Source organism: Schistocerca piceifrons, chromosome 5 (assembly GCF_021461385.2).
Source record: "Schistocerca piceifrons isolate TAMUIC-IGC-003096 chromosome 5, iqSchPice1.1, whole genome shotgun sequence".
NCBI classification, from domain to species: Eukaryota; Metazoa; Arthropoda; class Insecta; order Orthoptera; family Acrididae; genus Schistocerca; species Schistocerca piceifrons.
The window spans coordinates 493,194,594-493,266,682 of record NC_060142.1 but is presented as its reverse complement, the minus strand read 5'-3'; the positions used below and the strand labels follow the sequence as shown (position 1 = coordinate 493,266,682).

Sequence of the window (72,089 nt, the reverse complement as noted above, 5' to 3'; positions counted from 1 at the left end):
ACCAAATGCGAATGTCGCGGAGTTTATCGTGAAACTGTCTATCCTTTAGGGCGCAGTTGCAGATAGTGCGATAGTGTGTTTTATAGGCGTGGAAGAAAGAAACAGCCAGAGGGTGAATTTGTCCAGTGGTTCCAGGTGGTATGAACTGCAATGTCAAACATGTTTCATGAGAGATTGTTTACGCTAAAGGAGTATGATTTTTATACACAAACTATGAGTCAAGCAAAAGCAAATTATTTTCAGCTATTCGCTAAAAGAATGGTAGTATCACACCTGTGGTTCTCTTACGCTTATGTTCCCAATCTTGCTTGCTGCTACGTAAATTTTCGCTACTGCCCTTGCAAGATCACGCAGACAATAAAGAATAGTAGGTTACAGCGCACCTCGAACTTCTCGCAGCACAATAAATAATTTTTCAACCAATCTACCATCCAGATTAACGGTCGGCATAATTGTATAGGAATGCGTTAAGGCATTAGTGTTACTTGATCTTTATACAATTCTCTTGGTACCTCTAATTTCCAGAATTCCTTACCCATCGAAGGGATAGGTTTGTTTATCTCATCTACAACTCCAATTTGCTGGCATCGTCAAGCTGACGCTTTGTCTGAAACTTCGTTGTCTTACGTCTTCCATTTCTGTAGCCCCTTTTGAAGTTATGCAACAGTTACTGCTTGCCTTCAAATCACTGTAATCTATTTCGCGCGCGCCGGCCACGGTGATCGAGCGTTTCTCGGCGCTTCAGTCCGGAACCGCGCTGCTGCTACGGTCGCAGGTTCAAATCCTGCCTCGGGAGTGGCTGTGTGTGATGTCCTTAGGTTAGTTAGGTTTAAGTAGTTCTAAGTCTTGGGGACTGATACCCTCAGATGTTACGTCCCATAGTGCTCAGAGCCATTTGAACAGTTTATGTCGCGCGCAATGTGATGTACGTAACGTAGTAGGTCATATCATGCACATCTTGTAAATTGTATGGAACATCACTGAAACGCGCAAAAACCAGTTTTTGTAACAAGTCGGCCGTTGTGGCCGAGCCGTTCTAGGCGCTTCAGTCTGGAACCATGCGACCGCTACGGTCGCAGGTATGAATCGTGTCTCGGATATGGATGTGTGTGATGACCTTAGGTTAGTTAGGTTTAAGTAGTTCTAAGTTCTAGGGCAGTGGTTCCCGACAGGTGGTCCGCGGACCCCCAGGGGTCCGCAAGCTATGCCAGAGGGGTCCGCAAGCTATGCCAGAGGGTTCCGAAAGATGCTATTAGAATAAAAAATATTTTAGAAATATTTTTAGTATGTTAACAGATTTTTTTGTTTTGGCCGCTTTCTGCATGAGCAGAACTTTAGCGAAAGCTAACTTCTGCGTCTAGCGTCTTCCTAGAGACACATGAGACTAGCACACTCTAGCGCAAAACTAGAATTAGAGAGAGGCAAATAGTTCTGATGTATGCCCTTAACTGCGCGCCCTGCCTCTTAAGCTCAACATTTTTTCTAAGTACCATAAATAGAAAACGTATAAAAAGGCTCTTAATTTGGCTTTTTTAGGTACTTTATACTTTGATCTGACAAGGTACCAGTCATGCTCGATGACATGTTCCTCGAGTAAATTTTGTTGGGAACCCCTGTTCTAGGGGACTGATGACCTCAGATGTTAAGTCCCATAGTGCTCAGAGCCATTTCATTTGTAACAAGTGCACCTTGTCCTCTATTGAATATCGGTAGTTTTTCTTATGCAGTATACGGTCATATTGCTGCGGAATTATTCGAAATCATTTCATAATTTTTTTGTTATGCTGAGGAGGATCTTCCATGTACGTGATTATCTTTAGCACCTGCTCCTTGGCCAACGATTGTCCTTTACTACGTTTCACTGGAGATGTGATTTGTGGCTCCTTGCCCGAGAAAGATGATGAACTACGTAACTTGACACCTGTTTCATTATCACTTTCACTTTTTAAGCACGTATTCTCATTACTGTACTCCTCATGTACATTGTCCGCATAGTCGAGCTGTACTACACCATGCATTCCACTGACTCATCTTGCAGAAATATTAATATTTCATCTGCCACTTCTCATTCTGCGAAATTCCTTGGGTTCCTTTCTGACAAAATGTCAACTTCGGCAACTGTTGTTGTAGATATAAAGCAATGTTTGCACTGTTTATCGTTACCAATGCTCTGCTTTGTATAAAACGACTAGCACCATAGTAGTGTTGTGAGTTACTCGTCGACTAAACAGATCAACTACGCTTCGTAGCCTCATGCTGTGCTCGTCATTGGATACCTCCAGTCCCATCCCGTTTCGTCATTAGTAGCCAATATCGTGGCTGCATCGTAGACAATCTGTGGGATGTCAAATGCTGTAGATATCATTGGTATTTTGCGACCTCGCACTGAAGGGGTTTCTAGTGAGGGTGTGGTGAGTAACATGAACTACTTTTGAGCATACTTAGAAAAAAAATTGGTTTAAATTCCATTCACACGATTATAATGTTTATAATGTACGCAATCCATGGCGTAATTCAAATCAGTTTTCAAGGGAATTACGTAGCTAAAATTTTACAAGTGCAATTTTTTTCACTTTTCAAATCAGTTTTTGAAAGGGCGACTTGTTTCCAACATCCACCTAATTTAGGTTTTCTCTATTGTGCTCTACAGATTGTTTTGAGCAAAAGAACGCTTACAACCGAAGTTTTATAGCAGCCGCTCGCAATTCGTAGGGATTATTAGAATTTTTTTTCGACTGATAAACTTATCTTCTAGTGGCTTCCTTTCCCAGCCGTGGCGTCTGAGTTTCAATGTGTTCACAAAAGCAACCATGTCCAATACTTTTGATGAAACGATCCTTTGCTGACAGAATAATGTCCAGAGGGCATGTTAAGAAACCAACAACTGCAACGAACCATAATATTAAGATGAATTTTGCTTCGTTAAATGAATACTAAAATTCGAGTGGAGAATACTCGTGTTAATAAATGTCAGTTTTCATGGAGTATAGTTTGCTAGTCTTCCGCCCCTCTCCGCCCCCCCCCACCCCGTCACTTTCCACCCACGTACCCACGTGCCTTCCTCCACTCCTTTGCACCTCCTGTAATTAGTGAGAACAGCTACCCTGTTTCAAAAACATCTTTTTAAACAATTAATGAAATTAATTTCCTTATCAGTCGTGTTGCAGTGGTTCAGTCAGATTCCGTACCGCATTATCGATAAATCATTGAACCTCTTATTGACTTCAGGTGACGTTGCACTGTGTGAAACTTACCAACAGAGAAGCATTGCCTGCTTTTGTTCCGAAGAATAGCAGCGGCTACATAATGCCCATTAGTTATGGCATAAGACATACCCTGTTTTTATATATTACCACAGTTGAGAATTAAACAGAGTCAGGCGAGAGTAGCATCAGTGCGTAAGGTCTATGAAACTGAGAGAACATTGGACATCTTTGATCTGGTGACCGTCTCAGAATTTCTTTTGATATCACAGAATTTTTGATTAGTCGTTTATTTTAGTGAGTTGTCAAATTTGTAAAATTTCTTTTGCAGTATTCATGCAATTCTGACTTGAGCAAAACAGCACTGTGATATAGCGTTCTTCTGCAGTCTTGTGATTGTGTGTCTCTTGTGTATTTTGGGGTTTTGTCTTACATGTGTGTAAATTTTATGTGGCTTGCGTCTCAGTGGGTGCCGTAGAGAAGAGCCTTAGGTGTTGTTTCCATGAGAGTTAGTGTAGTTAGGTAAGGGAAACAATTTTATTTAACTTTTCATCTGAGTTTTAACATTTTTCTAATTTTCTGTTTGCATCTGCATAGGTACACTCTGTCTCAGACTAAGAGCATTTCCAAAATGCGTCATGAGGGAAAAGTGCACACAGAAGCGTTAGTGAGAGTAGTGGGGAGACCTTTCCACAGAACGAGATAGTTCTGTCGTAGGACTCAAAGCATTTAGGTGGAACCAGGCTGGAAGATTCGGGTACAGGCCTAAACGCTACACAAGAGACGAGACCCTTGTGGACCTCTATAGTAGGAGACAACCTGCATTCAGCAGTGGTGCCAGGCGGCCTGACAGGGGAGGTACAGGGTAATATCCATGAAAGCAGGAGATCGGATACTACACTGCTGGCCATTAAAATTCCTACACCAAGAACAAATGCAGATGATAAACGGGTATTCATTAGACAAATCTATTATACTAGAACTGACATGTGATTACATTTTCACACAATTTGGGTGCATAGATCCTGAGAAATCAATACCCAGAACAACCATCTCTGGCCGTAATAACGGCCTTGATATGCCTGGGCATTGAGTGAAACAGAGCTTGGATGGTGTGTACAGGTACAGCTGCCCATGCAGCTTCAACACGATACCACAGTTCATCAAGAGTAGTGATTGGCGTATTGTGACGAGCCAGTTGCTCGGCCACCATTGAACAGACGTTTTCACTTGGCGAGAGATCTGGAGAATGTGATGGCCAGAGCAGCAGCCGAAAATTTTCTGTACCCAGAAAGGCCTGTACAGGACATGCAACATGCGGTCATGCATTATCCTGCTGAAATGTAGGGTTTCGCTGGGGTCGAATGAAGGGTAGACCCACGGGTCGTTACACATCTGAAATGTAACGTCCACTGTTCAAAATTACGTCAATGCGAACAAAAGGTGACCGAGACGTGTAACCAATGGCATCCCATACCATCACGCCGGGTGGTATGCCAGTATGGCGATGACGAATACACGATTCCAATGAGCGTTCACCGTGATGTCGCCAAACACAGATGCGACCATCATGATGCTGTATACAGAACATGGATTCATCCGAAAAAATGACGTTTTGCCATTCGTTCATCCAGGTTCGTCGTTGAGTACATCATCGCAGGCGCTCCTGTCTGTGATGCAGCGTCAAGGGTTACCGCATCCATGGTCTCCGAGCTGATAGTCCAAGCTGCTGCAAACGTCGTCGAACTGTTCGTGCAGATGGTTGTTGTCTTGCAAACGTCCCCATCTGTTGACTCAGGGATCGAGACGTGGCTGCACGATCCGTTACAGTCATGCGGATAAGATGCCTGTCATCTCGACTGCTAGTGATGCGAGGCCGTTGGGATCCAGCACGGCGTTCCACATTACCCTCCTGAACCCATCGATTCCATATTCTGCTAACAGTCATTGGATCTCGACCAACGCGAGCATCAATGTCGCGAGACGATAAACTGCAATCGCGAAAAGCTGCAATCCGACCTTTATCGAAGTCGGAAACGTGATGGTACGCATTTCTCCTCCTTACACGGGGCATCACAACAACGTTTCACCAGGCAACGCCGGTCAACTCCTGCTTGTGTATGAGAAATCGATTGCAAACTTTCCTCATGTCAGCACGTTTTAGGTGTCGCCACCGGAGCCAACCTTGTGTGAATGCTCTGAAAAGCTAATCATTTGCATATCACAGCATCTTCTTCCTGTCGGTTAAATTTCGCATCTGTAGCACGTCATCTTCGAGGTGTAGCAATTTTAATGGTCAGTAGTGTATGTTGAGAGCTGGCTCACGTGTAACGACCGTGTTTAAACAGAGCGCTCTTCAGAGTCTAATTATGCAGCAATTCTAAGCATAGAGGAAGGAATTTAAAGCGCATTTAGAACATATTGGGTCCATAGGAAAGAAAACTGAAGTGAAGAGCTATGATTTTGAGGGTATATTGGAAAATAACGGGAGTAGCATGAAGAATAAGACAGAGGAAAGGATTGAGGCTCAAAACGCGAAATTAGCTGCGTAGATTATCGAAAGCAAAGTCACCGCCAAAGAAATTAGGAGGAAGATAAGTCAAGTCAGATCAAAGTTAGAAAGAGTGAATCAGTGTGGTGAAGAAGTAAGCAAAAAGGTAGCAGAGACGGTGTGAAATAAAGTCAAGGCAGCTGAAGGAAAAGAGAATCGTGTGATAGTTTTGGAATAAGCGCTGTCTTTGTGAAACGGTGTTGCACCGGGTGATCTAACACAAGTATGCGAAGTCGTAAGTGGCTGGATACTTATCAGAAAATCAGTTGCCGCCCTCGAATGCGTACAGTGTCTCACAGTTTCCTGCAGCGTCACTGACATGTTGCTCTGTAGTGACGGCTCCCGACGACTCGGTTGCTGCCTGGTAATGACTGTGACTGTGACTGCGACTGTGACTCCAATAGCGACTGTGACTGTGACTGCGACTACGACTGTGACTCCAATAGCGACTGTGACTGTGACTGTGACTGTGATTCCAATAGCGACTGTGACTGTGACTGCGACTGCGACTGTGACGCCAATAGCCGCTGTGACTGTGACTGCGACTGTGACTCCAATAACGACTGTGACTGTGACTGCGACTGCGAACAGTGACTCCAATAGCGGCTGTGACTGTGACTGCGACTGCGACTGCGACTGTGACTCCAATAGCGGCTGTGACTGTGACTGCCGAAATTGGCTCCGACTGCCGTTTATACTCGTATAACGCTAATTAAGGTTCTTCGAAGAGTTTAACTAGCATTGTTGCTTTCTCCTGCTATTTATGAAGGTCTCCTCAAATAGTCTGGAAACAACTCACCTGGGCTGGCGCTTCCCTGTTTCAGCCGCTGTACATACAGGTCTGTTATTCTAGAATAGTGGCTGAGGCCGGTCGGCACTGCTTTCGTTTCTGCTTTAGATTACACATATATTTGCCTCACTTCTTAGCGACGCACATCGTGTCTTCCCAGCGCTATGTCTGTGAGTGATGTTTAAAACCACTACTAAATGATGTTTCTTTCCTTTTCATAGCGTCCAAGACACTTCTCACATTAATAAAATTTGACAGCCATGACTCCTCTTCCAATAAAAACCTCTTGCAATAGAAAACTTCCTTGACAGCCACAACATTAGAGTTTGGTCGCGCATAATTTTTTTAAGCCCAAGTTCTTCTACAAAATAAATCCAGAAGCTCTTTTTATTAGTACGAACGACAGCGACATAAAACAAGAAATAATCAGTCAATAAATACCAGTAAATGAAATGAAGAATAAGCTGCAACGTCCTGACCTATTCTGGGCTGCTACATGTCCGGATGGATGAGAAAAATCGTGAGGGAGACGGCAGTTTAAGGCCGGGGCGTGCAGTAAAATAGTGGTAGCATTGACGGATGATGTTTATTCAAGCTGCCTTATATAGACTCCAGCCAGCCTGAGGTCTGCACTCTATGCGTGCAAACGCAGCTAATTGCGGAATTCACGGACGCTCCGATCTCATCCAGTGACGCCTGTAGTCCTGGATCGCAGTGGCCACTGCCATGGCCCCCATGGGCCACCAGCCACAAAGACCCTCCAAAGTCTTGTCGACTAAGCACTTCCAAGCGCACTCGTTGTCCCATGTCGTGCGCTTGGATGAGTGTATCCGACGATGGATGACTTGATGCCGAACAGCAATGTCGCGGTCAACCCCAGGGGTAGACCAGGACGCTAGCCGAAGACATCTACGAGGCTAGGAGACTGCGAGGGCGTGCCTCCCACAGCTGGGTCGCAGACAGCTTGCAGTTCGTCGGCCGAAGTCCCTCGGAGGGTGAAGGCTGGCTGGATCCTAACTCCCTGCATCGGGCAAACTTCCCCCTCCCCAAGTCCCGCAGCCGCCACGCCAAAGGTATGGCGCTCCTCATGCCGGATCTCACTGAGTAAATCAGCAGCAGGTTACCAACAGATTTCCATCACCAAGAGCAGGTCACGGTTCCTCTGAAACCTATCCTCAAGCGCTACTTGTAACTGATAGTAACCTCTTTTGAGATCGATTGCAGTAAAGTAACGATACTAACCCAAATTATCCAAGGTTTCTGTAATATTAAGGATTAGATAAACCTTGTATCGGTCTGTACATTCAGAAACCTGTATTTCTTCGTTCCATCCAATGACTTTCAGGAGCAATAACAATATAACAATATCTGCGTTGCAGGGACTGTCACTAGATCCTATGATCCCCTCCCGTAGCTGCAGTTCAGTGAATTCCTCTATTAGCACCTATAACCGTCTATCTATGCGATACGGCTTCCTATAAATCCGTGTATTATCCCCTGTTACAGTATGATAACGAGTTTCCAGAAGTGCTGGTTACCGCCCATCTCTACAAAACAAATCGCTAATCTTCAACAATTCTTTTTTCGCAACTGTGCGATGATTGCCGTTCAAGTGACCCAGCTTCCCTCGTAGCACTGCTGTCTCGACGGTTTGCTTACGGCTTCTATCCCGACTCCACCTTTGAAGTCTTCTTCCTCTAATGTTTCCAGAGCGTCTATCACTTTACCTTTTGACAGACTAAGTTCACATCTGCCAGAATTATGTATGCTAATTGGAACCACATATTCTCCATTAACATCGCTCACGCACGCTACGCTTCTGTGCACAAAATAATGTGAATCATCCAACTCTTCATTATTTGGGAATGGTTCAACCAAGTACAAAGTCCCACAAGACAAATCGGTACCAACCGAAACCCACACTACCTTTCCCATACCTGTCGGTTTTTTATCCTTCTTATCAATCTTTAACGATCTCGTCTGCAGAATGAGATTCTCACTCTGCAGCGGAGTGTGCGCTGATATGAAACTTCCTGGCAGATTAAAACTCTGTGCCCGAACGAGACTCGAACTCGGGACCTTTGCCTTTGCACAGAGTTTTAATCTGCCAGGAAGTTTCATCTCGTCTGCAGTTTGGTTGGCATTAACTTCGTGGCAGGTGAGACTTGCGACATAGATTCGTTTGCAACCGTGTCACCCAAGTGAAACAGAGTTTCAGTGAGGCCAACCGTGCGCTGCCAAAGATCAGTTTTCACTGTTCACACGATACTTCCCGAGAAAATCTAATCACTACATATCCTTCCATACGTTCCGTAAACTTGAAATTCGAGTTCATCGTACTCAACTGTCCAACACTACTATCGTCAGTCCTACATAACTTACATCGTGGTGGCGCTAGTTCCTTCTGCTCACCAGATCCAGATTGATAACGGACATTTGCGGCCGCAAGTCTATAAAAAGACCTTTTTTCCATACCATTCGCTATGCCCACTAAGGAGAATTACGTCTGTGCACTAACATGGGCATTTAGCGGTCTATTGTGACTGATTTCCGACAGTCAAAGCAATCCCGTTGGAGTTTAATGGCTGCTCCTACCGACGGAGATTCCCGTTCTTCCTGTTCCGACAATCAGACGCTCAGTGGCCCACTTCTACATCTACATTTACGTCATTACTCTGCCATTCACAATTAAGTGGTGGCAGGAGGTTCAATGAATCCCCTTCAAACTGTCTCTCTGTCGTTCCATTCTCGAACGAGACGAGGGAAAAACGAGCATTTAAGTTTTTCTGTGCGAGCATTGATTTCTTTTATTTTATCATGATGATCATTTCTCCCTATGTAGGTGGATGCCAACAGAATGTTTTCGCAATCGGAGGAGAGAACTGGTGATCGAAATTTCATGAAATACCCCGTCGCAACAAAAAACGCCTTTGTTTTAATGACTGTCACTCCAATTCACGTATCATGTTTGTGGCACTATTTCCCCTACTTCGCAATAGTACAAAACGAGCCGCCCTTCTTTGAACTTTTTCAATGTTATCCGTTAGTCCCACCTGATACGGATCCCACACCGCACAGTAATACTCCAGAATATGGCGAACAAGTGTAGTGCACGCAGTCTCTATTGCGCTTTCTAAGTGTTCTGCCAATGAATGGCAGTCTTCGGTTTGCTCTACCCACAACATTATCTATATGATGGTTCAAATTTAGGTTATTTGTAATTGTAATCCCTAATTATTTAGTTGAATTTATAGCCTTCAGATTTGTGTGACTTATAGTGCAATAGAAATTTAGCGGTTTCTTTTAGTACTCATGTGACTAACTTCACACTTTTCTTTATTCAGAATCAATTGCCACTTTTCGCACCACACAGATATCTAAATCATTTTGCAGTTCATTTGGATCATCTGATGACTTTACAAAACGGTAAATGACAGCATAATCTGCAAATAATCTAAGAGGGCTGCTCAGGTTGTCCCCTATGCCGTTAATGTAGATCAGGAACAATAGAGGGCCTATGACATTTCCTTGGGGGAATCCGGATATTACTTCTGTTTTACCCGATGACTTTCCGTCTATTGCTTTCTGACAGGAAATCACTAATCCAGTCGCACAAATGAGGCGATATTCCATAGGCACACAGTTTGGTTAGAAGACGCTTGTGAGGAACGGTCTCGAAAGCCTTCTGCAAATCTAAAAATATGGAGTCAATTTGACATCATCTGTCGATATCACTCATTGTTTCATGAGTATAAAGAGTTAGTTGTGTTCCGCAAGAACGATATTTTATGAGTCCGTGCTATGTGTCAGTAAATCGTTTTCTTCGAGGTACTTCATAATGCTCGAATGCAGTATATGTTCCAAAACCCTACTGCAAATCGACGTTAGTAATATGGGCCTGTAATTCAGCTGATTACTCCTATTTCCCTTTTTGGGTATTGGTGTGACTTGAGCAAATTTCCTGTCTTTAGGTAAGGAACTTTCTGTGAGCGAGCGGTTGTATATAATTGCTAAATATGGAGCTATTGCATGTGCATATTCTGAAAGGATCCTGACTGGTATACCATCTGGACAGGAAGCCTTGCTTTATTAAGTGATTTAAGCTGCTTTGCTACGCCGAGGATATCTACTTCTATGTTTCTCATCTTAGCAGTTGTTCTTGATTGGAATTCGGGAATATTTGCTTCGTCTTCTTTGGAGAAGGAGTTTCGGAAAACTATGTTTAATAACTGTGCTTTGGTGGCACTGTCATCAGTGACTTCACTGTTGTTATCGCGCAGTGAAGGTATTGATTGCGTCTTACCACTGGTGTGCTTTATAAATGACCAGAATCTCTTTGGGTTTTCTGCCAGATTCCGAGACGGACTTTCGTTGTATAAATTATTAAAAGCATCTCGCACTGAAGCACGCGCTATATATCGAACTTCTGCAAAACTTTACCAATCTTCGGGATTATGCGTTCTCTTAAAATTGGCATGCTTTGTCATTGCTTCTGCAACAGCTGTCTGACCCGTTTTGTGTACCATGGAGAATCAGTACCATCACTTAATAATTTATGTGGGACATATCTCTCCATTGTCGTCGATACTATCTCTTTGAAATCATTCCACATCTTTTCTGCGATTACATGATCAGATCGGAAGGAGTGGAGACTGTCCCATAAAAGGCGTTAAGAGCATTTTTATCAGCTTTTTTTAAATAGATGTACTTCGTGTTTCTTTTTGATGGTTGTAAGTATTACGGTATTCAGCCCAGCAGCAACCGCCTTTTGGTCGCTAATCTCTGTATTCGTCATGATACTCCCTACTTGTCCAGGATTATTTGTTGCTAAGAGGTCAAGTACGCTTTCGCAACCATTTGGGCTTCGAGTAAGCTCATGAAGTAATTGTTAAAAATAATTTTCTGAGAAAGCATTCAGTGCAATTTTGGGATGAAGTTTTATGCCTGCCGCTGACTTTAAAAGTATAATCTTTGAGCATATCGAGGGTAGATTAAAGTCACAACCGACTATAATTGTATGAGCGGGGTACTTATTTGAAATGAGACTCAAGTTTTGTTTGAACTGTTCAGCAACTATATTTCTGAGTCGGGGGGGTCGGTAAAACGATCCAATTAATAGTTTAGTCCGATTGTCAAGTATAATCCCTACCCATACTATTTCGCAGGAACTATCTACTTCAAAGTCACTACAAGGCAAAATACTTCTGACAGAAATGAATATACCAACACCAACTGTATTTAATCTGTCCTTTCTGAACACTGTTAGATCGTTTGAAAAAATGTTGGCTGAACTTATTTCCGGCTTTAGCCAGCTTTCTGTACCTATAACTATTTGATATTCAGTGCTTTCTATTAGGGTTTGGAGCTCTGGTTCTTTCACAACACAGCTACGACAATTTACAACTACGATACCGATTGTTTGTACAATTACCTGCCCCTTTAGACGGACGCCCTTTCTGTTGATTCCTGAGACCCTCTAACCTAAAAAACCGCCCAGTCCCCTCCACGCAGCCCCCGCTACCCGTGTAGCCGCTTCCTGTGTGAGTGGACTCCCGGAAACCCACCACCCGATGGCACAAGTCAAGGAATCTGCAGCCTACACGGTCACAGAACCGCCTGAGCTTGTGATTCAGACCCTCCAGTCGGCTCTGCGCCAAAGGACCACAGTCGAGTCTGTCGTCTTTACAATGTTCCTAAGGGGCCCCACTACGCGCCTAACATTGGAGCTCCCAACTTCCAGCAAACCCACCCTCTGTGACGCTTCCTCTGGAACAGGGTGGACTACTGCATCTGGCTCAGAGACTTCATCAGCCACAGATAACTCCTGAAACCTGTCCGCCAAACGAACTGGGGAGGCCCTACAATTGGCCCCATGGAAAGTCTTTCGCTGCCTGCCAGACTTTGGAAAGATCTTCCACTCGACCATGGGTGAAGGGTCCACGTCAGTAAAGGCAGTACCCGGGGCGGCCACAGCAGTCGATCGATCGGGGGACACTTGGGTTGTGCTCGACGTCCCTCACAGCCTCGCGTCCAACACCCCTCAGTGATGCCCCTTGGCAGCAACCTCAAGCTGTGTGACGGAAGCCAACACTGCCTGGAGCTGTGAGCGAAGGGTTAGCAACTCTGTTCGCATCGGTACACGGAAATCACAGTGCCTATCCATTTCTGAACTCGCTTGTGTTTGAAACTCTTAAAGATAAGTAATGAACAAACTGTGTACTCGCCTTATTAGCAGCAGGAACCCGCGGTGCTCTTCACTGATGGGCTAAGCGACACTGAGCTGTTCTACGTAAAACAAAAGAAAGCCTGTAAGATACAAGGGTCGATACAGTGGTCGATAGCAACGACGGTACTGTATGCTACACTGTTTATAAAATGAAATGTTGCTCCTAGTAAGCACTCAAACACGCAAGAAATTACAAAAATATACTAGCAACTACAAAGGTAACTGAAAAGAAGTCGTTCCTGTTTGGAGCTCGTAACAACATGTAAGAAACAAGCGGTCTACTCGCCTTATTAGCAGCAGGAACTCACGGTGCACTCTCGCTGACGGTCCAACCGAACTACTGTTCTAAGCAAAACAAACAAAAGCCTCACTAAAGTAACACTCTGGTTGCTTACACTGTTTCTTCATTTGGCCCTTACGTCCACACCAAAGCAAATACACACTGATCTATCCGTTGCCTTGTCGCAAAATGTACTTCCCCCAGTAGCGCCGCAATACCAGGATCTGCTGTTAAATCACTTAGATTCTCAGTGCGAGCGCTCCGTTTTTTTTTTTTTTTTTTTTTTTTTTTTTTTTTTTTTTTTTTTTTTTTTTTTTTGCAGTGACACCTTATTGCCTCCCGCATTCTGGGTAGGCACATAGGTGTCAGCGTTGACTTTGCTAATCATATCCGAAAATACTCCTACTGACTCATTACGGCTACTGTTGGATCAAAAGAAGAATAAGCTACCCCTGACTCTGCTTTATTTTTCCCAGACACAGGCTGTGACTGAACCTGAACGCTTCCAACGCCTCAAATCTACGAAGGAGGTTATCATGCTCGCGCTTTTGGTGAAAATTCTTCTCTGTTAATACCCACACTTTTTCTGTTACAGCAGCAACACGTGTTTCTACCATTTTACGTACTTTACTGAAATTAATATCATTAACACAAATAACCTACAATACACTACAAAAAACCTTATAAATGACTATTTCCTCCATGTGATCAACCAATTGTACTCTGAGCAATCACGAGCCAATGACTGGCGCGACTGCACAAAAAGCATGTGGCTGCTACAGCCTTAGGGCACGGCAGTTCGTGCCCTGTTGGTACTAGATCATCGGGTGTACCACTAAGTCTTAAACAATAAGTCCACGAGGCTTCACAGACCTAACCTTAAACATACTCTTTCTAGTACTACCTTAAACATACACTTTCTAGTACTGCACGAGTTAGATCTAAAAACTGAGAACAAATTCTGAATTAAATACAAACTGAGCCTCATTATATCCCACTGTGCTGAGTCGTTACTGCCAAACTGGAGATATGTCAAGCACCACAGGTCGTACGTAACTTCCTAAAGTACCCAGTCTAACTGCTCGACACCAAACCATAGAGTTTGGGTGTCAAGAGTTACCCAGCAATCATTTCTGTCACTAAACTGTTGTGTTTGGACGTTTGACGAGCACTTCCTAACACAACCTCTGTTGTGAAGTGTAACGACCACTCTCTGATACCAGCTGTTACGACGTGGTCTATTCCGGGTTGCTACGCATCAGGATGGGTGAAGGATATGGTGAGGGAGAGTGCAGATTACCGCCAGGGTCGTTTATTGAAGCAGCTTTATACAGCACTCCAGCCCGGCTCAGAGCCGTACTGTGCGCAAACACAGCTGTTAGCGGAATGCACTGACGCCCCAATCACGCCCAGTGATGCCTCTTGTTCAGGGCCGTGGTGGCTGCTGCCGCAACGCCCATGGGCCGCCAGCCGCAAAGATAAGCACAGGGCACCCAGGTCTTCCAGAGTCTTGTGGGCTACGCACCACCGCGCGTACTCGTTGTCCTCGTGCCGCGCCCGTGGATGTGTGTACCCGACGCTAGATGTCCTGATGCCGAGAAACAATGTGCTGGGTACCCCCTGGGGTAGAGCAGCACTGTGGGCGAAGTCGTCTATGTCGCTAGGAGGCCGCGAGGACGAGCCTCCTCCGGCCGGACATTAGAGAACTTGCAGTCTGTTGGCCTAAGTTGCTCAGAGGACTGAGGCTGCCTGGCCTCCAGCTCCCTGCATTTCTGGAACTGCCTCCAAGTCCCGCAGTCGCTACGTCTCACGTTTGGCGTGCTTCGTTCCCGATCTCGACGAGTTAATCAAAGGAAGGTTGCCAAACGATTTCCTCAACAAGGGAAGTCTTTGTCACTCTGAAACTCAAAAACACACCATCCTCTCCAGTTTAAGACGCATAGAGAATGGCATCACAATATATATAAATGACCTAGTAGATAGTGTCGGAAGTTCCACGCGGCTTTTCGCGGGTGATGCTGTAGTATACACAGAAGTTGCAGCATTAGAAAATTGCAGCGAAATGCAGGAAGATCTGCAGCGGATAGGCACTGACCCTTAACATAGACAAATGTAATGTATTGCGAATACATAGAAAGAAGGGAGGATCCTTTATTGTATGATTATATGACAGCGGAACAAACACTGGTGGCAGTTACTTCTGTAAAATTTCTGGGAGTATGCGTACGGAACGATTTGAAGTGGAATGATCATATAAAATTAATTGTTGGTAAGGCAGGTGCCAGGTTGAGATTCATTGGGAGAGTCCTTAGAAAATGTAGTCCATTAACAAAAGAGGTGGCTTACAAAACACTCGTTCGACCTATATTTGATTACTGCTCATCAGTGTGGGGTCCGTACCAGGTCGGGTTGACCGAGGAGATAGAGAAGATCCAAAGAAGAACGGCGCGTTTCGTCACAGGGTTATTTGGTAAGCGTGATAGCGTCACGGAGATGCTTAGCAAACTCAAGTGGCAGACTCTGCAAGAGAGGCGCTCTGCATCGCGGTGTAGCTTGCTGTCCAGGTTTCGAGAGGGTGCGTTTCTGGCTGAGGTATCGAATATATTGCTTCCCCCTACTTATACCTCCCGAGGAGATCACGAATGTAAAATTAGAGAGATTCGAGCGCGCACGGAGGCTTTCCGGCAGTCGTTCTTCCCACGAACCATACGCGACTGGAACAGGAAAGGGAGGTAATGACAGTGGCACACCATTGGGTGGCTTGGGGAGTATAAATGTAGATGTAGACTGAATGCTTTGAGCCCCTAAGCTCGATTATTTATACCATTACAGCTAAGCTTCTGACGGAGACCTACTGGAGAGGGATGAGTAAGTTTGCTTCAATGTACTCGGCCTGTCAGCTTTCCTAGCCTGCTCTGCCCCGAGCGTGGGTTGCTAGAGCCAGTTAAATTTGCAACGTGCAAGTTTCTCGGTAGCGCACAAGTGCCTTAGTTATCAAATATTCTTTCACTCTTGGTCACACTGTGTTAGCTGTTGCACTCGCTCGACCTTTGACAGTTATCGCAAACTATCGTCTACCAAAATTATTTTATCATAACGTCAACAATATTGTCTAGCGTTTTACTCTGTCAGCACCTCTGCTCTCCTGCCTGACCGCATGTAGGAATAAAACTTTAAAAAAATCGAAGATGGCGGACGGAACTTTATCAGGTCGCAGCAAAACATATGAAATGATCTTCTAGGATGTTGATTGTTTAGAATTTTAAACAAAAGTTTATGTTAATAAGGACACAAATGTAGGCGAACGGTGGGGGTTGTGTGTGTGTGGAAGGGGGGGGGGGGTGGTATATGAGATTGACAGCTGCATACCAATGCTCTATGTTGCACTGGCCAACGCTAATGTGAGAGGTCAGCGACTGACCCTACTACCATTAAATTTTCTCTATCTAGGATAAACCATAAGACTTAAGTATTTCCATATCTTTGGCAGACAAGAAGTTAAAAACATTAATTGTTATTACTGGGAAATGGTTCTGGGACTTGTTTTTATAAAAGAACTCCTTAGAAAAGTGTTTAAATAAATTATAAAAGTGATTTTGCATTTATTATATTAATTTCACAATTACAAAGCTTACTCAGATTCACATTCAGAACACTTTACAATACGAACTACTACTTCTTTCTTGGTGTGTGCAGGGGAGATACACTTTTTGCAAGAAGTGCAAGCCTTCATGTACTTACGGTCTTTGCCTCTGGCGCTTAAGTAACAGCGGCATTTCTTTTGCAGATTATCCACAGTTGCACGTGTTACTTTCCGTCGCGGCTCTCTAATGATGTTTCCTCTGCTCACGGCACCTCGATGTTGACTACACTCATACCCAAAAGTTGATAACGCTGTAGCGTATTTTCAGTGTACGCCTACAGCATTTGGAGGGCGTCTTTTCGTGTTGAGATCGCAAAGTTCCCGAGCAAGATCTTTCAGGTACTGGTTTCCTAAAAAACTCTTCGTGAGGTAATTCTTTGCCCATTCCTTGTGTGTATCTTGAAATACAACATACGAATTATATGCTACAATGTCAATCAAGTTGAAAAACACCGCCAATCGCCATAGACACATTGCTCGACAGCAGCTGTACAGCCTTACACACTTATCGAATGTATCCACTCCAGACTTCGTATAGTTGTAGAATAGGATGATGTCTGGCTTCTCTTCAGTCACATTCATGTCGTGATGTTGAATCGACAGTACTGTAACAACCTTTCCTTACTTAGGCACATAACTGACTGAAGTGACATCTTCACTAACGGCAAACCGGACTGTTCCCGGTGTAACTTTTTTTAAGAGAAACAGGACGAACTTCTGTAGGAACATCGCGATTGTCACTTTGAGTAGTACCAACTCTAGTTATTTTCTCTTTCAAAAGATTGGATGCTAGTGAAACGGTAGTGAACTTTCTGTCCATGATAACATTTCTTCCTGATTGTTTCAAGTTAGACATTTCAATCAACTTTATAACTATTTCAGGGCCACTGTAATGATTCTTCTCGTTGTTGTGCTTCCCAGCATAGGAATTCGCAGTGAACCAGTATTTTGTATTTAGTCACATAACAGGTTCATTTCTACCCCATATTTTTCTGTTTTTGTCGGAACATATAGCCTGAATTGGCATCACCCATGGAAGGTCACAAGTTCTTCACCCAACGTAACAAACTCCCTAGGATTACAAAGTTCAGTAAATTTACTGTCATGTTCCATATATCCCTGATAGGAGCAAATCTGTCGGTCTGTTTTTTAGCTGCTCGAGTTAGAGCATTATCAAAGCTCAGGCACTTTAGTAAGAGCCCAATCGATGAAGCTCGCTACATCAGAGGGTTTCCTTTAATAATGTAAACTGGCCTTGTTCTGTCTATGGACTCCACATTCAAAATAATTACAATTGCTCACACAATTTCTTCTCTTTCAAATGCTTTCGAATTTTTCACGAAAATATCTTCAGATGACTCCCTAAGATTGTTTAGATTTCGGTTGGTATACATCAGAATGTTATCCAAGATTTTATCAACAAGGTTCATGAGAAAAGTTTTTCGTGTTGTATCAGATTTTGCCCCTGGCTTAGTTCCTTTTGAGATCCTCATTACGTTAGCAGCAGATCTCCTGCTTTGATTTACGTAAGGATCTCTCTTCCATATCATACCTGATGCGGCCACCATGTCTTTTTCAAGGTGATCAATTTGTGCCTTCGGCTTGGGTCGCCTTCTTGTTGCTTGAATATCTATAAAAGGATGAAAGAAGAATCGAAAACTAGCACACAAAACACTCATCTATCGAGACAGACATTCTAATATACTCCAAAAATCTGCAAAAAGTAATAAAAATCAATACTTACACTGTTCATTCTCATCCAACTCGCTGCTGTCAGAAACTACTTGATCTGGAATTTCCACAACCACATGCTCAGTTTCACTACTTGAACTTTCTGAAAGTTCCCCACTAAATTCGTTGTCTGAATTCTCAAGCAACTTTCTTATTTCGTCACCTGTCGGTTTCATCTTTCTGTAGATTCTGTCACTATGCCACAGAGATATTAGCTTCCATTCACCACACTGTTTACCAGTTGACTGCAGGTGGTAATTGTTGAGCTGCTACACCTTCAGTTACAAAAGTCGCTATAATTCACGACGAATGTAAACGAAAAACTCTTCTTATTATCAATTGTAGCAATAATCATTATGATAAATGTCATGCATGTATTAAATAAAATACTGAACACAACGGGAGCTGTAGGCCAAACAATGCCCCCCCCCCCCCTCCAATTGGTAAAGAACTGTTAATAAACCAACTGTACGATGTTCAAAGTATCAAAGTGAAGTTAAATTAAGTTTTGAAAAAAGAGCGTTTGCAAAGAGTAGCATGTGTGGAATAAATACATAAAGCCACTCATTAATTTGCAAAGATCCATTAGTAGAATGTTAATAGTTACAGAGTGCGAAATTCTATTAGCATACACAATTAAATATGTAATTCGTTATCTTTAAGATTATTGCGTCTAATATACAAGATGTTCATCACTCAGTTAAATCAAAATCATTACGAAGTGAATGCACAAAAGTTCTTAGCGGCTTACCAACAGTTAAATAGCACAGAAGTTCGAGTGACCGTGAAGAAGCAGTCACTGAAAGTGACTTGAAATTTCTAAGTCCCAGCCAAAAAAAATTCGAAGTAACTCGTGATCACGGAAGTATTCTCTTATTACTAACACAATCTGAAACACAAGCGGTACTCTGGCCACCTAACCGGACACAAGATGTCATCAAATTGAAGAAAGTTCGACAAAAAGCCATCAGCTCTACTCTGCATGCCTATTTAAAGACTTCGTCACGTGACCACTTCTCAAAATAAGTATAAAATGAATACCATTTTGTCTTTTTTACACAAAATTTCACATTATGCACGTATATTAAAATACTGTATAAATGGTCATGTTCTGTTTGTGACCTCATAATAAAATTTTTAAATCTAAATTGTACTATAGTGAATCACTTTATGAGCTTCTTGCTGCATCTGTCAGTGCAGATATTTCTGCTGCAGCCTGACTTTAGTCAAAACTTCACTTTACGTACATTATAATAACAAATCATAGTTAACTAAACACAGGAGGTAGTTAGATCACAGAATGCGTATCTCATGCTGGTTTTATAATATGTGCTGGTATTGCTCATCTCAAGAGTTTTAAAATAATATATCTTACTTGTACTTTGAGGCATCAAGGGATCACCAATTTAGTATTGGAGGGCAGCGTGGAGGGTAAAAATCGTAGAGGGAGACCAAGAGATGAATACACTAAGCAGATTCAGAAGGATGTAGGTTGCAGTAGGTACTGGGAGATGAAAAAGCTTGCACAGGATAGAGTAGCATGGAGAGCTGCATCAAACCAGTCTCAGGACTGAAGACCACAACAACAACAACAACACTTGTACTTTGCATGACTGCTTAAATTGTTATATATTTTACAGAAAATAATAATTATAAACGTTAAAAACTTTATAAATAATATGTTTACAAGCATGGTTTAACATACAAGGAGCTTATCTCACTACCACGATACATAAATGTATGTAGTTTTTCCATAGCAGTGTCACCAATAAACAGCAGACATGAGGAGGATAAAAGCTTTTGAAATGTGATGCTGCAGAAGAATACAGAAGATTAGACAGGTGGATCGCGTAACTAATGAGGAATTACTGAAGAGAATTGGGATAAAAGAAATTTGTTGCTCAAGTTGGCTAAAAGGAGAGATCAACTGATAGAACATATTCTCCGACATTAAGGAATTATCAGTATAGTATAAGAGAAAAGCGCAGGGGATAAAAATTCCGTAATGTCAGTAAATATTGTGTTTCTGTTTCCATATTCTAAGTTTCTAGACCCACCATCTCAACTCACTCCATGAGCAGAACTGTTGTCTTCTGGCGCTCTTGGGATTTTCCCTACCTCTGCCTTATTGCTATCTGTCAGCAATCACTAAATGCCTCCTGTGGCTCCTGCTTCTCACTGCCCAGACGCCTGTGCCCAGAACCAAGCCTGACCCATAAAGCCTAGGCACACGGAAGCCACAAACAGGACACCAAGAGCCCAGTCAAGAATTTAATGCTCCCGCAAATGGTTTTGAGAACTAGTCGCTCATAATGTTACAGATGCCCATTTCATGTTGTACTTACCTGGCTAGTTGTAAACATGAAGTTGCACCAGAAATATTCGTTTAAATAACATAATTTTTTTTGCAGAAATACTTATTTGTGTCAAAACTTGTGTAACACATACACATCTTTAATAAAAGAATCCCTTTCTGGAATAGATAAACCATATTAAAGAGTTATGCCCATGTCAGTTCTTATCTCTGATATGCACAATTTCTACTATAAATACTATCGCTTGTAGTTGCTGCATGTTGTTCAGGGAATACACCTGATAGATGCAACCAGTTTCTTAATTATAGCTCTTCCTTACTCGCCTCTGTGTACAGCCAGCTGTGCTATGTACCTCTTACAAGCCTCAAACAGCAGGATGTACCCATGACATCCAACACACTTCACTAAAAGCCATTAAATGCTTATTTGAATCTCACAGGATACTGTGACACCAGTTAACAATAATGAACTAAAGAAATTAATTCCGACTTTCCTAACTTAATAAATATCCACCAAAATAATCCCAAATCCATTTATAGCCTTAATTCTGAATTTTAACATTACATTTACATGCTAAATAAATAATAATGAACAAATTGGTGTACATTTTTCTCTCAATAAATTATTTCACAATTAAATCCCACTACACTTCACGTCCTCCTCCACGGGATTTAACTTCCAGGTATCATTTTGCATACCAAACTTGCTTAGTAGCACAAGTAAAGCTTTCCACACGTGTGCATCCATATATGCACATGAATAAAATCTTCCAAAACTCATCCATTACACCTGACAAGTAAATGTAATTTTAAGCAAGCTCAAACTTTCATATGTGGCTGCATGCATATCGATAACGAATTCCGTCAAATCTTCATTTATTCGTGACAACCATGCACTTGTTGCACAGTAATACCCCAGATCCTATCACCCTCACCTAGATGAAAGCTCTACCATCACTTGTAATTATTGCATCTGTGCAAATCATATCACACAGCATACATAAACCATTCTAATTACATATTAAAATGAAAAATCCCAAATATTTATAGACACATGCAACATAATAAAGAAATAATAATTGAAAGGATCATTGCATAAACCTATTATCTCATTTCCTTTACATAGTAATCTTACTCAGCTTGTTGTAACCCTGTATTTATTACATACTCATTAGGCCCCTTTTGGGCCTTAAATGAAGCACCAGTTAGTTTCTCAGCTTCCTGCCCTGAACCTGATGGAACGCCTTGTTTGGGCCCTGCCTTACATCAACTCTTCTTTGTTCTAAATTATCGTTTCTTCCCGCATAGTCTCTATTTTCTCCCTGCTAGCTGTTTCTCCAGTCCCTTACTCTGATTACCGCGCCCATTACTTTCATCTCGCCATAGCCATGATTCCTTTTAAAATTGTAATTGTTTTAATTATTTCTGTGCTGCTTCCTATTGTTCTCTCTACATTTAACAAATTTTGGTCTGTAGCATAGAGCACTTTCCATATTAAGTGAATTTTATCCATGGTGGACGCTGTTGAACTACGTGACTCTTCCTTTATAAAGTGTAGAAAAATTTCCGCAACCAGCCACAATAAAAGATAATTTATTCGTCACACGACCGGTTCTGGACTTGTGCTCGTCCTCAGGTGTTTACACATTCATGTACATGTTTATATTGCTGGAGATAATTATAATACCGATGCTCCATCTCTATTGATCTCCAGCAATATAAACATGTACATAACGTATAAACATCTGAGGATAAGCACAAGCCCAAAACCAGTGGTATGACGAATAAATAACCTTTATTGTGACTCGTAGCACACTATCCATATTTTCAATTGAGAATTTCTTCCACAAAATGAGTAGGACTGTGAATAAGTTTCCATTGCAGAGATTTTGGAAATCTTTTCTCCATGTTTTTCTGTCCTCTCTTACAAACAGGTCCATTTAGAAAGTAAGTTTGCAATCTTAATTGCTTAGCCTGCCTATTTTTTAATCAAGAATATAATTTCAAAAGTTTTGAAATCAACAAACTGCTTAACCTACTGATCACTCCACGTCTGAGTTCCCATTGTAATTGCCTCTTAACAAATTTAATTTTAGTAGTCTTACTTATACCAGCAACAAAATTATCGTTACATGCAGCCACGAGTTCCACTGCATTATATTTATTCTTTCTCTATCAATCCATCATAAAAGAAATTATTCAGGTAGTGAAGGGAGACGAAAATTTAATAGTCATCAAGTAGGTAAGAAGACATGGGCTAGTAGAAATCCTTGGGTAACAGAAGAAATATTGAATTTAATTGATGAAAGGAGAAAGTATAAAAATGCAGTAAATGAAGCAGGCAAAAAGGAATACAAACGTCTCAAAAATGAGATCGACAGGAAGTGCAAAATGGCTAAGCAGGGATGGCTAGAGGACAAATGTAAGGATGTAGAGGCTTATCTCACTAGGGGTAAGATAGATACTGCCTACAGGAAAATTAAAGAGACCTTTGGAGAAAAGAGAGCCACTTGTATGAATATCAAGAGCTCAGATGGAAACCCAGTTCTAAGCAAAGAAGGGAAAGCAGAAAGGTGGAAGGAGTATATAGAGGGTCTATACAAGGGCGATGTACTTGCGGACAATATTATGGATATTGAAGAGGATGTAGATGAAGATGAAATGGAAGATACGATACTGCCTGAAGAGTTTGACAGAGCACTGAAAGACCTGAGCCAAAACAAGGCCCCAGGAGTAGACAACAAAATGGTTCAAATGGCTCTGAGCACTATGGGACTTAACATCTATGGACATCAGTCCCCTAGAACTTAGAACTACTTAAACCTAACTAACCTAAGGACATCACACAACACCCAGTCATGAGTAGACAACATTCCATTGGAACTACTGACGGCCTTGGGAGAGCCAGTCCTGACAAAACTCTACCATCTGTTGAGCAAGATGTATAAGACAGGCGAAATACCCTCAGACTTCAAGCAAAATATAATAATTCCAATCCCAAAGAAAGCAGGTGTTGACAGATGTGAAAATTACCGAACTATCAGTTTAATAAGTCGCAGCTGCAAAATACTAACGTGAATTCTTTACAGACGAATGGAAAAACTGGTAGAAGCCGACCTCGGGGAAGATCAGTTTGGATTCCGTAGAAATGTTGGAATACGTGAGGCAATACTGACCCTACGACTTATATTAGAAAATATATTAAGAAAAAGCAAACCTACGTTTCTAGCATTTGTAGACTTAGAGAAAGCTTTCGACAATGTTGACTTGAATACTCTCTTTCAAATTCTAAAGATGGCAGGGGTAAAATACAGGGAGAGAAAGGCTATTTACAATTTGTACAGAAACCAGATGGCAGTTATAAGAGTCGAGGGGCATGAAAGGGAAGCAGCGGTTGGGAAGGGAGTGAGACAGGCTTGTAGCCTCTCCCCGATGTTGTTCAATCTGTATATTGAGCATGCAGTAAAGGAAACAAAAGAAAAATTTGGAGTAGGTATTAAAATCCATGGAGAAGAAATAAAAACTTTGAGGTTCGCCGATGACATTGTAATTCTGTCAGAGGCAGCAAAGGACTTGGGAGAGCAGTTGAACGGAATGGACAGTGTCTTAAAAGGAGGATATAAGATGAACATCAACAAAATCAAAACGAGGATAATGGAATGTAGTCGAATTAAGTCGGGTGATGCTGAGGGAATTATATTAGGAAATGAGACACTTAAAGTAGTAAAGGAGCAAAATTACTGATCATGGTCGAAGTAGAGAGGATATAAAATGTAGACTGGCAATGTCAATGAAAGCGTTTCTGAAGCAGAGAAATTTGTTAACATCGAGTATTGATTTAAGTGTCAGGAAGTCGTTTCTGAAAGTATTTGTATGGAGTGTAGCCATGTATTGAAGTGAAACGTGGACGATAATTAGTTTGGACAAGAAGAGAATAGAAGCTTTTTAAATGTGGTGCTACAGAATAATGCTGAAGATTAGATGGGTAGAACTAATGAGGAGGTATTGAATAGAATTGGGGAGGAGAGGAGTTTGTGGCACAACTTGACAAGAAGAAGGGACCAGTTGGTAGGACATGTTCTGAGGCATCAAGGGATCACAAATTTAGCATTGGAGGGTAGTGTGGAGGGTAAAAATCGTAGAGGGAGACCAAGAGATGAATACACTAAGCAGATTACGAAGGATGTAGGTTGCAGTAGGTACTGGGAGATGAAGAAGCTTGCACAGGATAGAGTAGCATGGAGAGCTGCATCAAGCCAGTCTCAGGACTGAAGACAACAACAACATCAATCCATCCGTTCTTTTGGTCAGGTTGTGCCACAAATTTCTTGTCTCCCTAGTTCTGTTTAGTACTCCCTCATTAGTTATGTGATCGACCAATCTAATCTTCAGCATTCTTCTGTAGCACCACATTTCGAATTCTTCTATTCTATTTTTATTTAAACTGTTTATTGTCCATGTTTCACTTTCATACATAATTACACTCCAAATACCTTCAGAAAAGACAACCTAACAATTAAATCTACATTCTATGTTAACAAATTTCTCTTTTTGGGAAATGCTTTTCTTGCCATTGCCAGTCTACATTTTATATTATCTCTACTCTGGCCATCATCAGTTATTTTTCTCTCCAAACAGCGTAACTCATCTACTACTATAAGTATCTTGTTTCCTAGTCTGATTCCCTTAGCATCATCTGATTTAATTTGACTACATTCCATTACCTTTGTTTTGCTTTTGTCGATGTTCATCTTATATTCTCTTTTCAAAGCACTGTCCATTCCGTTCAGCTGCTCTTTCAAGTACTTTGCTGTCTCTGCAGACTTACAATGTCGTCGGCAAACATTAAGGTTTTTATTTCTTCTCCCTGAACTTTAATTCCTACTCCAAATTTTTCTATGGTTTCCTTTACCATCTGTTCACTGAACAGATTGAATAAAATCTGGGATAGGCTACACCCTTGTCTCACTCCTTTCTTAATCACTAGTTTACTTTCATGACCCCAACTCTTAGAACTGCCGTCTGGTTTCTGAACAAGTATTAAATAGCCTTTCACTCCCTGAATTTTACCCCTGCTGTCTTCAGGGTTTCAAAGAGAGTATTTCAGTCAAAATCGTCAAAGACTTTCTCTAAGTCTACAAATGCAATACATGTAGGTTTGCCTTTCCTTATCCTATCTTCTAAGACAATTCGTAGGATCAGTTTTGCCTGGCGTGTTCATACATTTCTCCAGAATCCAAACTGATCTTCCCTGTGGTCTGCTTCTACCATTTTTTGGACCTTGCTGTAAAGCATTCGTGTTAGTACCTTGCAACCATTATTTATTAAACTGATAATTCAATAATTTTCACACCTGTCAGAACTGTTTTCTTCGGAATTGCAATTATTACACTCTTCTTAAGTCTGAGGGTATCTAACCGCCTCAGACATCTACACCCAGATGGAAGAGTTTTGTCATGGCTGGCTCTGTCAAACCTATGTCGTCAACTCCCAGGGCCTTGTTTCCACTTAGACCTTTCAGAGCTTTGTAAGATCCTCCTCACAGCATCATATCTCCCATCTCATCTTCATCTACTTCGTCACTCATATTTCTATAATATTGTTTTCTAGTTCATCTCCCTTGTATAAACCCTCTATACACTCCTTCCACCTTTCAGCTTTTCCTTCTTTTCTTAGGACAGCTTTACGATTTAAGCTCTTGATATTTGTACACCCGCTTCTCTTTTCCCCAAATGCCCCATTAATTTTGCTGCAGGTGGTATTTACCTTTCCCCTAGTGAAATACGCTTCTAAGTACATTTTTCCTCTAGCCATTCCGGCTTAGAAATTTTTGCGCTTCCTGTCAATCTCATTTTTTTAGACGTTTATTTTCCCTTTAGCCTGCTTCATTTGCTGCATTTTTAAATTTTCTCCTTTCGTCATTTAAATTCAATATCTCTTGTGTTATCCAAGGATTCGTACTAGGCCATGTCTTTTTACCTAATTGATCCTTTGTTGCCTTCACTATTTCATCTCTTAAAGCTCCCCATTCGTCTTCTACTATGTTCCTCTTCCGTGTTATAATCAACAGTTGCCTGGTGTTCCCTCTGGTAGCTCACAACCACCTCTCGTTCTTTCAACTTATCCAGGTCCCATCTCCGTAATTTCCTAACTGTTTCCAATTTCTTCAGTTCTAATCTACAGTTCATAACCAATAAATTGGGACATAGTTCACGTCTGCTCGAGTAAATGTCTTAAAATTACAATCTGGTTACGAAATCTCTGTCTTACCATTATGTAATCAATTTGAAACCTTCCGGTGTCTCCAAGTCTCTTCCACGTATACAATCTTCTTTTATAGTTCTTAAACCAGGTGTCAGTGATGATTACATTATGCTCTATGAGAAACTCTGCCCGGCGGCTTCCTCTTTCTTTCCCTTCCCCCAGTCCATATTCACCTACTATTTTTCATTCTATTCCGTTCTCTAGAATCGAATTCCTATCCCCCCCATCACAATTAAATTTTCGTCTCGTTAAGTATCTGAATAATTTATTTTATCTCATCATAAATTTCTTCAATCTCTTCATGATCTGCGGATCTAGTTGGCAGGTAAATCTCCGGAGCTAGTTGGCAGGTAAACTTGTACTACTGTGGTAGGCGTGGCTTCGTTTTTATCTTGGGTACGATAATCCATTCAGAATGTTGTTCATAGTAGCTTAACCACATTCCATTTCTCGTATTCATTATTAAACCTACTCCTCCATTACCTCTATTTGACTTTGTATTTGCCGGCCGGTGTGGCCGAGCGATTCTAGGCGCTTCAGTCTGGAACCGCGCTGCTGCTACGGTCGCAGGTTCGAATCCTGCCTCGGGCATGGATATGTGTGATGTCCTTAGGTTGGTTAGGTTTAAGTAGTTCTAAGTTCTAGGGGACTGATGACCTCAGATGTTAAGTCCCATAGTGCTCAGAGCCATTTGAATCATTTGATTCTGACTGTGTATTTATAACTCTGTATTCCCGTGGCCAGGTATTGTTCCTCTTGCCACCCAACTTCACTAATTACCATTACATCTAACTTCAACCTATCCATTTTCGTTTTTAAATTTTCTAACCTACCTGTCTGATTAAGAGATCCAATGTTCCACGCTCCTATCTGTAGAATGCCAGTTTTGTTTCTCCTGATGACGACATTCTCCTGAGAAGTCCCCGCCCAGAGGTCCGAATGGGGGACTATTTTACCTCTGGAATTTTTTGCCCAAAAGGACGCCATCATCATTTAACCAAATAGTAGAGCTGCATTTCTTTGGGAGAAATTATGGCTGGTTTGTCCTTGCTTTCAGCCGTTCGCAATACCAGCACAGCAAGGCCGTTTTGGTAGGTTTTACAAGGCCAGATAAGTCAATCATCCAGACTGTTGCTCCTGCAGCTACTGGAAAGGCTGCTGCCGCTTTCCTCGAACCACACGTTTGTCTGAACTCTCAGCAGATACCCCTCCGTCGACGGCAAGGTCCATCGTTCATGGGGGAGAGGGAAGGGAATATTATACAGATAATTATTACTTTATGTGCGTCTAATCACAACTCAATGAAACAAATATTTTCTTGTTTAAGGCGTTTCGTATTTATTATTTGGAAGGTATCTTTCGTGACCTGGAATCTACACGTATATGTAAAAACAGTACATACGATATTAAAGCACACACACACACACACACACACACACACACACACACACACACACGGCGATAGATCACTGATATCACGAACAAACATTCAGTAGTTGGTAATCACGATCAACAGTTGGCAACATCATCCATATATAACATCAAGTAAACGAATGTTCATTTCCTAGTGCTATGAACACGAAATTTGGGATATCAGAAGAAGAACAGCTGTAAATCAAGAAAAAGTAGACAAAAATTTACGAAATTTTTGTGTAGAAGTTTATGCTGTCACTACATCATAGATAAGCAGAGGGTACCAGAACTGCTTATAACCTCACTATAAAATGTTCGTAATCTAAAGTAGGATAGTTTGAGCACAAATGTGTATTTATTCCAGGTGAATGAAGATATCTTGCAAATAATAAAAGTGAAACGTGTATGCCACGAAAAACTCGTTTTCTTCTATTATGATTAGACAGATCTGACGTCATAATTATCAATAAAGTAGTGCATAAAACAGCAGAAAACAGCAGTGTTATCTCACCTATTATGATAGGAATATTTTGATTTGTCACCACAAAACTGCGTTTGTGATACTGAGGCAATGTTAGGCGTTTAACGATATACGTTTTAAAACTATCATTGACTACAGCGATCTAGGTGGTATGGGAACAGTGGGTGAATGGAGGGAGGGAGAGGGAGGGGGGAGGGAGAGAGAGAGGGGGAGAGAGAGGGGGAGAGAGAGAGAGAGAGAGAGAGAGAGAGAGAGAGAGAGAGAGAGAGAGAGAGAGAGAGGGGGGGGGAGAAAGAAAGAGAGAGAGAGAGAGAGAGAGAGAGAGAGAGCGAGCGAGCGAGCGAGAGAGCGAGCGAGCGAGAGAGAGAGAGCGAGCGAGAGAGAGAGCGAGCGAGCGAGAGCGGGGGGGGGGGGGGGGCAGCACAATGACAATTTCTTGCGACAGAAATTGAGAGCAAGGGCAAAGCCATTGTGCTCCAACTTCGCGAGGAAGACAGAGGTAATGTTAGTCAGGCCTGGTGCAAAGTATTCTGTAGTTTCTGTGAAGGAGTGTACCTACGACACCAGTTGGGTTAGCAGCCTGGCAGGAGCCAGTGCGTTAGAAGCTCTGAAGCCAACGGCCGAAGGAAGGCCAACGGCTTTCGTGGAGGAGCAAGAACTCACTTATAAACGGACACTTACGTAGGAGAGATGATACAGCCGTCTTCACGAAGGACGAGCCTCTGCTTCTGACGGCCTGTCGGTTGGCTACTCAGGACACTGTTGACGCAACAGCGCCCATAGAAGGATGCAGGTAGATTCCACGAGTAACAAAATGCTGGCGCTGTTATGTCTTTGATTTGACCCACACACAACGGGTTTTAGTAAGTTGTTCTGATCCTAACTCGTATATTGAAGGTCATTAAGAGAGCTGTTTCCACTGCAATTCCTGTACATATAAATTATTTGCATGACCAGACCAAACAACACAGTGTGTGTTCCTGACCACAGTCACCTTTCAGTTCTCGTATCGATAGAGTGTCAACATTACTGCCCAACCCTGTAAGTAGGATCCAGTCATTACCCTTGAATCCAGAGCATATCTATTTTGCTTAATGCATGCACATACGTTCTTAGAGGAATCAATAACATTAATCTTGTGACAGTATTTTATTCTGTTATTTGAGGTAGCCATACAGGTACAGTCAGTAATGAGTTATGGACAATAAACTCAAGCAGAGACCGATAGGGGGTGGGGGGTGGAAGGTTTAAATGGTGTAGCGCCAGACACTCTTCAATAGATCCACTAGAAGTGATAATTCATAGGTAGCATAATTTGTTATATCGTTTATCAAATTTACTGGACATGATGCCAAACAGTTTGGTTGATAAAGGTAGGTGGCTGAAAAAGATAGGTAGTAAGTCCATGACATGTAGTTATCTACAAATCTCACTCATATATCATGTTCAAAATAAGAAAACTGTAAATATTCTTTATTTAATGCTTCATTCAGTGTATGTTTGTAAAAATATTAAAATATGCTGCAATGATACACTTTTTGACATATATAAATAGCTACTATATTTCATTTATGAATGTTATTTTATTTTTTAAAATAATCTTATGTACTCCAGAGCATTCTCCTACTTGGCATGAGGTGATATAAATAGTACATCATAATTTGGAATCTACAAGGGTTGTTCAACTGACAACTCCATTTACACACTCACGACTAATTTTTTATAAGCATTAAATTAGTAAACAGCACATGCAATTATTTCTCATAATCTATCCAAGGTATACAACTATGTGCACCATAGTGACTGAGATTTTAGGAAAAGACAAATAACTCATGCTGTACATTATAAAAAGGATGTGGAAATTTGTATCATGTAATTCACCAAATAGGGTCAGGATTGTTTTACTGACTCTGAAGAAATCCAAATGGACTTTCACAAGGTTCAGTATTAATTCCAGTTACATTGCACGTTCATAGAGGCAACCTTCCATTTAATTACTTACTATACAAAAAAAAAATCATTTTTGTCAAATTACACTAGTTTCACAAGCAATCGCATTTCACCTACAATAACAGAAGAAATTGGAAAGACTTTATGCAAGAAAATTCACTGGTTATCTGCATATTTGTCTCTTTGTTAATTAGTTAATTAAAACAATGGAATTTATTCTGAATATCATAAGGTAGAAAAACAATGATGAAATTGATAAAATGCAAGAAATCCTAAGTGCTGTACCTATACATATCAGTACATTTCAGATCATATCAGACAACTGAGATCATGTTGCTGCAAATCACAGAGAGAGAGAGAGAGAGAGAGAGAGAGAGAGAGAGAGAGAGAGAGAGATCAGTTTGTTGATGTAATTTGCATTCTTTCATTCATTAATGCTAATTAAATTTTACTCTTTCATATTTAAAGAAGAAATTTTTCGGTGTTCACATAAAATCATACATTAGACAAAAATTTGTGTAAATAAATATTTTAATTACACATCAGTACTTGTCAACACAACCGACTTTAATTCAGGAGAAAGCGAGTGCCTCTACAACTTTCTGAGTGATATAAAAAGTCAGACGGATAGCAAAACTAAATTTAAAATGAAACACAAAATGTTTCTTGTTTACTCCTCTTCCTATTTAATTTGTATTTCACAGCTTGCATTTAGAGTAAAGTAAGTACATACTCAATTCTTTTTAGTTAAATTTTTCAGTGTTACACAAGCCCTTCTGCAAATGTTTAGTAGCCAGTCATATTTAGATGCAAATTATGTTAAATACTCTATAAACTGATTAGCTGTTCATTATTGTAATACGTTGTAAAGATGAGCCACGGAACATACAACAAATAAAATTTACTTATACTATTGAAACAGATGACTCGATGTTTTCCCAGAGGTAATCAGCCACGAAGCACTGAATTGTTTTTAGACTGGGTGCATCCTCTGTCAGGTTGTTGCATGTCTGTATTCCCTCGAGTCTAGTTACTCATAAAAACTGCACGCCTTCTGATGTGGAGCTTACAGCATCTAAGAGACAGGGCATGGAACAGCATTTCACGTCCTCATCATTTTAATTCACAGTATGATCTGTGTCTTGCTCGTTTTCTTTCGTCTATGAATTTTATCCAGTAATGTTGCGACGTCTTATAGCAGCCCAAATAATATTTATCTTAAATATCAGGGTGCATATCTTACGGATAATTATCTGTAGCTTCAGACATTCTTTGCTGTTTCAGAGCACTAACGCATACTGGGCAGTACTCTGTCTATTCTGCAGCTCAGCATGACGTGTACGAGTGGAAGATGTCAGCGTAGTTCACAAGCAAGAAAGTGGTCACAGAGGCTGTGGCAGCGCCGAGCTGCAACATGGCGCCGCACCAGAACAGACTGCGGCCTCCTTCCGTCCGGAAGATGGACGCTATCGCGAGCTTGACGTACGTAATTGCCCCCGTGAAGATTATCCATGATATGACCTGTAATCAAGCAAATGTAGGTACCTGTAGTGTCAGGAAACGGTATTGAAGTGAGAACAGTTTCTTCTTTCTTCACCAGACATATCCCCGTGCAGGATACGTACGGTGGACGATGCGCAGTGACCAGCTTTCGTCCAAAGCACTGGTCCAGTTCATTCGTTTGTTCTGAATGGAAGACCCAACAGCGTCTGAAATCTTTCGGCCGGTTAGCGATGACAGAACCGAGCCACACATCCATCAATCTTTCTCAAACGATCTTACAAAAACTATTAGATAAAAAAATCATTTTGGCTTCCTTTGTATGTCAGACTCATGATAGCGTGCCCATCGTTTCGTTAACGGTCATAGTTATTGCGAGATTTGCGTGGAAGTAAGACACTGCGCGAAATTCGAAAAAAATTGTAATGAAAAACAGAGGTCACTAAGATTTTGCGTTTGGTGCATGTTACATAATATGTTGCAGCGCATGAATTTTAGCTGACATATTGAACTTTTCTTTAGACTTGGATGGAGGTCTATCTGTCACCAATTTCGAGAAAATTGATCTGACGTAGGACACTCACTCATTTGCGATCGCGCCGCGCCAGCGATAAAGCCAGAGTGAAAAATCCACTACATTCCTCATATGTCAAACGATTTGAGATACCGAAATCAGATTTTGGCGGCAAAACTTCATTATCTGCCGTGTTATTCCACTAACTACAGACTTTTTCGATGAAAGAATGCAATTTTTAAGGGCAATCGATAGCTGGTGAAACGAGAAATGCTGTGGGTTTTGGAACAACATAAGTTAAGACATTACACGATTTTTTTTTACCGAGAATGTGCTTTTTCATAAGCTACTGATCTTAATTTTCTTCAGTTTCTCGCTTAATAAAGTTAGTAAAACAATTTTTCATTTTTTTTTCAGTTGCGTCTGCACAACATATTAGTGAAGTGAGACTGTGTAAATTCCGCTGTGTTTTACAAAAGAAACAAATTTTGACGTGGCAGCCAGAGAAATGTGTAGTTTTCACTCAAAATTGGCCACTCAAGATGCTTCTCAGAAAGCCACATACGGCTAAAAAGCCAGGTTAAAATAATCGGTGCATTTTCGCCGAAATTCTTTTTAGATACTAACCAAAGCAGAGGTGACGGTCTTTTTGAATGGCCACCATGCAAATGTGGGCGTGGAGGGCCCCCATTTAATATTTACAGAAAATGTGAGCGTAGGTTTCAGTTTAGAACGACACTTCCCCTGCATCGCTCAGCATATCCCTGACAGCGCCTGCCTGTAGCCCCCACCACCACCACCACCGCCACCCTCTCCAGACGTGCCATACGCCGTCTGTGCACGTAGCGGCCCCGGTCTTATGTGGGCACTATATGTGATGCACTGGAAGAATTTTTGCCAATAAAATCCACGGCGAGTGTTCAACACAAACGAAAGAAACATCAGTTTCCTAATATATCGCGACTGCAGATGCAGGTGTTTGGAGACATTTTCCGGAAAAGTCGGCGACATTATTTATGTAGCGGATTGTTTCGCGTTACGTTGCTGAACGAATCACTAAAACGAGTATGGTACAACTGGTGTTCAGCTGAAATCTTACGATTTGGTTGTGATAACAGACTGATCTGTAACCTTGCAAAATGTCTAGGTAAGACTGTAAGGTGGCAATTTGATCGAGAGTCAGCAAATCCAACATATGCGAATTCCAAATAAAGCTTCTTGTAACAGACTAACCTGTAGCGTAGCCCAATGCGCCGTGTTTAAGCGCTCGATTTCGAGAACTCTTTATAGGTACGCTATTGTTCTTGAGTGCACAAAATTTGAATAGTTTTGCCGAATTTTGTGAAGAAAACAATAATACTAGGGAACATTTTATTACTCTTGTAAAAAATATTTCCCAATTTGCGAAAAAAATAGATATCTCAGTTTTAGACAACATATCTAGTATTGTACATCATGAGTTACTACACCAGTGATAACTCTAACACATGGTGAGAAAATAATTGACACGGTGGAAACTTTAAAACTTTTTGCTGTCCATACCGATGAGAATTTTAACAGCAAAAAACTACTTTTGGAACTCCTAATGAGATTTTTTGTGCAGATAATAGTTTAAGACATAATTGTAATAATGTGGGACCCATTTTTATCACATAAACACTACATAGAGCGACGACTACAGAAGGGCACCGAGTGAACGAACATAACGATACTTTTCAAACGAACGTGAGTAGTATTGTTGTGTCCGCTCCTTGCATCCTTTCTGTCTAACGCGTTCTTCGTTGTATGATTGTTTCCTACTTATACTATAAGCTTTAAGCCTTCCGCTGCTGTGGACGTGTATACACGTCATGCCACGCCGTTACCCAGGTGTTGTGGACGGGTACACGCGAGCCACTTGGGATTTTCCAATTTTCAGGAATGCGTCCTGAATAATCTACTTCTCACTGCTGCGGTCTAAGTACTTCCAAAGGTCGGTAAAGAAAAACGTTTCGAGTATTTAATTGCAACATTTGTGCCTCGTTGCGTGCTACCATTAGCAGTAAACCTCATTTCGGTATAATGAATCATTTATGAGATATGACGATTGGTACGACCACATGATTCGCGATTCCCAAGAACATGAATGGGCAATTCGCGCGCGACCGTCCTTCGGATAACACGAGAACGAAATGTGAGATCTTTTTGCTCTAAATTTTAACTAAGACGTCGATATCCTATCTACATTTCATTTACTGCACTGTGAGAGCTAAAATCAACCATACGCAAAGTTTACGCAACGCATTCTTATCCCTGCAAAATCTTTAGAATTTCGTGCTATGTTTTACTTACTCTTCACACTCTCATTTGAAGTGATCAACGGATCACAATAAAACGTCTCGTTGCGCAGCTGGCCTCTCTGTTGGTAGTGTTAACACGTTCGTCCACCAGTTGGAGTACTCAAAGGTGTGCGCCCGCTGGATTCCTCGCCGCCTAATAGAAGACCGTAAAGAGCAACGGAGGACCATCTGCGCGGAATTGGTTGCGCGTTACGAGGCTGATCGTCACAATTTTTTGTCGAAATTATTCACAGACGATGAAACATGGGCTCATCGGTTCGAAGCGGAAAAAGGCGGCAATTCATGGAGTGGCACGAGACCACCTCTGCCCCGAAGAAAAAGTTCAAAGCCGCACCCTCTCAGTAAAACCGTGGCGACGGTCTTCTGGGACTCTGAAGAGATTATTCTGTTTGATGTCCTCCCTCCTAGTGCAACGATCAATTGAGAGTGTGTTGTACTACCCTCAGGAAACTGAAGAAGCGAAGTGAGTTTGTTCGCCTCCACAAACGAACTCTTCCTTCTCCATGACAACGCAAGGCCTCACACATGTCTACTCACCCGTGAGTATCTCAGAAAGCTTCATTGGACTGTTCCTCACCCACGTTACAGCCCGGAATCGCACCATCCGACTTCCATTTGTTTGGCCCAATGAAGGATGCATTCCACGGGAAGCTGCACGTTTTTGTTTTGTTTTAGGGCGCAAGAAAGAAAAAAAGGCGTCATACGCACCCAAGTCAAAACTCTAGAACACAAACACAGAGACGAGGGAAACGACTATGCGTCAGTCCCAATGGACAGAATAGGAGACAGCTAAAAAAAGGCACGTGGAAAAAGGGCTAAAAAACACCATACAAAAATGGAGGTCCAAAACTAAAATTAAATGGGCTTTGCCATATAGCTTCGGCGGATAAAAAGTAAAACAGAGTCGACAGCCCGCGCGACATTCGCTAAAACGGCTGATAAATCAGCTGGTAAACCCAAACTGGAACATAAACTGATAAGAAAAGGGCATTCCAGCAGGAAGCAGGAAGTGGCGGTTGAAATTTGGGCGCAATGCGTACAAAGAGTTGGGGCAGCGCCACTGAGCAAATGACGATGACTACAAAGGCAGTGCCCAATACGCAGCCGAGTTAAAATACTCTCCTCCCGGCGGGAGAGCCGAGAGGAGTTCGTCCAAAGCGCCGGGAGAGGCTTAATAAGCCGAAGCTTATTCCCGTAAAGGGAGGACCATTGGCGACGCCAAAGGGACACCACCTCCTGACAGACGGCAATGCAGAGATCATCGAAGGGAAGGGAGGTACTCGTGGACTGGGGTACGAGGACTGCAGCATTGGTAGCAGCGTCAGTAGCCTAGTTTCCTGGCAGACCGACATGACCAGGGACCCACAGAAACATGACATCGTCTCCACCAAGAGTGAGCAAGCGACAGTTTTCCTGGACCTGTTGCACTAAGGGATGAGCAGTGTCCAGCGCACAGAGACTTTAGAGGGCGCTGAGTGAGTCTGAGCAGAGGACACAATTGGGAAGGCTGTGTCGCGAGATGTACTACGTGGCCTGAGACAATGCAAAAAGCTCGGCTGTAAGTACGGAGGAGTGTGTCGGAAGCCGATATCGAAAGGCACAGGTGCCAATGATGAAGGCACTCCCGACCCCACAGTCAGTGGTTAAAATGGTTCAAATGGCTCTGAGCACTATGAGACTTAACATCTGAGGTCATCAGTCCCCTAGAACTTAGAACTACTTAAACCTAACTAAACTAAGGACATCACACACATCCATGCCCGAGGCAGGATTCGAACCTGCGACCATAGCAGTCGCGGGGTTCCAGACTGAAGCGCCTAGAACCGCCCGGCCACAGCGGCCGGTCCCACTGTCAGTCCGAGAGCCATCAGTGTATACGAAGGTACTATCGCTAAGTTCAATGCGAAAGTTGCGAAACTTAAGGCGACAGACCGAGGCTGGAGTAGTGTCCTTAGGAAGCGAATGAAGGCCAAGGTCAACATGGGTGGCTTCACGAAGCCAAGGTGGTGAAAGGTTCACACCCACTGGGATAGTTGCAGGTAACGTGAAGTTAAGCCACCGTAGCAAGTGGCGAAAGTGGACTCCAGGAGGTAACAGAAGAGGGATGAGCCCAATACTGACGATATAAGGAATCATCAAAGAATGAGGCATAGGAGGGGTGGCTAGGCATGGCAGACAAACGGCATGCGTACCTGCTCAGGAGAAAGTCATGGTGGTTGGACAGTGGTAGTTCAGCAGCTTCAACTTACAGACTCTCAACCAGGCTGGTGTAAAAGGCACCTGTGGCCAAACGGATGCCATGGTGATGGATAGTGTTCAGAAGGCATAAAAGGGATAGATGTGCAGATGCATAATCAAAGCACCCATAGTAGAGTTTAGGACAGAGGTACAAACGGAGGAGGGTGGTTCGATCGGCACCCCTAGAAGTACAATTGAGGACACACAGGACATTGAGGGACTGCATACAGTGGGCTGCCAGGTAAGAGACATGGGAGGACCAAGAGTGTTTCTTATTGAGTATGAGCCCCAGGAATTCCGTAGTGTAAATGAACGGAAGGGCAACAGGCCCAAGATATATGCCGCCAGAAATTCATACAGACGGTTTTGTCAGTGGAAAAGCGAAAGCCATTGGCGATGCTCCAGGAGTGAAGACGATGAAGACAGCGCTGAAGACGCCGCTCAGTGAGACAGGGCCTTGGACAACTGCAATAGATGGCAAAATCATCGACAAAAAGGGAGCCGAAGATGCCCGGCACGAGACAGGCCATTATAGGGTTAATGGCGATAGCAAAGAGGATGCAGCTCAGGACGAAACCCTGAGGCACACCATTTTCCTGAATAAACGTGTCCGACAAGGCAGAACCCACACGCACCTTGAAAACTTGGTGTTTTAAAAACGACCGAAGAAAACACGGCAGGCGCCCACAGAAGCCTCACGTGTAAAGAGTACAGAGGATAACAGTTCTCCAGCAGCTGTCGTAGGCCTTCTCCAAATCGAAAAACACGGCCACACTCTGGGATTTCTGCAGAAAACCATTCATGACATGGGTGGACAAAGTAACGAGATGGTCAACTGCAGAACACCGTGCTCGAAATCCACACTGTGCATTCGAGAGTAAATGGCAAGACTCGAGCCACCACACCAGCCGGGCAGCCAGGCATGAATCATACGTTCCATCACCTTGCAAACGCAGCTGGTAAGAGAGATGGGATGGTAGCTAGAAGGAAGGTTTTTGTCCTTACCGGGCTTAGGTATAGGTATGACGGTAGCTTGACGCCAGCGACCAGGGAATGTGCCCTCAGCCCAGATGCAGTTATATGTGTTAAGCAGAAAGTGCTTACCTGCAAGAGAGAGGTGCTGCAACATCTGAATGTGGATAGCGTCTGGCCCTGTGGTGGAGCGTTGTAGCACTCACGACTCGTAGAAGAGAAGGGTATCGCCCAAGCCTTCTCCACTCGTTTCCGGTGGATGGAGGCAGGGTGATAGTGGGAAGAGTTCCAAACTTCCGCAAAATGGCAGCCCAAGGTGTTGGAGATAGCAACGGGACCCACGATGACATCAGCACCTACTGTCAGGCTGGAAATGGGGGAATGGATCTTGGTTGCAGAGAGCCGTCAGAGGTTGGCCCACACGACAGAGGAAGGTGTGGAACGGTTAGAAGAACTAGTGAAGGAAATCCAACTAGCTCTTTTGCTATCCCAGAGAACTCTACGACACTTTGCACGCATCTGTTTATAATTAATACGGTTTTCCAGCGTAGGGTGGCGGTTAAAAACACGGAGAGCACGTCTCCACGTAGGAGTTGCGTCGTGGCATGCCTCAGTCCACCAAGGGACTGGGAGACGACGTGGTAAAGAGGAAGTGTGAGGAATGGAACGTTCTGCAGCAGTAAGGCTAACGTTGATGAGATAGTCCACCTGGTTATCAATCTGAGGAAGTCTTATTCTGCGAAGGTCGCCATTGAGGAGTAAAGCTGCCAGTCAGCGTTGGTAAGCTGCCATTTGGGGATGCATGTGGATGGCGTAGGAGTCAGCAGATGGTGAGCACACAGGAACTTTGTCGCTCGAGTAGGCGTCAGAAAGAATGGACCACTCAAGATGATGGGCAAGCTGGGCAGTGCAAAGGTATACGTCCAAATGGGAATAGGCGTGTGAGGATTCAGAAAGGAAAGTGGATGCTCCAGTGTTAAGGCAGAAGAAGTTGAGTTGGGTAAGAAGGTCAGCCAAGAAGAGTACCCCATGGGAGTACCCCAAAGGGGATGATGCACATTAAAGTCACCGAGTAGCAAAAATGGGAGAGGTAGCTGCCCAATAAGCTGAAGTAAGTCTGCCCTGTTGATGGAGGTACATAAATGGTACAGAGGGAGAAAGTCAGGTGGGGAAGGAAAAGGCGAATGGTAACAGCTTGAAGACAGGAAGCCAGGGAGATGAGTTGACTATGAAGGTCATCCTGTATGAGCAGCATGATGCCCCCGTGAGATGAGATGCCGACCTCAGGGGGAACGTCAAAACGAATCGATAAGTAATGTGAAAACTCAAAGCGGCCTTGAGGGCGAAATTTCGTTTCCTGAAGGCAGAGTACAAGGGGATGCTGCGATGCTAGAAGCAGCCATAAATCCTCTTTGTGGGACCGAAAGCCACGAACGTTCCATTAGAGGACAGTCATGAGGAGGAAGAGATGTAGGGGTGTCAACTCGGTGGCCCACGAGGGATAGCTAGTAGAGAGTCGCTACTACAGGGCACATAAGCAGGAGGATCCTGCTCTGTGGGGTCACAGAAGCATCGGCGTGCTTGTGTGGTCGGTCTGTGGAGTCCAACACTGAAAAACTGTTGGTGGCGCACACTGGCGAGACAGAGGCCAGCTGGGCTAAGTGACCACGTGGCGACGCTGTTGAGCAGGGTCTTCAAGTTGGTGAAGGAGAAGACCATTTGTCTTTAGAGGACTTCTTCGAGCCCTTCTAGTTGCCGGCCCGAGTGGCCGAACGGTTCTAGGCGCTACAGTCTGGAACCGCGCGACCGCTACGGTCGCAGGTTCGAATCCTGCCTCGGGCATGGATGTGTGATGTCCTTAGGTCAGTTAGGTTTAAGTAGTTCTAAGTCCTAGGGGACTGATGACCTTAGAAGTTAAGTGACGTAGTGCTCAGAGCCATTTGAACCATCTGAGCCCTTCTAGTTAGAGGAAGACTTGGGTGTTGTTAGGCTGGAGGGACAGAGGAAGTATTCTCAGGAGTACTACTCCTGTTCTTTCCTGCCTGCCGGTTGCGTAGTAGGTACCTTCACCCCTTTAGATGAGAGTATGACTGTTTCACAGCGGGACAGGGGGACAGCGATGCTACCTTGACAGTGGGCGACTTCACAACCTCAGATCCAAATTTGATGTTGCATGTCTGTGTGGCCATGTTCTTCATGGAGCGAGAGGTAACAAGAACTGAACTATAGGTGGCAGGCCAGTAACTTGTGAGCTACTGGGTAAGGCACCTTTACCTTTACCCGAATCTCTCGAACAGCCCGCTCATCTAAATACACGGGACAATTCCTGGAGGAGGCGGCGTGGCCGCCATTGCTGTTGATACAGCAGAGAGGAGGAGGCATCCCTGCCACAGGTTACGCATTTGGGTGGGTGTGAACAAGAAATTCTAGTGCGATTGAACCAACGACACTGGTTCGCATTGGATTCGGAATGTATGGCCAGACTGTGATGATTTCATAGCCTGCGTGGACGGCAGCAACACCCTATCGAAGGTGAGGAAAAAGAGTGTGGGTGGACACCAAGGACGAATCGACCTTTTTAATTACATGATGGACAGCAATGACACCCTGATCAGAGAAGTAAGAGTGTATTTCAGCCTTGGTTAGACCGTCAAGCAAATCAGTGTAAATTACACCATGGGGAGAATTCAAAGTTCTATGTGCCTCGACATGAACAGGGTAGCTGTGGAGAAGCGAGGAAGCAAGTAGTGGTTGTGCTTGAGAATCAGAAAGCATCTCCACAAGCAAAGTGCCATTCTGTAAACGAGAGCAGGATTTCACAGGGCCAGGAATGGCATCAACACCTTTCTGAATAATAAATGGATTGACTGTGGCAAAGGACTGACCATCTTCAGTATATTATACCACAAAGAACTGCGATGCAGTGGGAAGGGTCTTCGAATCAGAAGCCTCATTAAGTTTACGTTTCGTCGACGTCGATGGAGAGGATCATTGACTCATCACAAGGAAATCCCCCACGATTGCCAGCGTCTCTGATGGCTCGCTCCGTCCAACTGGCGGCCCACTTCACAAGGGGGCGCACCCACCTTAGGTGATTGCTAACATCTCCCGAACACCTGACGTAGAGACCAATTGGCAAGTTGGGAAGGTTACAGCTCCCTGGGCCTGGGCTGTACCAGGGGGTACATGCAAACCCTACCTGTCGACGCAGGGCTGGGAATTACGCGTTACCCAGTCACCTTTTATGCATCAGACGTGTGCGCCGGTATTCAGGAGCGCACAGGGAGGAAGAAGAAAAAAGAGGATCCTCAAACGCTGAAGCGGAGGAACCAGAGGAGAAGGAAAACAAAGAATGGAAAAGGGAGCTAATAAGAAAGTTGAGACTGTTCGCAGGTAAGCGACAGAATGCAGAACATTTCCAATAATACTCCTAACATGTTCCCCAAGGGAGAGGAAAAAAATAGCAAGAGGATAGACATACAACACAGAAGGGAAAACGTGTTGCAAAGGGTGGGGCCCATGGTAGCCAAGCATGAACCCGCCAAAGAGTGGCGAGCCCCCTGGGGGGAAAGCTGTTGTGGATGATGGAGAGTTTATTGATGCAGCAAGATGTTGGTTCCGACATCGACCAGTAGAGTGGTACCATGTGAACATACATGCCCTCCCAGTAAAGAGCGTAAGACCATCGCACTGAATGGAGATTGTGTTGAAACATAGGGTTTTATAGCCAAAAGAGTGGGGGATAATATGGTGTATTGGAGTCCTGAATAAAACCAACCTCCTTTTAAAAGTGTGTTGCATTACTTATTGAATGCCCCTCTTATGTAGATAGCGACACCGGTAACTTTTTTTTACACATTGCAACAATAAATCGCTGGGCCCCACACAGGGAAAGTTATGTTAATAGTGACAGCGTGTGTCGATAGTTTATACTTACCACGAGGAGCTGCCCAGTCGTGTAGCCAACCAGAGGTGGTGTCGGACTCATGAGTGCTAAGACAATGATGTAGACAGCAAAAATGCCGCTCATCACTGAGATCCCGGATAAAGCTTTCACTGACGTCCTTGGATGGAAGAACTGTATGAAACATGCCAGTGGTTTTGCCATGGCAGACAAAGTCACCACCAAGTGATAGGCGACATTACCGTATGGTAGGCAGGAGTATGACTGGATGCTGGGGAGCACACCGTATCCAAACGCTGCCGCTGTGGAGACTAGCACCATCAGATAAATGTAAGTACAGCGGGAAAGTGGCAGCGTGCCTTCCACATCCGACTGCTCGCTAGATTCTTCTGGAGCGTTGTCCTCTGCGGTTTTGACTACACCTCCTTTTTTCGTATATTGCACCATTTGTGATTTAACTCTCTCAGCTTTGCAGATTTCCAGATTGTTCAAAAGTGCGAAAGAGACAGTGCTGATGATAATTATTACGAACATAATTACGATGAAAACAGTGGTTGAGAAATTTGGTGACGGTGTGTCCGACACAAGAATTGTGTAGGAGTCGTCAGGATTACTAGCATTTACGACAGTTTGATTCACACAGCTTGGGTTACCCCCTACACCTTGTATAAGGGCTAGTACGCTTGGTAAAAAACCGCTGAGGCCCTCTCCGACAAAGTAGGATATAAGATACGTTTCTTTGTAGTTCCTCATGAAGGGCATGAAGAGCACAAGGCTGGTGCAGCCAACTAGAGCACAGAAAAACGTCAGTACGAACAAATATGTGCTATGTTCTTCAGCGCCAAAGTACGTCGTCTCCCTGTATAACAGTGCCATCAGCAAGAGCGCAATAGCGCCCATTATTAATACGCCGTAAATGATGAAGCTGTCTCTCAGCTTCCCTGGGAGAAATTTCTGCGACAGTCCGTACAGGATGGGCCCAATGTTTGCAATTTGTACGATGATAGTAATGTACGAGGGCAGGTTCCATCCTTCTGGCTGCGTCTGGACTAGTAACGGCAACTGGACGTACATTCCATTTACCGGCAACCACGTACCAATTCCAAACAACGTCGCGAGGATGTGCACCAGTATTTGCCTGTTCGACAGTCGTTTCAAGAGGAATGCCATGTCGATTTCACGTTGACTACTTCGTGGTAGATCAGGCGAGAGTAGGTGTCTTGTCTCCTTTATCTCCTCGTTTACAGGCAACCTGTGAAAGAAAAGAGTTTCATAAGCTACACTGGCAAAGGAGCTGCGGACTATTTAAATTACTCGGCATGTGAGGTTCAATGACCAAAGTTACGGCTTTGTTACAGGTACTGTCTACAGGCACCAATCACAGTGCTCTGCCAGTGGATCCACTCCGAACAATATCCTGTAAATAATGTTGGGCACTACTTCAGATTCACAAAGATGGATCCACCTTCGGACGACTTCCGAACCCTATCCCAATCCTACTTCGGACAGCAACCCATGCGTGCTTTTTAACATATTTGCTATAATGGCTGGTTTGGCCACAGTATTTATCATAAATCTACACTCACTGCTTTGTACCTGCAAGTCAGCAGATGTCACCATACAGTGCAGAATAACAGAGTTCCCAAGACATTGGTCCACACGACGTATACCATGTCAGACCCTGACAGTTAATCAGTAGAAATAGAGCATCTACGATCAGTGTTCTGCAGGAAAGGGTAGATAGCGTAACAGGTTCAGAAGTCCCTTGAACCATCCACTCCACCACATAGCCTAGAAGAACAGCAAGATGAAGCAAATTTTGTGGCGTACCTGCCCTATGAAGGATCGATTTCTGGCAAAATCAGCAGTATTATCATGAAGTACAGTATCAAGTGTGTGTTCCGTCCACCTACCAAAATAAGAAGGTTACTGCGAAATGGGACTTGGGACTACGAAAAACAGGAATTTGTAATAATCTAAGCCAGTGTAGCATGTAGTACACTACAACAAATAGGACAGTGGACATCAGATGCAACGAACATCAGAAGTACACATGACTAAGACAGGCAATTAAATCCGCTATTGCCGAGAACTGTCGAACTGAATCGTTGCATGAACTATGGTTAACCGAGGGTTCTGGCCCTAACTATCAGACACTGGGACAGTATTATAAAAGAGACTATACAAACAAAATTGAAGTAAAACCTCATCAGTCGTGACGCTGGGTACTAATCAAGGAGAGCCTGGATTCTGCACTGCTGAAAACGCAAAGGGGGCAGCAGCAGGACTCTACGTAAAGAAGAACTGAGCATGTGGTCATGTGAAACGAACCCCAGGCATAGGACCAGGCGCACCAGACAGAAGATGGAACGCCGGAGTGGGTTCTAGCTGCAGCGGACTGCAAAGAGAATTCCTGGAAACACAACGGACCGGAAACGGAAAGCCAGCCCACAATCCCGCTCTTTGAGCCAAAGAGGGAACGAAAGAAGTGGGAGCTGCTCGCAGATGGAACGTCTGGAACGTTGCCTTGGAGGGGGCAGAGCGTAGGTATAAATACTGGACCCATTCCGTTCTGCAGGGTATCATGCAGGCAAAAATACAGACATCGAAAAACGTACAATGGGACCAAAAATTTTTGAGCTGGATACCAGACGACCAAGAATGTGGATACTAGCTCGGCACTTCACGAGGGAGCGACACAGTTCACCTACTCTACAAGGACTAGACGGACCTGTTTACTCCGGGGAGAAGGCAGAACTAATGGCCAGAACAGTAGCAGCGTCTGTCACACCGCATGTGACTCCCTCAGACCTATGAATTTACACTTGCAACAGAGCAGGTGCCAGGCATGCTACCACACATGAAGTCACACGGGCTATTAAGCACAACTCATCTACGAAAGCTACTGGTCATGATGGCATTCAAAACCGTGTCCTGAAGTTCACGGAAAAAGCCGTAGAATACGTAACACATGATGCGAATGCCATCCTACGACACCAACACTTCCCTATCTTCTGGAAGACGGCCACGGTGCTGATGTTCAGGAAGCCAGGAAAAGATCACTCTCTCCACAAAATTACCTATCTGTCAATACGCTGATCTCGCTCAGTAAAATTGTTGCAAAGGTAATATTGAAACGATTCACTAGGCACTGAGGCTGTCTTCAGGAATCAACACTCGACAACACAACAATTCCGCATAGGTGAACACACAGCAGACGGATACAACATAAGCGAAGCAACGGGGGCGGTGTTCCTAGACATAAAAAAAGCCTTCGACCGTTTCTGACAACGGCCTCATCGTCAGAATCAGCTGCGCTGGTTTTCCCGATGGTCTCGTACGCCTCATACACTCATATCTCAAGAACAGGAGTTTCAACGTTGACATTCAGGACAAACAATCAATACGACATGGTATTCAAGCCGGAGTACGCCAAGGCAGCATCCTGGGGCCCCTCTTACTTAACATCTACGTTAATGACATCCCAACAACACAGAACACTGTGGTTGCCATATACGCAAATGACAGTATTATTCTGGCGCAAGATTGGAAACCTTCAAACATGAAGGTAAACAGATGCGAGGCAGTTCTGGTCACACGCACACCGAAACAACTTCGTAAACACCAGCACTGAAGAGACTACACTGAAGAACTCTACACACATGCCCCATACGTTTCCGGGAGAAAGATACCTCAGTGTTTGGATGGATTGGAAACATACACAGTGGCGACCACATACAATACGTTGCTAAAAAAGTACACACGAGGCTCAAAAAACCATACCCAAGGCTTAACGGAGAAAGAACAGTAAACAGGAGGATGTCGATGTCCATATATAGACACTTATTAAATACCTGATGACATACGCAACTCTAGTTGTAACACCATGGCTATAATGCTGTACGGATTTATTTTGCCTTTTACTTTGGTTTAATGTTACATCGTTGAGCCTCTGTAAATTGAATAGATAACACAAAATTGTATACTCTTTTCTTTGTTTAAAACTTTGATGTCGTGGCTTGATTCTATGCAATGTGTTATATCTGTCATTTAAATTCTTTGTCTCATTTGGTGGGAACAAAACTTACTGTACATAATTGTAATTTCCGTGTGAATGATTTCTTGTAGAAATGTTAATATGTGCAAATCTTCTGTTTTATTTCATGTGTTTGGTTGCTGTTATGTATACTGCTGATCCTCACTTAGGGTTCTTAGTTATTCTGTATGTAAAAGTAGTTGTGGTTCCCCTCGGGAACGGAACTGTGTAGCGCGCGCAAATTGTGGTTGGCCTAAGTAGGAAAGGTGGAATTGAGTCAGTCATGGAAGAGCTACCAAACTGTGAACTGCCATGTAAAAGTTGCATATTGTGCTGGTTCCGAGAGAGGCTTTTTCTGCCGCTTTCCAATGCCTCGGATGGATGGATAAATAGCTGGAATGATTCTGGAATTGGTATCCATCATCGCCACCAAGAAGGGACAGAGTCCAGCAATTCTGCCTGCAAATCCACCTACCAACATGCAGTTGCCACCACATTGCGCAATCACTGTAATGGAATACTGTAATGATGTACAGTGAAGAATCAGCTTATTGGATGTGTTAGTGTGCTCAAATATAAGGTAATTTATAACTGAATTTATGTACCTACCTTGATTTTGTCCCTATCACAACACTTTTCAGGTTCCTCTCCATTTAAACTATTATTACAGAGTGTCCCAGTTTGTGGAAAAAATTAAAGCCTCAGAACATTAATTAATGTTGTTTGATCCTTGCTAAGAACGGAGTGTTCAGATTTACTGAGAGTTTAGTGAAATTGGGGAGGTAGTAAATGTAGTCGTGTGAAAGCCTCCTAGGGATGGAAACAGTCTAAAGTTTTGTGGAGTTTGAAATTCTCCTACTTAATCATTTACTTGAAAGTAGAAGATTGTGGTAATAAAGACAATTTTCAGTTTCTTTTAGAGATTAAAAGCTCTTAAAACTGAGGTTTATAAAGTGTTGCTTAGTTAATGATCATAGTGCTGCCTGTAGTAAATTTTAAAAGGTGAGTCAGTTTCTTGTAAATTTGTCAACATTGTGTCTCACTGTAGTAAAAGTCGTGAACTGCATTTATGGAAAGCTATATACACATGCTTGCTAAGCACTTGTTTCTTTTGGGTATTGAAAGTGCATACTAATAGTGTAATAAAATCCACAGGTTATCCTTTACCATTATTTATGAAAACAATAATTTCTTTATTCAAAAGACAGTGAGAAGTAACCTGTTAGTGAATTCCATTTAACATTCATTCTAAACAGAATAGTATTTAGTTGAGAGATACTTAACCTGTGACCAGTTCATAATTTTGCAGTGAACTACATTTATAATTTCATGCCAGCTAGGAAAATGTTTGAACAATAATACTGAACCTATGTCCAATTAATGATCCTTCAGTGAATGTTAATAGTAATGTTACAAAGACCATTCAGTTTGAACAAGCCCTGAAAGTAATAGTGCGTTTCGGTATCTGTTATATTTTTGCAAATAGTTTGTGCTGATCTAGCTGTTAGCTTCAATCTTACCGTTAACATATGTATGTGTCGGAGTTCATTGCACTCGCGTGTGGCCAAGTATAGGTTGTGTTTGCACGTTAAAGTTACTCGTACCTACTTTCTTAAACGAGAACGTTAATCTTTCTCTTGCCTAATTAGGCTGGCGACCGTTTCCCTTATTCTTTAAACAGTATAGCTAGGCAAAAATAGATTGTTACTGTTCGAATATTTACGTAATTCGACTTATTTCCGATAAGCCATCCCCGTTAGGTACAACACAGTCAGCTTAACAAAATTCCACTCAGACGGTAACACTGCTCTGTTGCTTTATACCACAATTGTTTTAACTAGGTAGTTTTATTTCACGACCTGCCTCCTACTTTAAGGTTATGGTATAGCAGTAGCATACAGTAGTGTTATATAGTCTCAGGATACGCAGCTCCAACATGTCTGCGCCATCTGCATGTCACACAGAAAAAAGAGCTACGATTCATAAGCAATGCTCGACGATACACATGTACTGGGGACTTACATAATGACTACCGCCTCGGTACTCTTCCGGAGGTGTTTAAGAAACTCACCGCATAAATGTACAGGTACTCTAGACACTAACAACCCCTTCATCCTGAATCCGGGAACTACTATCAGAGCCATAGGTGGAAGCATAACCGTTCAAAAACACTTTTCCGTAGGGAAAATTAACCATTTAAAGAAGGCTTAAACTGAGCACACGAACAGCACTATATTGTGAACCCATGTTTTGCAGCAAACTTGACTGGCATTGCCAGCTGAACTTATAAAGCCAACCAGACGGCTTAAACGGCCAGACCGAACACACTAGATACAAATAAACCCCACACAACTCCACGTAACGAGTGGCCAATTTTATAATCAAACAGACCACTCATATGACGGCACGGTATGTTATAAGAACGCTGACACTGCAGCTGGACGAGGAGATATCATCGGAGACCAGCTACAACGGTAATACCTTTCCATTAACGTATCCTAAGACCCAAGTATGAAGTGCCAAGACCCAAGTATGAAGTGCCGCTACTAGCTTCTTCCCCATGACACTTGCCATGGTACTTTTTTCCCCTCTGCCCTTAAAATCGCTAGTCGTCAGTCGCTTCCGGTAAACTTTCTCCTAGATGGGACCGTATTAGTGGGTGATCTTGCCCAGACGTACGGTCAACATCACAGACCCGCAAAAAAAATTTGGATATTTGTGGTAAGATCTTATGGGTACTAAACTGCGGAGGTCATCGGTCACTAAGCTTACACGCTACTTAACCTAACTTACGCTAAAGACAACACACACACACACACACACACACACACACACACACACACACACACACACACACACACACACGACGGGAGGAGCCACGCGAACGGTGACAAGACACCCAAGACCGAGCGGCTACCCCGTGCGGCACAGACCAGCATCCTGTGAAGCCTGTATTTGATTACTAACCACTTACAGAGGTGACAGAACTTCTTGTGATGATGACTAAGCTACTGTAGGCATGGAGGGGCACTACTATTCTCTTTACGTGACAGGCACCATCAGCAGCATCTGATGAAGACAACGACTCACGTTGGCGAAATATCGTGCAAGAACGACGCTGATACCCGGCAGAGTACCCAACACCTCATGATGTCATCAGATCCCTTGGAAAGTCTGAATAGTCAAGTCAAAAGACTACGGGAAGAAGGTGTACCAAAAATATCAGGAAGCTGGACAACCTTCAACAGAAGAAAGGGGGGGATGCTGAGTTCTCCCAGTATTCTGCTGAGATGTCGAGATGGAGATGTAGTACCAGTTTTCTCCTTGATTACGCATCACATGAACAAGGTAAAGCGTTGGGTGAGCATGGCATTTGTGTGATATTTCTCAAGTGTGAGATCTGTATAAAACATGACTAAGAAGGGATATTGGACGTACCAGTTTGTTTGACCAGTGGGAGAGTATAACAGAGGTGCTGACAAAAATAAACTGGCAGGCTCTTGACGATAGACGGAAACTATCCCGAGAAGCCTACTAACAAAGTTTCAAGATTTATCAATTGAAGACGAAGTCTGAAAATGACTCGGTGATCATATCTTTAACACTTTATTTTACTGGTACGTCTTGACCACAAAAAAGTTTAGGCGCGGTGCTCTCACCATTAGGACTACAATTCTCATGTGTTTTCAAAGGTATTAATAATGCAATGGACAATGAATAGAAAAAGATCGCAATGAGACATAGGAAGGAAACCTCCAATTTACAGGCGAAGAATTATACAGGAATAGACAAAAAGCGGGAAGGCAAAAAAATTTGCGGACAGGGTAGTTAATCTCACGAACATAAAAATGACGGATAATGAAATGGATATTCTGAATAAGGGTTTACATTTTAGTATTACTCCGAAATTGAGGCCAGGCGTAATTAAAAATACTATTGCGGAGATAAAAGCTGCTCGTGACGTGGCTAAACTCAATAAATTTAATCAAATGGACATAGCAGTAAAATCTAACAAATGTACAGGGTGTTTCAAAAATGACCGGTATATTTGAAACGGCAATAAAAAATAAACGAGCAGCGATAGAAATACACCGTTTGTTGCAATATGCTTGGGACAACATTACATTTTCAAGCAGACAAACTTTCGAAATTACAGTAGTTACAATTTTCAACAACAGATGGCGCTGCGGTCTGGGAAACTATAGTACGATATTTTCCACATATCCACCATCCGTAGCAATAATATGGCGTAGTCTCTGAATGAAATTACCCGAAACCTTTGACAACGTGTCTGGCGGAATGGCTTCACATGCAGATGAGATGTACTGCTTCAGCTGTTCAATTGTTTCTGGATTCTGGCGGTACACCTGGTCTTTCAAGTGTCCCCACAGAAAGAAGTCACAGGGGTTCATGTCTGGCGAATAGGGAGGCCAATCCACGCCGCCTCCTGTATGTTTCGGATAGCCCAAAGCAATCACACGATCATCGAAATATTCATTCAGGAAATTAAAGACGTCGGCCGTGCGATGTGGCCGGGCACCATCTTGCATAAACCACGAGGTGTTCGCAGTGTCGTCTAAGGCAGTTTGTACCGCCACAAATTCACGAAGAATGTCCAAATAGCGTGATGCAGTAATCGTTTCGGATCTGAAAAATGGGCCAATGATTCCTTTGGAAGAAATGGCGGCCCAGACCAGTACTTTTTGAGGATGCAGGGACGATGGGACTGCAACATGGGGCTTTTCGGTTCCCCATATGCGCCAGTTCTGTTTATTGACGAAGCCGTCCAGGTAAAAATAAGCTTAGTCAGTAAATCAAATGCTGCCCACATGCATATCGCCGTCATCAATCCTGTGCACTATATCGTTAGCGAATGTCTCTCGTGCAGCAATGGTAGCGGCGCCGAGGGGTTGCCGCGTTTGAATTTTGTATGGATAGAGGTGTAAACTCTGGCGCATGAGACGATACGTGGACGTTGGCGTCATTTGGACCGCAGCTGCAACACTGCGAACGGAAACCCGAGGCCGCTGTTGGATCACCTGCTGCACCAGCTGCGCATTGCCCTCTGTGGTTGCCGTACGCGGTCGCCCTACCTTTCCAGCACGTTCATCCGTCACGTTCCCAGTCCGTTGAAATTTTTCAAACAGATCCTTTATTGTACCGCTTTTCGGTCCTTTGGTTACATTAAACCTCCGTTGAAAACTTCGTCTTGTTGCAACAACACTATGTTCTAGGTGGTGGAATTCCAACACCAGAAAAATCCTCTGTTCTAAGGAATAAACCATGTTGTCTACAGCACACTTGCACTTTGTGAACAGCACACGCTTACAGCAGAAAGACGACGTATAGAATGGCGCACCCACAGACTGCGTTGTCTTCTATATCTTTCACATCACTTGCAGCGCCATCTGTTGTTGAAAATTGTAACTACTGTAATTTCGAAAGTTTGTCCGCCTGAAATTTTACTGTTGTCCCAAGCATACTGCAACAAACGGTGTATTTCTATCGCTGCTCGTTTAGTTTTTATTGCCGTTTCAAATATACCGGTCATTTTTGAAACACCCTGTATATGCAAAGTAGATCGTTACGACCGTAAAAGTGCGAAACATTTAGAAGCACTAAAAAGCCTAAATCAAAAATTGAACCTGACTGGCATTGCCAGCTGAACTTACGAAGCCAACCAGACGGCTTAAACGGCCAGACCGAACACACTAGATACAAATAAAACCCACACAGCTCCACATAACGAGGGCTTTAGTTACGAGGGCTGACAAAGGAAATTCGGTTGTCGTGATTTATGATTGCGATTACATCCAAAAAACCAAAATGATTTCTTGCAGATAATACGAGTAACATTGTTGAAGTTGCGAGAAATCCTGTGAACAAATTTCAGTCAGATATAAGGAAAACAATTGAGAACAGTATCTTTTTGTTTCCAGATGAAAAAGGCAAACTAAGATTAAAAATGATGAATCCGTCCATTCCTGTACTTCGATCGCAGATTTAATTACACAAGAGGGAGGAACCGATTCGGGCCATTAATAATAAAATGTCGTGTCCCAATTAGAAATTGAACCGGGAATGCAACAAGAAACTAAGAGCAACATGTACTTATAAAAAATAATTCAATGTCAAGAATAGTTAGGAATTTGCGAATGAGATTAAGGATGTACCAATCCCAGATGGAGCTACATTGGCTTTTGACATCGTTAACATGTATACCAACGTCCCAGTAAACGATACGTTGGAGATAAGGAAGAACTTGCTAACGTATAAGAAGATTAGTCAGGGCGAAATAGAACTTTTGGAAATTTTAGAACTTGTGTTGTCATTTAATTATTTCAAGTTTAACGACAAAAAAAATTTTTTTATCGGAAGGACGGACTCGCAATGGGCGACAGTCTGTCTGGAACTTTAGCTGCGATTTTTGTAATTTAGGTAGAAAATACGTTTTTTGAACAAAATCCTGACGTCTGTGAAAAAACTGTTACAGACGTTACGTAGACGATATTATACTACTGTACAAAGGTGACGAGAGTGAAATATGCGAGGTAGCAGAAAGAATGGGTAGGATGCACGAAAAAATTAAATTCACAGTGGAACAGGAAGAAGGAAGAAGTATCAGTTTCTTCGATCTTAGGTTAACTAAAAGGGATGGAAGGCATAAGATTAGCATATTTAGGAAGACGATGGCCACTGACACGATTATAAATGCGAAATCCTGTCACCCCAAGAAGCATAAATGGGCATACTTCAGAGCAACGATCAACAGGATGCTAAAACTGCCTCTCACACCTAATGACGAGGTTGAAGAATTAAGTGTGATCAGACAAGTGGCCAAGGCAAACGGATATAAGAATCTTGATGTAATGAAGCTTTATTACAAACTAAAATAAATATGCGACAAGGAGACAACGGAACCAATGGGCAAGAAGTTTGTTGCTATGGCCGACCGGGGTGACCGAGCGGTTCTAGGCGCTGCAGTCTGGAACCGCGCGACCGCTACGGTCGCAGGTTCAAATCCTGCCTCGGCCATGGCTGTGTGTGATGTCCTTAGGTTAATTAGGTTTAAGTAGGTTTAAGTAGTTTAAGTTCTAGGGGACTGATGACCTCAGAAGCTAAGTCCCATAATGCTCACAGCCATTTGACCCCCTTTTTTTTTTTTTTTTGTTGCTATGTCGCGCAAAGGTGCATTTTCCGACAGAATTGTGCAGGCTTTCAAAACAAAGAAAATAAAAATTGGATTTCAAACGAAAGGTACAGTTGGTTGTAGGCTACAACAGCTGGCAACAACAGAAATAAATATTTGGAATCTGTTGTTTATAAAATCAACTGCCAAGACTGTGACATGTTTTATATCGCTGAGACAGGAAGGAATTTCAAATGGCTCTGAGCACTATGGGACTTAACATCTGTGGTCATCAGTCACCTAGAACTTAGAACTACTTAAACCTAACTAACCTAAGGGCAGCACAAACATCCATGCCCGAGGCAGGATTCGAACCTGCGACCGTAGCAGTCGCGCGGTTCCGGACTGCGCGCCTAGAAGGAATTTCAAGACTCGTTTTAAAGTACATAGCGTAACCAAAACAAGAGCGCATTTAGACAGAGAAAAACATTCGTTAGAGAACAGAGAATAATATGAAAGTGTTGCATAGGGCGCCAAAGGGACAGTTACTGACCGTACTCGAAGAGATGGAGATTTATGGGCACAGAAAACGTCAACCGGAATTACTGCTGAATGAACAGAATGAGTTTAAGCTAAATGCTTATTCTGATATATTCAGAGACCTACTAGATTGAACAGCGTCGGGCGTCCCAGCGGAATGGCGCACGGTGGTGTGGGTCGGCCGCCAGCCACGAGGAGACTGGGCCTTCCTCCGCACGTTCCGCCGCAGGAAAACAAGGACGCCATACAGAGAAGCCACGACGCGCCGCCATTCATACCACACTCCGGATGTATTATCGACTTTTTTAAACTTTTAATTAACAGTCACTGCTTCATTAATTGCCTCACAATTACGTTTATGGTGGCTGATCTGTCAGGATGGAAGATTTTATTTTATAGATGTCTTTAATCTTATTCTTTTTATACTGGCTTTTATACAATAGTATGTTTTGCCTTGCCAGGCTAGGAGCTTCACATCATTAGCATTTGCAGTTTTTATGTGGATTTTAAGTATGTCAGTACATATTTTATTGTCAGACGCCCCCCCCCCCCCCCCTGGAAGCTGAGTGGTCTTCAAACCTCTTAACCGCTGACACGGTAGCTCAGCGTGTTCGGCCAGAGAGCTGGTTGGCCTCTGTAATAAAAAAACTGAGTGGAAGATCAACAAACGAACTTTAACGGATTTCTTGTGACGCCCGCAACGTCCAAAAACAATTATCAACAACGAACAAAATGAAAAAAAAAGTGGTCAGCGCAACGGAATGTCATACCTAACGGCCCGGGTTCGATTCCCGGCTGGGTCGGAGATTTTTCTCCGTTCAGGGACTGTGTGTTGTGTTGTCCTAATCATCACCGTTTCATCCCCATCGACACGCAAATCGCCGACGTGGCGTCAACTCGAAAGACTTGCACCAGGCGGACGGTCTACACGACGGGAGGCACTAGCCACACGGCATTTCCATATTGTCAGACGCTTATTTTGCCATGGGAAGTAATTGTAATTGATGACTACGCATACCGCTTTTTAACCATTACAATTGCGATACTGGTTAATCATGTACCCCAGCTAAAGTGCACTCTGCTGGCCTCAGTTTCCCTGTATAAATACCAGATGCATTCTGATCATCATCAGCACTTACTATGTACCTACATTTTAGCCTGACGCTGATACTACATCAGAATATTTTATGGTATGTATGATTGGTATACATGGCTGTTAATGATGTAAACATTTTTTATCTTTCTTATGTAGCACCAGGATTTGTATAGACTTAGCGTCAGCAAATTGAACATACACTCCTGGAAATTGAAATAAGAACACCATGAATTCATTGTCCCAGGAAGGGGAAACTTTATTGACACATTCCTGGGGTCAGATACATCACATGATCACACTGACAGAACCACAGGCACATAGACACAGGCAACAGAGCATGCACAATGTCGGCACTAGTACAGTGTATATCCACCTTTCGCAGCAATGCAGGCTGCTATTCTCCCATGGAGACGATCGTAGAGATGCTGGATGTAGTCCTGTGGAACGGCTTGCCATGCCATTTCCACCTGGCGCCTCAGTTGGACCAGCGTTCGTGCTGGACGTGCAGACCGCGTGAGACGACGCTTCATCCAGTCCCAAACATGCTCAATGGGGGACAGATCCGGAGATCTTGCTGGCCAGGGTAGTTGACTTACACCTTCTAGAGCACGTTGGGTGGCACGGGATACATGCGGACGTGCATTGTCCTGTTGGAACAGCAAGTTCCCTTGCCGGTCTAGGAATGGTAGAACGATGGGTTCGATGACGGTTTGGATGTACCGTGCACTATTCAGTGTCCCCTCGACGATCACCAGTGGTGTACGGCCAGTGTAGGAGATCGCTCCCCACACCATGATGCCGGGTGTTGGCCCTGTGTGCCTCGGTCGTATGCAGTCCTGATTGTGGCGCTCACCTGCACGGCGCCAAACACGCATACGACCATCATTGGCACCAAGGCAGAAGCGACTCTCATCGCTGAAGACGACACGTCTCCACTCGTCCCTCCATTCACGCCTGTCGCGACACCACTGGAGGCGGGCTGCACGATGTTGGGGCGTGAGCGGAAGACGGCCTAAAGGTGTGCGGGACCGTAGCCCAGCTTCATGGAGACGGTTGCGAATGGTCCTCGCCGATACCCCAGGAGCAACAGTGTCCCTAATTTGCTGGGAAGTGGCGGTGCGGTCCCCTACGGAACTGCGTAAGATCCTACGGTCTTGGCGTGCATCCGTGCGTCGCTGCGGTCCGGTCCCAGGTCGACGGGCACGTGCACCTTCCGCCGACCACTGGCGACAACATCGATGTACTGTGGAGACCTCACGCCCCACGTGTTGAGCAATTCGGCGGTACGTCCACCCGGCCTCCCGCATGCCCACTATACGCCCTCGCTCAAAGTCCGTCAACTGCACATACGGTTCACGTCCACGCTGTCGCGGCATGCTACCAGTGTTAAAGACTGCGATGGAGCTCCGTATGCCACGGCAAACTGGCTGACACTGACGGCGGCGGTGCACAAATGCTGCGCAGCTAGCGCCATTCGACGGCCAACACCGCGGTTCCTGGTGTGTCCGCTGTGCCGTGCGTGTGATCATTGCTTGTACAGCCCTCTCGCAGTGTCCGGAGCAAGTATGGTGGGTCTGACACACCGGTGTCAATGTGTTCTTTTTTCCATTTCCAGGAGTGTAGTTGGTTACACACTGTTTCTGGTTGTAACAGATGGCAGTAGCCGAAACCGGCTATAGTGAAGTGTAAAAATTTGTGTGATCAAGACGGACCTGTAAAATAAAGTGAAAAAAAAGTTTCAAGAACTGACTTTAAATGACAACTCTAGGATACAAATCTAAAGGCTGTCAGTTCAACTAAATACCTGGCGATTACAAATACGAACAACTTAAACTGGAATGAATACATAGATAACGTAACGGGGGAAGCTGAACCAAAGATACGTTTTTTTTGGGGCGAACATTGACAAGATGCTACAGATTAGTAGAAACGACTGCGTACACTACCCTTGTCCGCCCTCTTCGGGAGTATTGCTGTCTCGTATGGTATCCCTACCAGATACGATTTATGGAGGACACAGAAAAAGTTTAAGGGGAAACTCGTTTTGTATCATCGCTAAATTGGGGAGACAGTGAGCCGGATATGATACGTGAGTTGGAGTGGCAATCGTTAATAAAAAGGGATTTTTCGTTACAGTGAGATACTTCGCGAAAATTTAATCACCAATTTACTCCTCTGCTTACGAAAATATTTTGTTTGAACTCACCTACATAGGGAGAAATGATCATCTTAATAAAATAAGACTTAAGCGCTGGATTTTGCTGCACGCTGTTCGAGAATGGAGTTTAAGCGTTTGTTACCTGTAATGGCAATGTGATACCATGTGCAATTTTTTTACGATGGATCGTTATAACTTGGATGTAACTGCACTGAAGATAGCTACACAGTAGCAGAAATTAATCTGCATTAAACAGATTAATAATGTACGATCGATGCTGTCCTTCCTCCTATCTTGCAGAGAAAAACTCCGAACGTGGTTCGATGAAAACTCTGCCAGGTTCGTAAATGTGAATTGCAGAATAGTAGACGTATAACGGACAGTCAAATGAAAATGACACAGATGCGGGGGGAGGGGGGGGGGGGAAGTAAACCGTTTATTATTTCGAAAGTAGTCGCTATAACCATCAATACATTTACGCACTATGAGAGAAGACTCATTTCTTTCACGGGGAAACGTTTGCCGTTGCCAACGGAACCACGATTGTACCAAGGCACGTACAACTTTGTTCGAAGCAAATCGAGGGCCAGGACTCCAAACATATGGAAATCGCATGGTAGAGTTCTGGACTGTACGGAGGGCGTGTAAGAGCTTACTAGAGAAACTGCTGCAGCTAACTTGAAACAGCCCTGGGGATGGGCGGGCATTATCCTGCAACAGAATGATACTGTCCATGAACATTTATGGGTGTTTGAACTACGCTGCCCAAGTTTCGTTACAAAGCCCTTACAAATCATCCTGACTCGATCTTTCCGTATGTGATTTCCATACATTTGGAGCCCTGAAAAAAAGACATTTGTGCCCGTCGATTTGCTTCGGACGAACAGGTACACGTCTAGTTGCAATCATGGTTTCTTAAGCAACAGCAAACCTTCTTCCATAAAGACATTGACCGTATTGTCACGGTGAGATAAATACACTAACTTTTGAAATAATAAACAGTTCGTTTACTTTTTCCATCTGTCTCGTTTTCATTTGACTGTTCCTTATAGATGTGGATACAACCCCTACGTATTGCTCCCGCAGGGATGTTGAGTACAAGATTACATTAGTTACGGTGCACACAGAGGCACTTAAACAATCTGTCTTCGCGCGCTGGACGAAGTGTCCGAGCGGTTCTAGGCGCTACAGTCTGGAACCGCGCGACCGCGACGGTCGTAGGTTCGAATCCTGCCTCGGGCATGGATGTGTGTGATGTCCTTAGGTTAGTTAGGTTCTAAATTCTAGGGGACTGATGACCTCAGAAGTTAAGTCCCATAGTGCTCAGAGCCATTTGAACCATTTTTTGTCTTCGCGTGCTACATATTTGAATGGAACGAGGAATAGCCCTAATAACTGGTAGAATTCGACGTACTCTCTGTCATGCACTTTGGATGGTGTAGATGTAGAAATGCTCTTACCTGTGGGCTCTGTGTCACGTCACACACAAACTGAAAATGGTGTTTGCCATTTTACACCTTGGGTACTGTAACACACTCCCACCGCCCACTTATTTCTTTGAATAACTAAATTATTCACTCAAGTTTTACGCCATTCGGACAAGTGAAAGGGGTTCATTAGATGAAACTGAACCCTGTGCGTAAACCACAGCCCACACTGCATTTTTATGGACCGGAAACAATGGACCTAATATATGTTACTAAATAATAAGTCACTCAAATTAAATTGTCTATTCTTGTTGCAAAATTATGGGCTCTGTTTAATCTTTCTCATTCCAAAAATGGTTCAAATGGCTCTGAGCACTATGGAACTTAACATCTATGGTCATCAGTCCCCTAGAACTTAGAACCACTTAAACCTAACTAACCTAAGGACATCACACAACACCCAGTCATCACGAGGCAGAGAAAATCCCTGACCCCGCCGGGAATCGAACCCGGGAACCCGGGCATGGGAAGCGAGAATGCTACCGCACGACCACGAGCTGCGGACTTTCTCATTCCAACATCCTACGTAGCCACGTAGGTCAGTTTCTGTTAATCATTAAATAAAACTTCCTGGCTAAGAGGCTGTGGTCGAACAGTAGAAATTGTTCCTCCTGACATTTCCTTGCCAACTGCGGGCAACATCTCACGAGGTGGGCCAATGACTACTGTTGGCTCCCCTCGGGAGATGTTGCCCGCAGTTGGCAAGGAAATGTCAGAAGGAACAATTTCTACTGTTCGACCACAGCCTCTTAGCCAGGAAGTTTTAATCCGTGAAGATGCCGGCCATGAAAGCCTACACGTTACGAGTTTCTGTTAGCTCTTTCTAGTTATTTAATTACTTCACCCGGAATTATTCAAGGCTTCTCCCGATATTCAACTTTCATGTACTGTCGCATATGAAATTAGTTTGCCGTGTGCTACTAATGGCTGCCATACACGTATCACTCAGTAATCTTGAAATTGCTGAAAACACTCCATTCCACACACTTTGCTTCACAAAATTACTTCCCAGAAATATTCGACCAGGAACATCTGAAATGTCCGATAAGCAATGACGTTACGGCTGTTAAGTTTCTAGACCTGCAGCTTTATCGACTTTAGGTCCACGTACTGAAGCAACGGTGACACAGCCATTGCCGTGTTGATTGGCGTCATTATTGGCAAGGGTAAAGTTCCAAACTCCACCACAGAAAACTGATGGACCATGCAAGTTGACTTGTGCGCCTACATAGTTCTCGGTATTAATAACCACGTTACTATAGGAGGAGAAGGCGTACCCGTCCTACAGTCTATAAAGCAATAGACAATATTGCTATTAATACCGAGAACTATGTAGGCGCACAAGTCGTCTTACATGGTCCATCAGTTTTCTGTGGTGGAGTTTTGAACTTTAGCAACAATGACGCCGATCAACACGGTAATGGCTGGGTCACCGTTGCTTTAGTACGTGGACCTAAAATCGATAATGTTGCAGGTCTAGAAACTTTTAACGAAAAAATGGCTCTGAGCACTATGGGACTTAACTTCTGAGGTCATCAGTCCCCTAGAACTTAGAACTACTTAAACCTAACTAACCTAAGGACATCACACACATCCATGCCCGAGGCAGGATTCGAGCCTGCGACCGTAGCGGTCGCGCGGTTCCAGACTGTAACGCCTAGAACCGCTCGGCCACCCCTGCCGAAACTTATAACAGCCGTGACGTCTTTGCTTATCGGACATTTCAGATCGCAGAGGTCTACGATAGAGATATGGGTATCTAATCTTCGACATTCATTCCTTATCGAGTTTCTTGGCCGCAGCCTAACCGTAGCCCGTAACCACTAGCAACTGAATGACTCACTTTGAAGTCTCGAAAGCGCGCTCGGTCTACCTGGAACTCCCCGACCATTGGCGTGAAACCGTAACTGTCAGCAAACACGTAGTTCGTGGATACGGTATACACCAAAGAAAAAGACTGACACTTTAGCATCGTTTCACATATCTTTCCGTTGTTCCTGACTTGGTCTGGCAGTACCGTAACTGTCAGCAAACACGTAGTTCGTGGATACGGTATACACCAAAGAAAAAGACTGACACTTTAGCATCGTTTCACATATCTTTCCGTTGTTCCTGACTTGGTCTGGCAGTACTGATCAGAAGCGAAAGTGCAAGCTATAAACGTACTTTTGTTTTCTTAAACGACACACGCACCAACACCTCCCGCTCCGTTTCTCAACGATACACTGCTCACTCACCTCACACATCGCGCTCCCAATGATAATGTCCTTAAAAATCCTAGACTTTCTGTGAGTGGAAAATGTCTGTAAAGGATACTTACATGTTGTTTTTACGTATTAATTCAAACCATTTACTCAAATTTACGCAGACCACTATCAGCTGTCTACATGCTGGCTAAGTCAATACCTGTCTGATACAAACATTAAAGTGAAATTTACATCCCTAAGTCCAAATATTATGCTGAATAGTTGTCGGAATGGTTCATGAGGTAATCTTTGACTGTTTTGGGATATCTGCGTGATTTTCAGTTTTCCATCTGATGCCTGCCAGCAACCTGTTACAGACTTCTGCAACACAGTATGAAATTGTATTCTGAACCCCTAGATGGTGACGCACTGTCTGTACAGAAATTATTTTTGCTTGTAGCATTGTGGTTGCGAATTGCACAGTTCATCCTAAATTTACTCGTGTTATTAAATACAGATAACATTATGCAGTGTACGGAATACGTGTCAGGAACTTTTGACATTTATTCTTGACATCAAAACCTTACAAAATCTTCCCTTAGGGAAGTACGATGGTAACATTCTGTAGTGACTCCTGCTTATGCAGAATCTCAGATGTGTACTTTTTCTCACTTTCGTGTGCACAGTTGGTTAGCCGGCCGTTGTGGCCGAGTGGTTCTAGGCGCTTCAGTCTGGAACCGCGCGACCGCTACGGTCGCAGGTTCGAATCCTGCCTCGGGCATAGATGCGTGTGATGTCCTTAGGTTAGTTAGGTTTAAGTAGTTCTAAGTTCTAGGGGACTGATGACCTCAGATGTTAAGTCCCATAGTGCTCAGAGCCATTTGAACCATTTGAACAGTTGGTCATGACATTTTTTTTCTTCGTCTGAATTTCGTTTTTCATTTTTTTTTTTTATGTCAACGCATCACAATGATATATTCAGAGTCTGTAATGAAGGCTATTATTCACATGTACGGCCTAGCAGATGGGTATGTGGATCCAGTACGTCAAATTTATGCCAAACGGTACTCTGGAAGGCAGTTGCACTGTGCAAGAACGTTTGACGACTGCGTCAACACTTGCAAGAGACAGTCTGTTGCACTATGACTCCATAAGGTGCAATGAACTGTTCGTGCCATGCTCAGCAAAACGACGTCATACAGAGAAGAGTGAGCGTCAGCCACAAGCCCTGACGGGGTTTCACAAGGTGAATTCAGAGCGCAAAAGCGCTTGTTCAAGGAGCTCACGAAGTGAAAGAGGCTAGCCAGCACCTCTGAATGGTAAAGTTTGGCAATACCACAGCTCTGGCTAAGCCCCTTCAGAAGGTGGCCAAACAAGATAAGGTGGACGTATGAAGTTATCGCGACACTCGTCTGCTACAGCCTTTTGTCTCTTCTGGGAAGGGGTGCTGCTGCGGGTGACATACCGTTTAGCAGACCCCTCCCCCGGATCAAACCCTCATTCTCAAATGCTCTCAGATGCAATCTGATGTTCTCCATACAGGACTGTATAGTTGTGTGTTTGTGATGCTGAATACCACGATCTTCATAAGCTGTTCACTTTGAAAAAAAGGCCACTGTAGCGCCATATGAACCATCCAGTCAGCTTCCAAAGACTCTGCCTCCAGTAGCAGCATGAATTCGCCCGATCTGCTAACCATACGCCGGGAACCATTGGCTCAGCTGCAAGGTGACAATCGTCTGCTGACAATCCCTCCCTGGTGGGTCGCAAGCTCGAGTCTGGGCGAGGGGCTGCCCGGTCTCTGTTGCTGTACACGAGTACCTGACGGCCCTCACCATCGCTGATCATCGCCCACATTGGCCACATGCATCATTGCCGTTCATGTCGGTGCACTGCCTTGCCCTGGCGTGTCGTACGCAAAGTACCGCCAATAGAACAGCTGCCAAAGGCACCGGTGCTGTCTAGTGTGCAGTCGTCTTCGCTGCATTCCGTGCTGCTTCGAGGCCACGGGCCTGACATGGCGATTTTTTGTTGTCAGGCTACTGACAACTGATGCTGCTGTGGCGACCTGCTTATGCTATCGCTAGCCATGTCCACCTATCTGTGGACTTACATCAATGACTATTAATGAAGATAGTAGGCACCTTGGCCAACTCCATGGCCATTGTTCGGTCTTCACAGCTGAGCTATTTGCCCTCTACCAGGCTGTTCTTTACATCCGCCGCCACCGACATTCTGCTTATGTCATCTTCTCTGATTCCCTGAGCGCCATCCAGAGCCTCAGTGATCCGTATCCGGTTCACCCTTTCGTGCACCGGATCCAACGCTCTCTTCAGAAGCTGGCGGACGACGGTTCTCCGGTTACCTTTATGTGGGTTCCTGGCCATGTCGGTATCCCTGGGAGCGAAGCTGCATATGCCGCGGCCAAGGCTGCGATCCTGTATTTAAGCCTGTAAAGTAGCCATTCGGGAATGAAGATTGTGTTATAATAAGACGTGTTACGTTATCAGTATATTTATATTTCCTCGTCATCATTCTGTTTTGTTCTATTATCATTTGTTGCTTTTTGTGTGACTAAAAGAGGATCAACCATGTCGTTTACAATATCACAGGGGCTACCCTGGTCGAAACAACGCAAATTTTAGCAGCCTGAGTAGCTCAGTTGCAAGCAAGTAATCAGAATGTGTGTTCCAAATACAGCCTGTTGGAGTAAACGAGGCAGATATAGGACAGAAAGTGAAAGTTGAGAAGGAAAGGAGCCGAGATTGGCGTGAATCAGTTACTTCAGAGAAGGTGGAGAAGAGGGGGTAGGAATGGGACGATTGGTGGGTTAAAAACGACCAGTATGTTTATTCAGCAACAAGGAATATTAACCCTCACGGGAGATTTAAGAGATTTAATAAGCGTAGTAATTGCGCGAAAGCGGAACTGAGAGGAAAGACGTTAATAGTGTAAGTTTAACTGATATGAAAAGTACTGACGTTGCAGAAGTTGGAAAATGGCAGGTCCTTTTGACCTGCCTTTCTTACACTTCATTTACTCAGTCGAAGTGAAAATCACGTGCTCTGTGGTTAGACAATTACAGAGGGTTGATAGTGGTTGTAATGCTGAATTCAGTAGTAGCTAGATGCATGAAGTTATCTGAGGTGGAGGAGACAGGCATTTGTTTTGAGACTTCATAGTGATAACTCGGAGAATGTGGCAGGCTATAGGTACAGAGAAGGTGAGAAGAACCCAGGCTAGTGCTTTAGCACAGCGGAAGCAGTCGCATAGGTCTTGGCCTGAGCCACAGCGGGGAGGGGGACATTGGCCACAGGTGGCAGAGAGCCCAGCACGGCCATGGCGTATTGTCCCTGAAGTCAGAGAAAAAAAGAACAGTTTTCATAACTTCACTGAGTGGCATTAGGAGGGAGCGGTAAATGTTCTTGGCTGAGGTAAAGCACATTCGGTGGTTTCACCAGTAGCCCTCATAATGTTGCCTGGGAAGCTTTCTGTAAGATCGATATCAGCCAGGCCGGAAAGAACAATCTGTAGGGACACTGCTGTAGGCTGGACAGAGTGGCCAAGAACGCTGTGGCTCTCTTTTTATGTTACTTAGATTCACTGGACCGTGCGGTTTCCCATGCATGCCGAATAACATTGTGTTGATTGGAACTCGATCAATGATGTCATAAATCGTCACAGTGGACGCCTGTTCCATGCCTCGAGATGTGCTGGGATTGGAAGAACAGTTTTTTCCACTCTTATGGAGGGATACCGTACAGTACACAAAGTGATGCGTCCAGCAGCGCGGGATTAGCCGAGCGGTCGCAGGCACGGTAGCTCAGCGTGCTCGGTCAGAGGGTTAGCTACCCTCTGTAATAAAAAACTGAGTGAACGGATCAACAAAGAACCTCAACGGGTGTCATCGGACGTCCGCCACGAACAAATTCAACGAACAATATAGAGCAAAATGAGATCTAAAAAGAAAAGAAAAAAAAGTGGTCTAAGGCGCTGCAGTCATGGACTGTGCGCTTGCTCCCGACGGAGGTTCGAGACCTCCCTCGGGCATGGGTGTGTGTGTTTGTTTAGGTTAAGTAGTGTGTAAGCTTAGGGACTGATGATCTTAGCAGTTAAGTCCCATACGATTTCACACACATTTGAACATTTTGATGCGACCATTGGCATGTTAGTGTTTCCCGAGTTCTCAGTTGGTGGTTCTAGTTTTTTGGTGTAAACTTCACATGGAGCTTTCTGCGGAGTTACGTATAGTGTGGGGAGCAGGGATTCGACCATAAACCGCGGAGGGTTGCAGTTGAATTTCCGTCGTGGACCAAGGTGGATTTGGACTTCCTGTCTGGGCACGAAGGTGGACCAGAACGAAAGGATCAGACGGACGTCCGACATCCGACCAGACACCGAGGCGCACTGGCCTCTGCCTCTCGAGTTTTCTTCATGTGTATGGTGAGCATTTCGTACCAATGTCGCTAGGAATCTTCAGAGAGAATTTCTCTTACTTTACTGCCGGCCACTGCAGCAGCAGTTTTCTCATCTAAACGCACTGTGGTATTTTTTTCCAGGGTTCAGTTCAAAATCACTGTAATTCGAATTAATCACAGTCAGATCGCGTGTTTGTAAAGTCAAGTCACCACCCACCGTAAAAACTTTCACAGGCGTGTGTCAGGACACCTTATTTTACGAACACGAGGAAGAATATAATATTTATGTTCCATTTAAATGTTTTGATGACTAAAGCTGTCGCGATAATGAATTCTGTCTATAATTCAAATGGACAAGATCCCTCGATCACCTTGACTTAAAAATGGATCAAATAGCTCTGAGCATGGGACTTAACATCTGAGGTCATCAGTCCCCTGGAACTTAGAACTACTTAAACCTTACTAACCTAAGGACATCACACACATCTATGCCCGAGGCAGGATTCGAACCTGCGACCGTAGCGGTCGCGCGGTTCCAGACTAAAGCGCCTAGAACCGTTCGGCCACACCGGCTGACACCTTGACTTACTTATGTGGCAAATAATACGAGCAGTCTTAGAGTATAAAAAAAATACAATTTGTCGGTTTCAGTTTCGCTACATAGGGCTACATTTTAGTCATTCATGTTCAAATCCACTGCATATAATTTTCACAGCAGTGTCACTGAAGACACAGAACCATCGCTTCTGTGTCTTAGAGATACTGAGCGACAGAAGTTCGTTAGAGGTGTCCACATGCCTGCCCACCAGGGAGACGTGTTGTAAATTTAGGGAGACTATTGTAGAATTATCACCTCCAAAGTCTTGCGAACATGCACAGTTTGAGTTAGCTGTAGTTCCTGAGGAAGCCATGTACACTGTACTAAATGAAATGCGTCTACCAACATGGATGAGTTTATGACTTTGCTGTAGTTGTAGTAGCATGTACTCCTCTGGGTGATAGTGAGTGCTGTTCGCAGGCCATGGAGACTAGACCAGGGGTACATGTGCCATTGATTTTTGTGTCGTTCAGGGTGTAAATGCAGACGGTAATCTTATTGTTGATACTGCGAAGAATGCCCTGGAAGCTATTTATGGCTTTAGTTATGTTGTGGATGACGAAGTAATAAGGACGCATTTATTTCCGAAGGACGCAAATTCATCTCCACCTGTGATAGCGCCGCCTTCTTGGAAGGGGAAATGGAGGCATAGAAGAAAGAGGAGAAATGCTTGTATGACTAATGATAGTCGACAAGACTGAATCCTTTCAGGAATGTGTAGCTAAGGGTCATGAGGTTGATAAGTTGGTGATACTTGCACTGTGCTGCTGATGCTAAGAAAAAACGTCGTGTAACTGTTCCTCGGCAGTGCCCTATCGAAATTGGGGAGACATTGTTTCAGCCAAAGGCGACCGCTGCAAATGATATTCTATTGCAAGCTTTTATGGCCAACTATACTGCGAACGAAACCGTTAACATTCAGTTCACACAATAAATTGCCGAAGGACACAAAGTTGGTTTTGATGAGAAAAGGTGCAAGAAATTATGGCACTACAAAACGCAGACAATCTGCAATCAGCGTTAAAGCAAAGGGAACAAATGGAACTACCGAGCAATATGTAGTGTGCGTGGTGAAGCCATATGTAGGTTTTGCGTGAACGAAAGAAATAAGGATGTGTTTTCTAAGGAAATGAAAGGCGAATGTTCAAAAAATGGCTCTGAGCACTATGGGACTTAAAATCTGAGGTCATCAGTCCCGTAGAACTTAGAACTACTTAAACCTAACTAACCTAAGGACATCACACACATCCATGCCCGAGGCAGGAGTCGAACCTGCGACCGTAGCGGTCGCGCAGCTTCAGGCTGAAGCGCCTAGAACCGCCCGGCCACTCCGGCCGACGGCAAATATTCGTTTCAAAGACAAGCTTCTGGATGAGAAGCCAAACCAGTGTGTTGAGACACCACTGCTGAACGAGTAGAGTTGCCAAACACGAGAAATGGAGTGGACCCATTTCATATTACATAATTTGTTGAAGGAATTTGCTGAGAAGAAAGAGTTTAGGTGGTTTATTTTATTAGTTTTTTAAGTGACAATTCAATAGACTGATGCCTATGTGTGAAAACGAGAGAAGTTCGCGAGACTAGGCATAGAAAATAACGTTTAGAATTAAAGAACAGCCAATGAAACATGTGCTTTATGCTAAGAACTAGAGTAGGTGGAAGAGGAAAAATCTTGCAATTTTTTTATTTCGGCTTGTAAACTGTTTGTTAAGATATTCGTTGTACAGAGACATAGACGGGTACCAATCCAGAGAGTGGATTTCTTCAAGGAGAAAGAAGCGTTACACCCAAGCTCCGCCAGTTGCGATGAACCTCTCCTGCGAAACACAACAAAATGATGTAACGCAGAGGGAAGTGAGTGGTAGCCTAACTACTGGCATCCTTTCGCAAGAAGGTGTATTTAGAACGAAAGAGTCCTTCAAAAAGCTAACAAAGTGGAAGAAGCTAATCATCAGATCTGCAGCGTGCAGTTGGGCAATACTACTTCTGTGGCTGACTCCTGCAGAAGCTGGCTAAGGCCGAAAAACTGAAGAAAAGCAGTCATCGCCACCCTATGGTGACACCGAGCTGCTACAGTCTGTTGTCTCTTTTGGGGTGGGGGTGCTGCCATTGGAGAAGTGCTGCCCAGCAAACATTTATAAACACCTCTCAAATCAAACCGTCATTCTTAGATGTTCTCAGATGCTCGCTGACGTTCTTTGTACACAGTTTTGGGCGATGTATGCTGAGCGCCACTGTCTTCATCAGCTGTTAACTCCATGAAGACCACTGCAGTTCCAGATGAAGCATCCAGCCGCCTTCTAGGAGCTTTGTCTCCACTAGCAGCAGGTGACTGCCTGAATTGGGAACCTTATGCGAACAACTTTGCATCTTTGCACCACTAGGTCACCTACTGGGTAACTGTCTTCTGCTGGTGACCACCTCCCACATGAATCACATATTTTAGCCTGAGCATGTACGAGCATGGTATAGGGGCTGCCCGATCTCTCTGTTGCTATACACCAGTTTCCGAGGGCATTCACTGCCGCCGATCACTGCCCATTGTGGGCATACTCCTCCGACATCGCCCATGCTGGATGTTACAGTTTAAGCATTGTCTGTCCTGGTGTGATACGCAGCGACCACGAGTCAGTCAGACTGCCAGTAGCGGCGTCCTGCACACATACTGTCACTGCTGTCACAAGACATCGTCCGAGTCAGCAAGTGCTCACCTCAGCACGTAGAGCACCGACAACCTCTGATATTATTGAGGGGCAATAGCCTCCCACCTGCTGCAACTCTGCCGCTACTGGAGTCAATTTTCAGCTCCATCAAATCTCATTTGAGAAGAGAGCTGCAGATGGTTGGAGTCAATGTCATGCATGAATGCCTGAGCTTGAAGAACGGATTCTTCGTACTGTGGATAAAACTCCACGAATTAGTACAATAACGCTGAGAATGGAGCGCTTTATCGCATGACGATCTGGAACATTCAATATGAAAATCTTCTGTATCACCTTCAACAGATTAAATGAGATAAACTTTCAACCATGAATAACTTTCCATCAACGCATGTTAGGGCAGTGTGATGTATTTATGCTGTCCTTAGCATGTAACTTATTCACTGAAGAGGCTGATTTTTCACTTGGTGGGATCTTGAATTAACTTAAAAACCAAGTCTGGGGTTATGAAAACCCCCACGAGCTGCGACGAGACAGACATCAACGAAGGTTTAACCTCAATGTGTGGAGCGAAATCATTCACAATCATCTCATTGGCACCTACTTTTTTCCGTAACATCTTACTGAACAAAGGTATCTGCAGTTTCTCAGACATGAGTTGCTTCAGTTACTTGATGATGTACCTATAGGCATCATCCAACGGAGGTAGTTTATGTATGATGGTGTTCCACCTCACTTTACATGGGTAGTTCGGCAATATCTCGACATCCAGTTTCCGAATGAGTGGATTGGTCGAAGTAGATCCATTCGATTGGCTGCTCGGTCACCAGATTTGAATCCAACTGATTTTTTCCTTTCGAGACATTTAAAATCCTCGGTGTATTCAACGGACACACCCAATATCGATGTTCTGAGGGCCCATAAGCAAAGTGATTTGAGCAAATACAGAACACACCATGTTTGCCGGAATGCACGTCAAAGTACGGAATTCAGGTTCAGGGGATGCATGGAAGATGATAGTCAGTTCGAGGAATTTACGTAAACGTAAAAGTATTTGGAAAAAGTATCATTTTTGTGCCATGAATACCAAATTCAAGGGTTTCTGGACCCATGTTTTTGAACGTTTTGTAGTGTTTTGATGTCCGCCGCTGGTAGCTGAGTGGTCAGCGTGACAGAATGTCAATCCTAAGGGCCCGAGTTCGATACTCGGCTGGGTCGGAGATTTTCTCCGCTAAGGGACTGGGTGTTGTGTTGCCCTAATCATCATCATTTCATCCCCATCGACAAGCAAGTCGCCGAAGTGGCGTCAAATCGAAAGACTTGCACCCGGCGAACGGTCTACCCAACGCGAGGGCCTAGTCACACGACATTTTATTTATATTTTGATGTCAAGAATAAATCTCGAAAGGTTTTTGAAACATGTTTTTTTTTTACGCGTAAGCATCGTTGCGCACGATTTTGCGCTGATAATGGCAGCGATACTTCGTGACAAGAACTCCAGGTGACAAAGAGGATACATAGTGCTTACTTCCAAGTTTACACTTAGTTTCTCTGCCCCTCAGTAAATGAGCTTACATAATAGTGATCTTTTCTGTTACAAAAGGAAGAATACGCTGTAAACAATGAGTAAAACTATGGGGGTTTCACCGGCCGCGGTGGCCGTGCGGTTCTAGGCGCTGCAGTCCGGAACCGCGGGACTGCTACGGTCGCAGGATCGAATCCTGCCTCGGGCATGGATGTGTGTGATGTCCTTAGGTTAGTTAGGTTTAAGTAGTTCTAAGTTCTAGGGGACTGATGACCTAAGATGTTAAGCCCCATAGTGCTCAGAGCTATTTTATGGTGGTTTCACCAACGACCCTAGCTGTGTGTTTGGTGTTGCACGTTATGAAGAATATACAAAGGCACACAATTCCAATTTTGGGAAATTTCACTCCGGAAATACTGCACCAAGTTAACATATACTGCCTAACAAAATATGTGAAGCACCCAAAAGACAGGGTCTGATGTCAATATAACTTCGTACATATACGTACAATTCACGTCAGGTATGTAAATGATCAGTGTGGTAATTCCCTGTGACAGGTAGAATGGCCACAAGAACGCATTAATGTTGTTTGTATTTAGTGCAGTTACCAGTCCTGGTAGGATATGTAAGGGGCTTGGACATCATCAGATGTTGAATGAGACAGTTTTATCAGTACCTGGCAGAGTCTGGAAAGGGCCTCATTCTTGGTCTCTATTTGATCGGTTGGTCGAATCGCGCAATATCCAAATTTCTGGGGTATTCGGGTGTGACAGTGGCCCAATTTTGGACTGCGTGAGATTGTGAGGGCAGTCATACTCGTCGTCAAGATTTCGGTCTGCACCATCTGACCACCACAGGGGACTTGCCCGTCCACACCTACGGAGCGTATTGAGCTTTATCTGTGTTTCACTAGTAGCGTATTTCTTAAACTGCGTCCAAGTTTTTCTGTTTAAGAGGTTTAATCTCGTGTTTTTAACTGTAAGTGTAATTTCAGGAAGTCTGTAGGGTAGTTACCACTTTTTCTGAACAGCCAGCTCCACTGCTCACTAAGGCATCAGCGTCCATTGGTGACACATCAGAAGGGTAGCAAGTTGCATTTCTAGGTTTCTGTCTGCTTTTAGAGTTTACTTCTTCAGTTAGTCTTGCTAGCAGGGATAAGATGTGTGCATATTCAGAAGGAGGTGGCCGCAGTTTGCAAACAGCTGAATTGCATATTTGGCTATAGTCAGCTTCCTTCAATTACTACCCTGGGGTGTAGCGGTGGTGGAGAATCTGGTGCATTGCATGGATACCTCAGGTCTCCCTCGTTTCACCCACAGGCTGTCTTGCCAAGATATCTCCTAGTTTATGCCATACAGTAGATCCGCCCTCACAGCAGGGTGAGTGGCGTATTATACTCCACATCACACGTGGTGGAGGACTAACATGGAGGCTGATCGCCCTGTGAATGAGCAGATAGCCGTTTCTTCAGCAAAGTCCGAGCAAGCACACATGGGGAGGAGGTGGCTAATTATCAGGAACTCCAACGTTAGGTGCATTATGGAGCTTCCTAAGAAGACAGCGTTTAGGGGTGGAAAGAAATCCAAAGTGCGCTAGGTACGTCTGCTGGGCGGCCTCATCCGAGATGTTGAGGTAGTCCTACCTGCAGGTATAGAGCGTGCAGGTTGCATTCTTCTGCAAGCTGTGGCTCATGTCGACACCGACGCCTGTTGCATAGATCCTGAGGCCATCCTCAGTACATACACACAAAGGTTTCTGGCCTCGTGTTTGGGGTGTAAGCAGAGCTCGCAATTTGCAGCATTGCTCCCACGGTTGATCGGGACCCTTTGTTTTGGAGCTAAGTGGAGGGTCTCAACCAAAGGTGTCGTCGATTCCGTGACAGTGTCGACTGCAGATTTTTATACCTGTGTTATCAGGTGGGGATATGTAGGGCTCTACTTGAA

General features: G+C 43.8%; 1 protein-coding gene across 1 annotated transcript; it reads right to left on the bottom strand.

Annotated features, from left to right (window-relative positions):
- Positions 1–32,172: 32,172 nt before the first annotated feature.
- LOC124799103 (solute carrier family 52, riboflavin transporter, member 3-A-like) lies at positions 32,173–62,793 on the bottom strand. Its single transcript, XM_047262642.1, has 3 exons — positions 62,642–62,793; positions 42,347–43,565; positions 32,173–32,367 (listed from the first exon to the last, which is right to left on the bottom strand). Exons 1-3 carry the CDS (start codon positions 62,791–62,793, stop codon positions 32,173–32,175), a joined length of 1,566 nt encoding a protein of 521 aa, XP_047118598.1.
- Positions 62,794–72,089: the final 9,296 nt, after the last annotated feature.

Coding starts and splice junctions, on each gene's coding strand:
- LOC124799103 (XM_047262642.1), bottom strand. CDS start 62,793: ATGATCAGCGATGGTGAGGGCCGTCAGGTACTCGTGTACAGCAACAGA. Junction 43,566..62,641: donor CCAATGGTTCCCGGCGTATG/GTTAGCAGATCG, acceptor TTTCTTTCACAG/GTTGCCTGTAAACGAGGAGA. Junction 32,368..42,346: donor CGACTGGGCAGCTCCTCGTG/GTAAGTATAAAC, acceptor GCTTGATTACAG/GTCATATCATGGATAATCTT.